A 72,089-nucleotide genomic window follows, 5' to 3' on the forward strand; every position below is an offset into this window, starting at 1 on the left:
GGTTGTGGAACCATTGGTGTCCGCCTGTCTGTGTCTGGGCTGTTCCCCACACCTTGCAATGCTTCATGGGGTACTAGGCAAAAAAATGTTCGTCTGAATCATCCGCATAGTGTATTTCTAGGCAAATATTCAGTGAACAAGGTCGCCAACAAACAGCATCTTTAATGAAAAAAACTCTTTTGCAAATTTCTAATGTTTTTGTACGATAGTACCCAATGGTGGACTGATTCCCCATTTAGGATTGATTCCAGCCTTGCCATGGGAGCCAGTGAACCAGTAATGCAATAACAAGGTTTGGATGCATTCATCTACCATCACCTCTCACTTCCTTTCATTCCCTTGACGGATGCATCACATATTGTCACTTGTTTGTTCATCTCATGCAGACTTGCCGACTGTTTTGTACCTTTTTTGTACTTTTTCTTTACTACTCCCTCCCTTATCTGGAGACCAGCTGTTTGCATATCTTGTCCATGAAGGTGCAGGTGTCAATCTGAACCCAAGTTGTCACTGATGCTAAATGGGGAGCGGAGGCATCATTAGCAGGTTCTCTCAGTCAGAAAAATGCACATTTTAGCTGATGTTTAATTAAGAATAGCTTCACGCTCTGACTGAGTTCATGGCAGCATTTTAAAAATAAAAAGCGATTTACTTGCATATTGTATTTAGTTAAGTTAAGTCTTGGGGAGATGCAGACACAGATTCTCCATTGTGAATGTGATAGATCTGGGTTATTAAATGTGGTTACTTGGACCACCTAAATAAAAACTCCTTCATCCTGTCATAGGGTGCACTTCCAGGTAGCATTCGGGTGGCAGACTTTACCGATGAGCCTTGCAATTGTCTTTAATGTGTTCTGATGCTTCATACTGACCATACTGTTTTTCCTTATATGTTTTGTTTCTCTTTCTTTCCTTTAGGTAAGTCACTATTCCCAATGTACTTGCTGCTCTGGTATCGCCTTGATGTGGATGATAAGTCTGATTCTTCAGTTGTCTGCTGTCCTCTGATTGTGCAACATCCACAGTGTACTTCTGAGAAGAAAGAATAGGTGGGCAAATGATTTCCAGCTTTACTGCTAGACCTGTACGATGTATGAGCTTGGCTTTTCAATGAGTTGGCATCATAATGTGGTGAAGTTGTTGTTGTTGCTTTTTTTAGTGCTTGTTCAGAATGACAAATACTCCTACATATAGCATTTAATAATGTTGTGGTCTGTTTCCATTTGGAATCTAGATGGTACCTTCAGTTGGGTTTTTGGATAGCACCATCTTTCACCGTCTGGACTTATACGGCTCGTAATTATATAACAGAAAAGTGGAAATCTTTTACCAGAGATTAACACAGAAGCAAATGATTTTTTTCCTCACCCGCTATTGCTCTTCTCCCTGTTATTGCATATTTTATATATTTCTTCTAGTAGTATTTGCCATCTTCTTCTTTCTATCTATTCCTTTTTGCTCTTGCTATGCAATGCCATTCTCCCCTCTGTTTTGTACTTTTTATGCTCTCCACACCAAACTGTATATCATGGTAAGCAAACTACATTAAATTTGTGCTTAGCCTGGAGATTAGGATATTCTACAAATGTCACTGTCCTATATTCTATGAGTGAATTCTGTGAGCTTTCTCTTTTGAGGCCATTGTCCATTGTTACTAGTTTGCTGCAATATAGTTTGTGAAAAAAGCCATGTCTCAGTGGCAAACCTGTAAAATCATTACCAACTTATCAATAAAATCATATTGTACCCGTCAGTACTTTTAGACAGCATCTGAACCTCCTTAACTTCCAATCCACTTACACCCACAGATGGTTGATATTGCATGAGAAAAAAAAATTCCTTGCTCGTCGCCTCATCTAACTTAACTGAAAAATCACAGTCACCCACTTTATTACAGTAGGACGAGGATGTCTTATTCTATTTAAAAATTATCAAAATACTGTATAGTTTTCCATTTGAGAAACTACTGTATATAAAGCTTATTTAAAATTTTCCAGAAATGTATTAATGTCATCAATAAGTCAGCATGCTGAACCTCTTCTAACCATCTAGATATTTCAGCTTCTTTGAGTGGCTGCCACACATATTATCCAATTTAATTTCATAGTTCTCCATATAAATTGGCGATGGTGTTGAATTTGAGTATGGTTTTGCAGTGTGGTGTTACTTCTTATATGCTTAACTGTTCTGTACTACACTTAGTATAATGCATTCTTATTAAACTAATTAAGAATAGGAAACAAATTGCAATGAATATGCTCATATTCTCTTTACAGCAAAGCCAGTTACATAAATTTTAAAAGTTTGGTGGACCAATCTATATGTATTTTTCATTTGCCCATCATTCTCAACAGCAAGTCTTTCAACTTCAGGTGATCTATTTGCAAGTTCATAATCAAATCAACTCTTTCACGCCTTTCTACTCTCCAGCGGCTTCCTTGCTTCCCTATAACTTCTATTTTTATATCCACTGCTGAATTGTGTATTTTCTATTACTTGACTTTGGTTTATGAAGCCAAATGTTGGGAAACACACGGAAAACTGGGAGCACATAAAAGCAGGCCTTGGCTAGTGTTGGAAATCCTATGCACCCATCTGTAAAGTTGTTTTCCTTTGGAGCAACATGGATGGGGAAGTGATCCAGTCAAATCTTTTTCTTTTTTAGTTTACAGTAACACTAGCTTTTGAAATTTAACAAGGAGATGGGATGGAAGCCTAATCTTGGCAGGTTGTTTCTCTCTTGATTTTAGCTGTAACCTTGCTTTTAACGAAGAGCAACATCTATCCATCTTTTTGCTAGATTTAGTTTTTTCAAAGGCTAAGTTATAGGGAGCTAGGGTTTATCAGAAAATGATCACTGCTATAGCCTACTGTGTAATATCACATAATATTTTAATCCACTTTGGGGTGTGGAAGGCAGCAATGGGTGAAGGACAGGTCCCAGCCTTGGACAGGGCACCAGTCCATTTTAGAGCTCACTTACGGTCACTCATGGCCAGTTTGGAACTGATGATTAACCTAAACAACATGTTTTTTGGGAATGTAGGTGGAAAACCAGAGTATCCAGAGGAAAACCCAAGCAGATGGGGGAGAACATCTAGACTCAATATAGACAACAACCAAGATCCATTAGGCAGTAATGCTACCCATTGTACCCGCCACGCCAAAATTCTTTAGCATAGCATGACAAAGGACACATGATGCAAAATATAATGTTGTGAATTAAAAATCAATACCATTTCAATATATACCATGCATATACATACCTGGACCTAAACAAAGGTTTGCTCTAATTTTATGGATATGTCTATGTGTGTGAGTGCTAAATTCTGTGATTGAGGTTAATGGTGTTAACTGCTGTCCTTATGTTGTCTATTTGTATGGATGTTTTACTTTCATAAGCTTCATTAAATCAAGTTCCACACAACTGACATTGTAAAGTAGTGTCCACAGTTTACTCTGGCAGGCATTACACATTCATTAAAGTGCAAAAGCCAGCAGGCAATGTCAGTTTTAAAATCTGAGCCCAAGCCTGCACCCATTTAGTCCATGTCTAGGCCGGCTTTTCAACCAAACATATTCATGCCATTATGTGTCAGGCCAGGACTCTGAGTTATGTGCTCTGCAACACTTAAGTTCATTACATTAGTTCATAGTCCAAAAACACAATTAACAAGGATATCATTCATGTAACTGACTTGAAAGCATCAAGGGGTTAAAGAAGTCCCAGATATCAGCCATGCCACCTCTTGAGTGATAGAAGATGCATGTGGACAAGGATTTAGATGCTTGTTGGCTTCCAGGCCAACTGAGTCATGTACTGCTTGAAAGGTAAATTCTGATTTAAGAGAAATGAAAAGTTACAGTGTCAAAAAAACATCATTCTAAGCAACTGGCATACCAGTTCTTGCACAGTCCTCACTACTTGATTTTGTAATTAATCAAATTGATATCAATTGTGATAGTCTGGCAGCTTGACAAAGTGAAATGAAACTCTAAAGTGATGAGAGGGGTTTTCATAATTGGTAAATGTGGTGGTTTGGAAGGGAAATATGAATTGACTTTTGCCACACATCCATCTTTGCCTGTTAGCCTTCATGGTAACAGGCTTTGCAAATCCAGTTACACGTGCAATCCACAGATTGTGCCGCAGAGCATCACCTCGCTCCTTTCTCAGTCCTGGTGAGCTGACGAGAGTTTTCCTTTTCTCATTAACACAAGGAATCAGTGAATCCCACCCCACCTTCATCCGGTGCCCGTTTCCTTTTTCACAGAACTCATTAAAAGCCAAATAGACACCCACTATCATCTAATAAAGTCAAAGATAGGCTGTTACTTGTTTAGTGGCAAAGAAATACAGTTTTGTAGGTGCGAGAAGATAAATGACTGCTGTCACAGGAAAACCAGTTCATTATAAGAAAGGCGTTTTAATAAAATTTAATATTATTCCTTCTCTAACAGAGTGGTAGCAGCCGATTCACCATTACATCAGAGCTTTTAGTGCTGTCTGAATCATAAAAAGCTGCACCTGTGAACGACAACTATACGGACGGCTCTTACTTTATTTTTCTAGGGGGTATTAGGTTGCAAAATAATAGGTTCATGTGGCATTAAAATTTATTACTATCGCTTTGCATGTTGCCATTAGAGTATCTTATTTCTAAATAAGCTGTGATGAAATTGAATTTCCCAGAAACTAGCCTCAGAGGCCACCTTCCATTTCCAAAGTGCACATCTCTGATAAATCTGTGACCTTCCCTTAAGAATAGGGGTGAATACCTAGGTGACTGTCTGCTTCAAGACCATCAAGTGATGTGCACATTTCAGAAATCAGTCGTCTCTCATACAACAGGCTGCATTAACATCCTGAAATCTGTCACTGGTCCACTTAGTTGCACTCTTAACGATAATGGTAGTTTAATGGCACTATCGGGATCTTTTCTGGGTTGTGTGGTTCCTCGTAGACCCATTGCTTGGCAAAGCACCATTTTATTGTGGGAAGAGTTCTTTGTATATGAAGTTGGTTCTTTGTTCCTAATATGTGGAAATATCCCAAAATCTTTAATGTATGTTAGGCTTCTGGACTTAGCCTGTGTTACTGGACATATGCAGCAAGAGTCCTTCTAAAATCATGAGCCATTGGTATTTCACTAATCTGTTACCATCTATTCATAGTTATTTCCTGTATGGAGCCTGTTATGGATTTAAATAAATTAAGTTTCTTTGTGGAACCTTCACATGGGTGGGTCTTTTGGGAACCAAAATTGCTTCTGCTCTTGCATCACTCTGAAAAAACCACTACGGCACCTTAATTTTTAAGAGTGTACGGCCCTCCAAGCAGTATTGGTGTGCAGGCTCGTATGACTTCGTTCAGATATTCAAACATATGGCATCCTATTAGAAGTGCAAACATTTTAAAAACTCCCCATGAAAGTTATCCTTTTCTTTTTAGAAGGCTCCTGCCTGGTCTTCAATGCTGGTGGGATAAGCTTTGGCTTCTACTGCCTACAACCCTGTTTTGGGTTAAATTGGTGAAGAAAATGGCTATTTATGTTTCAAATATACATTTAGCGGATATTACAGTGCGTGATGCTTCCTTCAGTTGGTGTCAACAAAGTTATACTGATGTGTGACATTAGGCCAATGTGGCAAATGATGCATTTCTTCTTAATCTCAGAGCGTGCTGTTTCTCCTTCATTGTTGAGGTTTGCTAGGTTATTTTTAGCTTTTTGCAAAATTCATTTTTAGCTTCCAGTCCAAATTCACAAAAACACGCTTCTGCACTTTCTTGGAATAATCCTGGCTGTTTTATGGTTGGTATTACACTTGATGTAAATTAATTCGTTATTTTTTTTCTTTACTTGAATGTGAACATAAGACAAGTATGTAGAATTTCTGTAAAAAAAGACTTACTACCTTGGAAATGTTAAGGAGGATTTTGCATTTTAACTTCAGTTAATCATTCATGAAATTTCCAAACTGACTTATTATAGGTGAAGTTTTTAAGGAGGAAGAATGTTTCACAACAGCTCTGGTTGCAATACAGGAATCAAGCTTAGAAGGGACACAAAACACCGTCACAAGCCGTCAGTCATACTTGACCCATTTAGAGTCAGTGCAGAACATATAACAAAAACATGGCAGTCCTGGATTCCAGGTGCACCTCTGTTAGTATACCTGACAAACCTCATGTCTCTGCTCACCAGACAGAAACAGGAAAGATTTTGACATTGTGCTGTTATAAAATGGCATCAGGAAAGACTGCCTGATTTGGTTGACAAGATCTCTTTATTACAGTATATTGTTATGTTGGTCAAACTGTCAGTAAAAGTAGCAGACGCTACCAGCTGTCTAGTGCAGAAATTGTCAGCAGCATTGCACTTACTGTTCTGGTACAGCAAGAGTGAATGTTTAGAGGATTGCACCATAACCTGCATGCAGAAGTGGTGGTCGCTTTGGATGCTGAAGGACTCCTTATTAAAATTTAAGATGACTCAAACTACTTGAGCATGACAAGACAGCTATGCAATATCATGAGAAATATGTCTCACTTAAGCCACCTCTGACCACTCCAAAGTGAAGTTACTTTAGTACACAGATAAATAACCACTTAACAAAGGCTTTGTTTGTTGTTAATAACACTTACAAAGCATCAGTAAAGGCCTGGTTACATACGAGTAAGTAAGTAACAAATGCATTTTTTCAGTATTCAAGCTAAAATTGTTTTCAAAACACAATGGAGAAAAAATCCGGAACCAAGCAAACTGATGCAACAGTCACATAAATGACCATTTTTATAAAGCTGGGTTGGAATTGGTTGTCAATTCTTATTAATCATTTTTTTTAATGGTGGTCAAGATTAAAGGTAACTGATGCGATTTTTGTTTTTCAGAAATGCTTAGTTAATTTGTCCTATGAGAAGTGTCTGGGTTTGAAGTGTTGGTTCCTGCTTTTTTCTGAACTAACAAAAGCTGATTCAGAAAAAAGATGGATGGCACCATATAATTTGGTGTAAGACAGTTGTCATTTGTTTTTGTAAAAGTTCTTTTGTAAAATGTGTATGACATCATGAGGTTCATGAGAAAACCAGCACTTCCACAGCCAGACATCTGCATGGCCTGCAGTTTCCTCCTCATTCACATAAAATCAGTTAGCTCCATTATTTCACAGATGTGTACTACACATTGCATGTAGAAAGATAGTTAGCTTTTTTTTTTTTTAATTGATGTCTCAGGGTATGTGAGAGAGCTTGGCACCCTGCTGTCAGTGAAACAGTACTTACCCAGTAAAGTCATTTGTTTAGTTATTAAATGGAGACTGAAGACACTTCAAACTGCTTTGATATCTGTTTGCACAACAATATTCAACTGCACACCTCTGCTGGAGTTTCTTTTGAAGACGTCTGAGGCGAAGATGTAATGCAGGTTTTTCAAATTTGTACTCTGCTTTTTAAATGTAATGTGTAATTCCCTGCTGAATGCCATATTACACGGCGTGTACGCAGCGGGTTGGGCGGAGGAGGAGTGGTAGAACTCGGATCAGAGATTTATGCTTAAATGTTTATCTGTTTGCTTATCAAACCCTCAGGGAAGGGCCCTCACAGCATCACAAGGCAAGGGATTTACAAATAAAGACTTTTAAAAACGTTGTCCCGCTTTGAATGGCTTTGTACCTGCAAATGTATATTTATTTATTTGTTAGATTATGTTCACGGGCACATATGGATTTGTCAGGGCTCTTATCAAATATTTTGTATAAAAGTGACACTTGACATCATTGTCATTAGAGTGCATTTGTTAGCAGGGCTGTCAGGAAAGTATGTGGTCTGTTCTGCAGATTCTCCAATTGTTTCCTGCCAGTTTGGTTTCCTCCGATATTGTTAAGTCTTGAGGCTGGGCAACTCTACATGGTTCCAGTCTGATAGTGTGTGTGTGTGTGACTTGTCCATCCAGGACTTAATGCTGCTGGGATAGCCTGTGCCTGAATAGGACCATCAGTTGTAATAAGTAATGCTGAAAAATGAATAACTGATTGATTAAAATAAGTTCAGCAATAGATATCTACGTATCAGTGACATAACTGCTCCTCTTGTGTCAGAAGAGCTTTTTTCTCCCACAGTCTTGAAACTTCAATGGATAAATCAATGGATAATTAATACAAAAAAAGGGCTTTTCTCACATTACATTTTACATGATGTACCGAGTGTTTTATTTTTATTAATTCCAAGATGCCGAAAGGTTGCTGTATTTCTGTCCTTTGGTGGGTATTTTGCATTATTACATATATGGATGGATATATGATGTTACACAATAGCTGCCACAGTTCCAGGATGGCACTCTGTTTCACTGCTGGACTAAAAAGCCTCTTAGCAAAGGAAACCAGATAGAAGGACGATTGCAATAATGACTGACCTAAAGCTCTAGTTTCTACTGTGGTGGCCTTTTGCATGCTGTAAAAATATTGGAAATGCTGATAGCTGGCATCAGTATGAGGTTTTTGTACTTTGTTTCTTAATGTGTTTGTATGTGGATTTGCTTGTCAGTTCATAACAAATCAGAGCTTACAGTATGAGTACATCTCAATATGTGCATTTGTGAGTCTGGTAAAGGAGTAGGTCATCCTTTGCCAAACAGGAATTATGATACTGAAATTGGAGACAATGTGTTTATTTATTCATGTGAAAATTTCAATACATGCTCAGAAGGGCATTCTGTGTAAAAACATATTTATTTATGTAGTTGATGTAAACTGACTGCAGAGATTGTATTATGTATGAGGAATAGAGTGAACTTGCATTGATTTTATTAAATTCTTTTAGTTAATTTTCTGCAGCTACAGTTTGTAATATAAGAAGTCAGTTAATCTCTTCACATTTTTACTTTCATTCACTTTTATATAGGACAGTGGGTTTGTTTATGAATAGCTGTCAGGGACAGCCATATCTGTTCCTAGAGAATAAAAGGATTTTCAATACAGCAATCTCTTAATTGTTACCTTTTTAAAAAATTTTAATCCAATTCATGTCTAAGTTACACTTCCTATTTAACAATCTATACTTTTCTCCTGCAATGTTAAAATACGTTGACAGTGCATGTTAGCTGATAGACAAATATGTTTTAGTTTAAGTGTTGGATGTATGTGTTATCTTAGAGCTCTGTTTATTTAAATATATCTCTCTATTATATAAAAAAATCTTGGGACGAGACGAGACTTTTTCAGAGAGACGAAACGAGACATTTTCAGAGCGGTAATTTCACGTCCCGCGTGATGAGACTTTGTGCCAAGAGATGAACTGAAAACCTAACATGTCTAAGAAGGGGTGGAAATAAAAGACAAACAGTAGAAGAAGAAAAGACAAAGAGTAGAAGACAAAGTAGAATGTCGTAAAAAGAGGTTCCGAAACGTTGGTGCGATACACATGCAGAGCTGGTTAGAGATTATGAAAGTACTAAAATTCGAAAGTCTTAAAAAACTGCTAGTAAAGATCGCATTAGCGCTAACAAATGGAAATTATTACTCAGTGAAATAATGGAACAGCGAAAAGAGATTGAATATATGGACATAGGTGATATGACAGAAGTATGTAGATATTGTTTGGCTTTAAACTTTAAGTCAGAGACATGTAGATCATCTAATTTGTGTTGCCATCAGGGAAAAGTAGTGTTTCTTCCCAATGAAGATGCCTATCCACGAGAATTAAAAGATTATGTTTGGTGAAAGTGAAATCCACATACATGATTGGCAGAAACGTGAAGTTGCTGGCACGTAGCGTAGGCCAGGGGGTTGGCAAGTGAAGCGAGCAGGGGGCGAGGCCTCCTAGTTTCTTATAAATAAAGAAGACATATATGTATATATGTTTATAGGGTCATTATTGTCACGTGTGCAGAGCACAGGGAGATTTTTACTTGCATATGCTGATTAGGATGCTACCGATCGCCACTCTCTAGAATCATGATGATTAGCGAAGATGCCGCCTTGCCTTGAGATGTCTGTCTTACGTGTGCAAAAAATCTGAGAGAGTAAATTTACATTGTAGCCTGAAAAGGAACAGTTGATTCAGGAACATTCATTCTTGAAACTTTGTGATTGTGATTTCTGTACCCTACCGTATATCATTTACATATAGTGCCAGTAAAGAGTAACCCCCCCCTTGGACATTTTTCACATTTTATTGATGTATAACATTGATTCACAGGGAATTAAATTTTTGCTTCTTCACATTAGTCAACAGAAAAAAATCTAATGCCATAGTGAAAACAGATCTTGGCTAGGGATCTGCACTGGCAATCAGAAGGTTGCCGGTTCGAATCCCGTAAATGCCAAAAGAGACTCTGCTCTGTTGGGCCCTTGAGCAAGGTCCTTAACCTGCAATTGCTGAGTGCTTTAAGTAGAGAGAAAAGTGCTATATAAATGCAAAGAATTATTATTAATTATTCACCATATTTAATATGACACACCTAAATCACTCCTGGAACAGTCAATTCGTTTTAGAAGTCTCATACTTAGTTCAATGGGGACCACTGTTCTTTAGTCAAGGAGTTTCAATTGATTGTAGTCTAAATGCACCTTATCTGGTTGGTACAGTTGTGATCAGTCAAGTATAGTGGTCTAATCTACATAATGAAGATAAAAGAACACTCCAAGTTACTCTATAAAAAGGTGATTGAAAAGCACAACTCAGAGGATGGCTTCAAGAAAATAATCGAGTCACTGAATAGTCCAGTTAAATCATTCATGAAGAAATGGAAAGAGCAGAACGTTCACAAAAAAAGACTCATCATACAACAAGAAAAGTAGTGAAGGAGACCACCAAGAGACCTATGATAACTCTAAAGGAGTTACAAACTACAGGCTGGCTGAGGATGGAGAGATCAGAGTGGCTTTTTCTTTGCCACTCTCCCATAAAACTAAAGTCAGCAGGAAGAAAGTTCTCTGGTCTAATGAGATTAAAATTGAAAGTTTTGGCCATCAGACTAAACACCATGTTTAAACTCTGTGCATCTTAAAAGCACACCATCCAACACCATGATGTTGATCATGATCATGGAAGGTTTGTGAGGGCAGAGGGTAAAATAAATGAGGTACAATACATAGAAAAAATGGAGGAAATCCTGATGAAGGCTTTGGAAAGAATTGTTTTCAGGGAAGACAACAACCCCAAGCCTAAAGCCAAAGTAACACAGGAATGGCTTAATAACAGCAATATTAATGTCTTGGAGTGGCTGAGTCAAAGCCCAGATCTCAGTCCAATTTAGAATTTGTGGGTGGGCTTGAGAAAGATTTTCCACTTTGCGATCCTCCCTGGCAGAGCTTGAGCAGTTTTGCAGATGTCTCAGTGAGCAAAGCTGATAGAGACCTGTGTGCTCAGACTCAAGGCTGTCATGGATGCAAAAGGTACGTCAACTAAATACTGACTTGAAGGGGTGAACTCATGAGATCAGTTATTTTTTGTTTTATATCTGTAGTTAATTTAAACCATTTTTTCACTTTTATATTAATGAGATTTTCCTGTTGATCAATGTCAAAAAAAAACAAATTAAACACCACTGTTGTTCACAACAAAATGTGAAATCTTTCAAGGGTGTGAATCATTTTTACGGGCACTGTAAGAAAATATTGGAGCAGACTATTACAACAGTGCCATGATTTACTGTATAAAGTGCACACTCTACAGAATCAATTAATGGAATTTGATGTTCTATAACACCTTTTACAGAGAAAACAATAACAACATATTTACTCCTAACAATGTTACAATTCAAAGAAACAAGAAATTTGGCATTAGTAATTTGAATTAAAAAAAAAACACAATGAATTACGCATAGAGAATTTTAGTGAAATCATTAAAACTGCCCTGTAAGTATGTAGGAGTAGAATGGAAGTCAAGGGTTACAGAAGCAGCATGAGGGTACCTAAAAATTTGGTTAAGAATGCGCTATAAGAAGGAATTGTATTGTGCATTGTGCCAAGTGATTACACCTGCCCTCCCAGTAAATGCAGAGCTCCGTGTTTTTCTGATCATTATTACCACACTGAGTTTCTTATGAATCTTTCTGTATAACTTTAAGGCAGTTGCCCTTTTACAGCATTCTATACCTTTGAACAAAAATCAAGAATCTCTTTTTGCTTAGCCTAGGACCACCCAATGTGTGCTTAACTTCATTGCTGTTAGCGTACTGAATCTGTAGAAATCCCTCCTGACGATCTGCACCCCCAACAAACCAGAATGGGTTACCTCAACACAAAAGTTCAAAGTTTGTTAGTTGCCTGCTTTTGTGTACCAAAACTGAGGTGATGTAGATAATTAATAGAGCATTTTTAGTAGAGTTAAATCCTGGCTTCACAGCAGTAGGTTCTTTACTTTTATCTCTAAGACTATAGGACAATATTTCTAGATGTTAATTTATCTAGAAAAAGTTCTTTTCGGGAGCTGAGAACAGCACAGAGAAGCACAGAATTGTCGGAGGAAGCAACAAGTAAAATGAAAAGTGCCAGAAAGGTGAGAATCAACCGAGGTCCTAGGCCTAAATGGGAATATCTCAAAGTTCTGTATTAAATTGGGAGGATTAAAGAGTCCAAAGTAACACCCGATCAAAAGCACTACAGTGTATATTCATTTGGACAAAGCCTGCAAACTAAATAAGAAATGGCTTGCTTGAATCACCAGGATCGCCCATTTGAGTGCTTACGGTAAGGCACTTTCTTTAATGTACACCCAATTGGAAGCCTGAATTAGTGTGGTCACTTCCCAGTTTTCGGGCAAGTCACAGTGGTGTCTTGCAAAATGAGAGTCAACAGAGAAAATAACTAAATCTGAGTCTATCTACACGGAAATGTTACTGTTTTAGAAAGCAGCGTGACTCCTAATTAAAAGAGTCATCCTGGGAAGTGAGAGGAGGGGGGTATGCTATCTCAGAGAATGGCTTCTTCTAATTATCAAGTTTTCCAGGGAGTCGGAGGAGAAGCATGTGCACCAAGCGTCTGGCGTGCATTTAAGCAAAAAGGCAGGCGGCCTATCAGAGAGAACATCACGCTTGCGCTAATTTAATCTTCTAACTGCTAAATGCTGGCTTTGTACTCTAGCCAATTAGGCTTTGTGTGCAGAGAAAGAGCCTTAGTGGTTAATGTGTTGGCAGAATATTTTCTTTACATTAATATTAATACTTACATTAGGGGAATTGAAGAGATTTATATTTTCGGAAAACTTCAAAGTACATGATTAACACACCCACACAGGCTCAATGTGCATACTAAGAGAAAAACGATAATGGTCATAGTGACAGGAGACAGTTGCTGGAAAAAATCTGATTTAGTCTATTAAAGAAAGCTGGTGCTGATAAAATCAAATTAAATAATGTGATACTGAGGTAATTAAGTCTAGCTGTTTTATAGCAGCTTTGAACACCTTCTTTCCCCCTCTCATCTTTCCAGTCTGTCACTTGCACGATAATAGAAGCTAAACAAGGAGGCTGATGGTGCTGTCTATTGAGCAGTGAGAGTGTGGCTTCATCAACACAATAATGCCCTTTGAAAAGGTGGCATTGCCAAGTTCTTTTATTATTACCCCCATGACTGGAGACGTTATTGGTGCCACTTGAACTAAAAAGATAATGAGACCATACCGTCAAAATTTTTAAATAGTAGAGCTTTCAGATTCAATTCATTTAAAAGGGTGAAAGAGATAGGAGACATAAGACACAACAAAAGACAACTCACTAATCATGGCAAAGTCTTGGTGTCTCACTTTCCAATCTCAGTTTCTTCTCACGTGGTCCCCTATTTGGCTTATTTTGGCAATTCTTCATTCCTTAAGGTTTTATTGGGTTACACATTTAGGCCATGTTGCTGTCGACACTCAGGTCAAGAATTATTCCAGTAAATCCACTGGTAGGCAAACATAGCTGCTGCTTTAAATGGCAGTTAATCTTGTTTGATTACGTGTCTATGTCCCACCCTGGACATCATTACTGCAAACCACAGGAGTGGGCATGTAACACTGCAGGCCTCGGCACACCATGGTGGCGCACCCAAACAGATAAGTAAGCAAGCAGAGCAATCTCATTGTTTCCTAGCCATAATGGCTGTCTTAGTCTTTACAGGTGAATTGCTGACACTAAATTGGCCGTAGTGTGTACTTGGTGTGTGTGTGAGTGTGTATTTGCCCTGCGATAGACAGGTGCACTATCCAGGGTTTACTACCTGACTTGCGCCCTATGCTAGCTGGGATAGGCTTCAGCAGACCTCCGCTACCCTCTTCGGGACAAAGCAGGTTATAAAATGACTGTTTGTAGTGTCAGCTGTCCTGGACCTTATTTATAAATTCTGGAATTACAGTCTTTTTCCATTATTCCTGACTTCCCTATACTATATATTTAATACATTGTTTAAAGCATCTTACTGGAAATCTGCCTTCTCATCTCTCCTCTCCATCCAATTTCCAGTTTTTGAGGAGACTTATCATAGGAAATTGAAAGCACATAGAAAGAATAATTTCTGCAGAGAATACAAGGGCATGGCAAGACATGCTCACTCATACACATCCATGCTGATAATGTTTAATAATTCAGTAAATTCAGTAAGCCTGACTCAAAGAGCACTGCTCATTAACATACTACTCTTAAAGCCGCATTGACAGATGAGGCTTAAAGATGAGTGGTGCACATCCACAACCGTACCTGCTGGCGTATTCATCTAAGCTGCCGTGAGAACTGCAGGAGATGTTGTTTCCCCGAGCTCTCTTCATCTTTCCCAGTGGTACCCCGCCTTTTTTTTTGCCATCTGAGTTATCCATCCTCTGAAAAGATGATTGCATTTTCACCTTTACAGCAGGCAGAGTCGCTAAGAGAAATAAACAAAACAAAAAGTCTCCATCTTAAGTGGAGAGAAATATGCCAGGATTATACCATCCTCCTTCTTTAAGTCCCCAGTAAGGTACACTACCATCTCTCTACTCACTTAGGTCATTCACATTATTTTTTCTCTTTCTTCTCAGAGAGATTGGAAGTTTTATGTGATGGCTAAATGGGCAGGATGTTAAAACTGAAACATGAATCACAAGCTGTGATTTCTTCTGCCAAAGAACATAGAGCCAAAGTCATAATTCAGAGCTAAGATCGAGAGCAAGGAAGGACACAGATGAAAGGCAGGCATGGAGGTACAACACAACTCTTAGTGGACTAAGCCAGCCCAGCTGCCTGGATTGCCTCGGTTCTCACTCATGAGATCATTGATGTTTTTCTATTTAATGATCTTATTAGAAGCACCATGGGAGCTCCCACTATGGAGCTCATTTGGAATATTTGTTTTTCTGTCTTTAAATTCTTAATACATTGTCGGACTCCAATAGTGCACATGAAAGTATTTCCATAAACACTTTGAAATTATGAGTGAAAGTCAGCCATGGAAATTTTTGTCCATCTCAATAAGCTCCATTTACATTTATTTATTTGGCTAACACCTTTTTCAAAGGCAACTTACAACATTTATGATACAACTGGTTATGTTTCTTTTTGGTTTTTCTAATTGGAGCACAGGCAGGTCAAGTGACTTGCTCATTGACACACAGAGGCAGTAGCAGGATTTGAACACACATCCTCATGGTTTGAAGTCCAAAGCCTTAACCACTGCACCACACAACCTGATCTAGCACCACGCTTTGCCAGGGGTTTATTGATAACTAGCCATAGCAGCACATCCTGCCGTCCATGGAAAAAGGGCAGAAATATTAGATGGATGCACATCACTTATTCTTGTAAGAGCAAAAGAAGGATGAGAAAATTGGTAAATAACTTGTACATTGACAAGCTTTTATGTGCACATGTAGCTTAAATGCTTGTTGTTTATATACAAGTACTTGTATGCCCCTTGTTGAATAAAATAACATATTTAAGCAGAAAAGTTTTGCAATATTTTGGGTAAACACTCTGTCTTCATTGCAAATTTGTTTTTCCTGCTCTCCGTAACAAGACCTTCTACTTTAAATTTTGGTCTCAAGGTTGCTCTAGACCAAGTAACATACTCTATGATTAACGAATTAGAAAAGTTTGCTAATCAATGGAGATGGAAGAAATGGCACATCTTATATATAAACATCTACTTGTGGAAGTGTGTGTGTCTGTCTGTCCAGCTCAGAAGTGAGAGGTGGAGTCGGGGTAAGGGCTCCACCTCAGAGGAAACGGAAACTCGCTTAGCCGCTAATAACCCAAGTGGGGCGAGCACGTCAGTAAAACGAAACCTCCGAAGAAAGAAAAAGTCGCTTAGCCACTAATACAGAAGTGAGGTAAGCACATCAGCAAAATGGTATCCCTTTTACTTCTCCTCCCACCGCTAATACAGAAGCGAGGCGAGCACATCAGCAAAACAAAACCTCTGAAGAAAGACAAAGTCGATTAGCTGCTAATGCACAAGCGATGCGAGCACATCGGCAAAACTAAACCTCCTAGGAGAGAGATGCCCAGAGTAGTTCCTTTCAATTACCTGACATCTCTACATTTCAGTTTTTTTGTGACGATTTCAGTAGTTTCTAGGACCCTGGGCTTTTTACAGCACGGGCTTACAAAGCTAGTGCAGTATAAATACATACTGTACATCTCCATCAGCCTTAAAATCTGCATTCTGTGCACAGGTTGTCCAAATTTAAGTTTCTGGTGTGCGTTTTTTACTCTCTACATATCTTCACTTCATTCATTTCCACATGTTGCATAGCTTTTTGCTATACTCTGCTTGGGACTCTACGCATGAGGTTCAAATTTGTGAAATTGAAGGGTTTATCCATTGAGCTGTACATAAATATAGGGATTCAAATTTGCTTCTTGTTTTGTATTTAGAATTCAGTCTGTGCACTGTATATAGATGGAAATTCACTCCATATGTGGCAGCTTTTACTCATAAATCATAATAAATTATATTTACTTTTTCCACCCTCTGTATAGAAATAAATCAATCAACCTTGACTTTAAATGTCACCTGTCACATAGCACAACATCACAAGGTGCTTTATAATTCAAATAAGAACACATTTGAAATTAACAAAATGAAATGCAAGATCATTCATTACATGACAAATTGCACAAACCTAAAAATCTGCATAAGTTTCGATGAGAGAAGATTGACAGGATGAGATGACAGTACCGTTGAATTTGGAGCAGTGTTTCTTGACCAGTAGGTCACAGCGACGATCACACTCAAATTGCCAAGGAGGTCCTCCTCCTGCTCTGGTGACTGCTGTGAAATATTGAGGCACGGTCGTCCTCTTGAACCCTCAGACCAGACATCAGACACCAGATAAAAGTCCAATATGACTTTATTTTATCAATAGACAGTGCACAAAACACCCTACACTCCACAATACTCATATAAATAAACAATAATCAATCAATAATCCAATCCTCCTCTCTCAGACGCGTTGCCACCCTTCCACCCAGCTCAGCTCGACGTCTGGGATTTCCCATAGTCCTTTTATAGTCCTTGACCCGGAAGTGTTTCGCCCTCTCAGTCCACGTGATTAGGAACACTTCCGGGTCATATAAAAACTCTTCTTCACCCCGGAGGCACGTCGTTTCTTCCTGTCATGTGATCATGATGCACCTCCGGGTTATAGGGCACATAAGAGTCTCCAAGTCCCCCTACAGCGACTCCTGTTGGCCCCCAAGGTATCCAGCAGGGCTGCGTATAAAAACTACATAGTCCATGAGGCCCTGCTGGAACTCGGGGCACGTCCACGCTGTTGGGAGAGCTCCAACTGGCGGCTTGGGGGTGAGGGCCGGAATATTTAGCCGGCCACCCACCACACTGCACATGAATCACCAAGGGGGACCTCCAACTGTTCTGACGACTGCAGTAGAAACACCAAAGAGCTACCACGATGGATCGTGAAAACACTAACATGGGAAAAAGTGGGCTGGAGCAATTGAAAGGTTGAGAAATATTATTTTTCAGAATATACAGGTACTTATTAGTGATGGAAATTCAATGAATTGTCAAGTGCTATTTGACCATGGCTACTGATAAAGCTTATTTATTTATCAATTTCTTTAATTCTATAGCATATTTTCATATGTAGAGTGTAGTTCAAAGTGCTTTACAAAATGTCAAAGAAATATTTGTAAGAAAAGAAAAACTTAATTAGATAAGAATAATAAAAATGAACTAAAAATACATCAATACAGGCATACTTAAAACAGATTCATAATTAGTAGAAAGGTAAACTCTTTATATATAATATTGTATTCTAGGTCTCTAAAGGCAGACAGACCAACAGAGAGATAAATGAGTGGATGTTGGCCAGGAGTTAATAATGAGAAAGATCTCAGTTGTCTGTCAGGCTGTACACACACTGATATATACTGATACACAAACACAGATAAATACTGTATACACAGTTAGGTCCATAAATATTTGGACAGAGACAACTTTTTTCTAATTTTGGTTCTGTACATTACCACAATGAATTTTAAATGAAACAACCCAGATGCAGTTGAAGTGCAGACTTTCAGCTTTAATTCAGTGGGGTGAACAAAACGATTGCATAAAAATGTGAGGCAACTAAAGCATTTTTTAACACAATCCCTTCATTTCAGGGGCTCAAAAGTAATTGGACAAATTAAATAACTGGAAATAAAATGTTTGTTTCTAATACTTGGTTGAAGACCCTTTGTAGGCAATGACAGCCTGAAGTCTTGAACTCATGGACATCACCAGATGCTGGGTTTCCTCCTTTTTAATGCTCTGCCAGGCCTTTACTGCAGCGGCTTTCAGTTGCTGTTTGTTTGTGGGCCTTTCTGTCTGAAGTTTAGCCTTCAACAAGTGAAATGCATGCTCAATTGGGTTAAGATCAGGTGACTGACTTGGCCATTCCACTTTTTTGCTTTAATAAACTCCTGGGTTGCTTTGGCTGTATGTTTTGGGTCATTGTCCATCTGTATCCATCTGAAACGCCGCCCAATCAATTTGACTGTATTTAGCTGGATTTGAGCAGACAGTATGTCTCTAAACACCTCAGAATTCATTCGGCTGCTTCTGTCCTGTGTCACATCATCAATAAACACTAGTGTCCCAGTGCCACTGGCAGCCATGCACGCCCAAGCCATCACACTGCCTCCACCGTGTTTTACAGATGATGTGGTATGCTTTGGATAATGAGCTGTTCCACGCCTTTTCTCTTGCCATCATTCTGGTAGAGAATGATCTTGGTTTCATCTGTCCAAAAAATGTTTTTCCAGAACTGTGCTGGCTTTTTTAGATGTTCTTTAGCAAAGTCCAATCTAGCCTTTCTATTCTTGAGGCTTATGAGTGGCTTGCACCATGCAGTGCACCCTCTGTATTTACTTTCATGCAGTCTTCTCTTTATGGTAGACTTGGATATCGATACGCCTACCCCCTGGAGAGTGTTGTTCACATGGTTGGCTGTTGTGAAGGGTTTCTCATCACCATGGAAATGATTCTGCGATCATCCACCACTGTTGTCTTCCATGGACATCCAGGTGTTTTTGCGTTGCTGAGTTCACCAGTGTTTGCTTTCTTTCTCAGGATGTACCAAACTGTAGATTTTGCCACTCGTAATATTGCAGCAATTTCTCGGATGGGTTTTTTCTGTTTTCGCAGCTTAAGGATGGCTTCTTTCACCTGCATGGAGAGCTCCTTTGACCGCATGTTGTCTGTTCACAGAAAAATCTTCCACATGCAAGCGCCACACCTCAAAACAACTCCAGGCCTTTTATCTGCTTAATTGATAATGACATTACGATGGACTTGCCCACACCTGCCCATGTAATAGCCTTTGAGTCAATTGTCCAATTACTTTTGAGCCCCTGAAATGAAGGGATTGTGTTAAAAAAATGCTTTAGTTGCCTCACATTTTTATGCAATCGTTTTGTTCACCCCACTGAATTAAAGCTGAAAGTCTGCACTTCAACTGCATCTGAGTTGTTTCATTTAAAATTCATTGTGGTAATGTACAGAACCAAAATTAGAAAAAAGTTGTCTCTGTCCAAATGCTGTATTTATGGACCTAACTGTACAATAAAGTCTTTGGGCTGTATGCATTATAATAGCATGATAGGCATCAGGTTGGCATTAAAGTCTTGTCATACATGTGTTCATATGAATCACCCTCCTGACTCATTTTGGGTAAGCAATCCCACCCCAGGATGAGAGGGAGTGCTGTCGCTAACAGTATCATCTCTTTCTGTTCCCACACCCAGGAGAAGATGTCCAGTGAGGGCAAGTGACTCTGCCCCTTCCGGTCGGAAGACTAAAAAAACAGCCGCTCACAGAAGGTGGTGTCTTGTTCTGGACCAACATCTCAAGAAAGATGGAGCTCCAAACCAGACCTGATCACAAAAGCAACCAGCTAATTCTAGAAATGCCATTGTGTGCCGGTTTTGTTTGAAACTTTCACCCATAACATTTCTTGAGTTTGGTTGTCATATCTCACACAACCATAGTGTCCAGCACATACACTCAACTAGTAGAAATAGCTTCAGGGTGGTATGTCCAAGATCTGGGCCAAATCACCAGCCTTTATTAATGAGTCTTACTTTGGAGGAGTGAAAACTTAAAAGCCTTTAACCACATTGTTTAGAGTTGGCCAGAAACAGCCAGCTTAGAGAAAGGCAAAGGTGTAGAGACAAGCAAGAAAGAGCAGGAAGACTGACCAGCAGAGGGGATTGGTAAAGCAAGGACTCAAAAGCAGAAAGTCTCGATCTTAAGGAATTTAATACAAAGGACGCACTGTGGAAATACAGTAAAACGTTTTTCTATCCCTTGAGGAAAACTGGAATCTGCAAAGAAACCATACAAGCACACCACTGCAATGAGAGTTTGGGAGGCAACACTTATTACTGTATAAGGTGACTTATGAGATCAGGACATAGTTCGATTACTTGCATGCACTTTTTTACAACAGGAGAACAGACTGGTTAAGGGCCTTGCTCAGGGTCACACGGTTAGGTAGAATTGAGCTAGCAGCCTTACGGTTTCAACGTCAGCGCCTTCAGCCCTACTTCACACTCTCTGCCTGCAGTGGGACTAATTTATGTCTTTGAAAAACAGACTTTAAAACACATCTATGAGTTGTTAAAAGCTTGTGCCACTTAAGCATTGGCAGCAAAGAATAACTTGAATCCTTCTCCAGCCAAAAAGATTTCCGGCATGGAATATAGAAGTGGTTGTTATCACAGAGGTGGTAATGCACTTCTCTCCTAAACCCTGTGCCATCTCTTAAATAACAGATACTGGGGCACACTTCACTGTAATAAAAAGTATTCAGTTAACGTAATGTTGCTTTACTGTATAATATTGAATAAAATATGCAGAAAAGGTGTTTAGATGTGCCTACTGGATATTGTACTTTGGTATTTTTACTAAGTGTAATTGCATTTACGTTCTTGTGGTATTTTGTGGCGTTTTCCAGGTAGGTGACATTAACTAAATTATCTACTTAAAGCAGTCAAAAACATCTATTTAGAGGTTGAGTGCTTAAAGATGAAGAACTAGAGTAGCACTCTCAAACACAGGACCTTGAGCCGTGTCAAAAAAATATTTGGATAATGTTCTTAGAAAAATAGAAAAATGTAAAAATTTCTGATGTGTTAGAGTGAGTGTATTGGTGAGCCAGGCTCTATATTTAATCATTTATCAGCAAGAATTGGCTTCTAACTATAACATTTATTGCAGTGAAAACCTGAAGCCTTTATTGACTTCTAAGAACTGAGTTTGAGACCCCCTGATCAAAATTCTTTTTGAACTAATGCAGTTCAGGGCCATCTTAACGCATGGGCATGCTGGGCAGTTGCCCAGGGGCCCAAGAGCATAGGGGCATGCTAATCTATGTATGTTATGACTTGCTGAGTGGTTGTGTAGGTAGGAGCCCCAGTGCACTGCTTTGCCCAGGGGCCTATAATGCTGTGAAGATGGCCCTGATGCAATTCAGTACTTATTGTAAACTGGGGGCTTATTAAAGGATAAAACAATAAGCAGATAAGGTTTCACAATCTGAATTGGGTTGGTGTAAGCAGCTGATTATAGGTGTTTGTGTGTGTGTAAATGGTGCCCAGTGAGTTTCTATGTACTACCTAAAACCAAACCTCAGGAATTATCTAATACAGTATGTACTTATAGAGATGAAGCAAGAGATCAGGTGAAAGTCAGGACTGTGTAGTACTTTTTACTTGACTTTTCCTGACCAGGGCTGAGTGTTACTATGCCGATTTGGACAGGCTAGTCCATCCTGTCCTCAGTAGCATTTTTCATCTGTTCCTAGAGAACTGCACGATGTTTCCAGGCAAGTCTCTCTATCATATTAGGAGTCATTCCCCTGGGCCTTCTCTATTTAGGCCATGCCTGGTACACCCCCGGTGGATGATAGTTTAGCTTTGTTAATTTTACATTTGGAGTTGTAATAATTGGATTGTTCCCATTACCATATGATATAACAACCAATTGTGCCTAATTTGTTGTACCAAGCATGTCTGTCAGACTTCTGTGTAGGTCTTAAGAAACACACAAGGTGCTTAAAGCCAGATGGATAATTCACAAATTATTCTCTAAAAGGCCTCCACTGAGTGTGACTGACAGACCTGCTAGTGGATAAATGTATTAATAATTGCTTAAATTAGCCATACTTATTAATGAATTTACTATTGACATTAAATAGCAAAAAAAAGTGTTTTGGTTTAGAACATGGCAGACTATTGAACTATGCCCATTTGTGATGCCTAGGTTGCATGCAGGTGCCATTCTTCTACCCAGCAGGTGCTATTCTTCTACCCAAGAAACCGATAGTCATGATCTGAGATGGTCTAGGGTGAATGAGGACACAGAACACAAAAGAGATTGGTGAAAACAGTTCTTAGTGCTTTAACGCCTCAGTTCAAAGTGCAAACAATGCATTGAAGCTTTCAATTAATACATATAGTGAATAAATAATCCACAATAAAATCAGATAAAAACCATCAATAAATTCAGTTCGTCCATACATTCAAATCCAAGAATAACACTGCACAGACACTGGGTTTCTTTTCTTTGATGTCATGTCAGCCCCATGCGTCTTTCTCCCTCTGTCTCCCCAGGTCATCCTTCAGGTCTTGCAGCAAAGCTGAGATGCTCTCATCCTGACCACCATCCTTTGATGTCTGTTGGGACACTTGGAGCCTGACTTCCATTGTCCTGCCACCTATCTGGACCCCTGTAGTTCTCTATTGCACCCTGCTTCTTTGTGGAGCTCAGATTCTGATTAAGGTCACTGATATCATAAAATGAGTGGAACGGTGGGCAATGAAGAATTAGCCAAATCATTAGTCTTGGACAAATTTGTAGTAGATGAAATTTAATGTAAATAAATGTAAATTATTACACACCAGTAATGACGCACTGCGCAAAAACATGCAGTGAATACACTTGACTTGAGCATTCATAGTTTTCATCCTCTTTCTCTGTATGTTTAGCATTCATTTCCTGAGCAGCTCTTCTTTTCTTCACTCTAGCAGCCCGCTTCTTCTCTTCTTTCATCGGCATCTTTTCACGTTAAAACTGATTAAGTCAGTGTTTGTGTTGCAATTTTTCTTAATTTTTCACTTAATTTGGCACTTAAGTCTTCAATCTACCTCAAGAATGATTTAAGATAAGAAGAGGTAGGAGAAGTGACGGCGAAGGTGGTAGGGATGAGAATGGAGCCCATATGCATGCGCTGCACAGCCACACTGGTGCGCGCTGCTGAGAGATGATTCTACAATAAAATAAAATAAAAATAAAAAGAGTAATAAAAATCATCACCCCAAAAGCAGACAGTAGAGGTCATGTAGTATATGTGTACCAAATTTCAGGTCAGTAGGTCAAACAGTTTGCGAGCTACAGGTGATTTAAAATCCTGGACAGACAAACGGACAGCTACGTTAGCGTATTATACATAAAGATAGGAAGTAATATTTTTAAATATCTATACACAATGGTCAGTCTTAATCCAGAAAATCCTCATGAGAAAGACAGCTTACAGAAGTAATTAAAAAGGCTAATGGGATGTCAGGTAATGTATCACAAGGTGTGGAGTACATACGAAGGGAGGTGCACTTAAATTATGTAACACACAGTAGTGGGACCTCACATGGAGTATTGTGTGCAGTTTTGGTGTTCATATTACAAGAATAATGAAATACTCTGCGTGACTACACTCTTAAAAATAAAGGTTTCTGAGTGATGCATTAAGAGAATCATTTTTGGTTCCCAAAATAAACATCCACAAGGACGTTCCAGGAATAACCTTTATTTATTTAGATCCATAACAGGTTCCATAAAGAGCCATGAACAGATGATAATACATTTATAAAATACCAAAGGGATTATGATTTTAAAGGAACTCTCACTGAATACAGTTCCGGTTTTCTTGATCATTTAGTATTCTGCTAGGTAGCCTACCATATGTTAAAGATTTCTGTTTTTCCCACATATTAGGAACCTTTTCAAAGCCCAAAGAGCCAACTGCATATTTAAGCAACCATTCCCAGAATGAAATGTTTTTTTGTCAAGCAATGGGTCAACGAACAACCACATAGCCCATAAAGTGCCATTCCCAGAATGAAATGTTTTTTTGTCAAGCAATGGGTCAACGAACAACCACATAGCCCATAAAGTGCCAATTTAGTTATTTTTGAGAGTGTAGGCTGATTTCAGGATTGAGAGGTTTGAGCTATGAGGAGGTATTGAAGGAGATGGATCTCTTATACAGCATATAAATATTATATAAAGCAACACAAATAACAGATAATGTGTTGGGGGGTTTAAAGGACACCCCATTTAATGTCTTTTTGCAAAAAGTAAATTATTGTTGAAAAAATGGTTGTTTTGGCATCTGTTTCCAATCTATACAGCTTCTCTGAGCAAGTAAATGTCTTCTGAAATGTCTTCATAAATAGATCCCAGAATGAACAAGAATTTCTGGGAATGGAGCAGTATGTGTGGTGGTCATGCTGGAAGAAGTATGGCTGGCAGCACTAAACCAGAAGTGATATCAGCCATCTTCTGGGGGGTTCTCCTCTACTTGAAAGGTAACAGAAACTGGGTTAGTACTACACTGTCAATAGCGACTTGAAATGCGGAGACCATGTATGAAATGTGTTGTCATTTCTAGACGATGTGACTGAGATGCTTTCAAATACCCTTAAATATTAAATATAAAAACATATTGGAGGGCATTGTAGCTCATATAAAAATCTTTGGGAAGTACCTAGAGAAATACATGTGAACAAGCAGTCTCCTCTCAGGCAATAACCGATCCAGGAATCACACCCGGGACACTGGAGCTTTGAGAGTGGAGTGTAAGCACTTAGCTGAAGTTTACAATTCTGTATGTGTATGAACTATGCTACATACTCATCCAGAGCAGTAATCTAAATAGAAAATATGTTTGTTTTTAAAAGCCTAACAGTATTACATGTTTTGCTGTAATCTATGTAGAAATTTACAAAGTACAGTTTTTTTATAAAATATATTACTTCACTCGAATAACTGAATATTGTGCATGACAGCCAACATGTCATCTTCTGCTGAAGAATTCACTTAGTATAGTCACGTTTAAACAGAGATGGCTTTTGAATTTTATACTAGTTACATTACCAGGAACATATTGTTTAAAATGTGACAAATTCCCCTCCTAGGAGAAACTAAAGCAGAAGCACTTAAAATCAATTCCTAGTTTACAGTTTAAAAAAACATTATTATTCAGTAAAGACATTATACTGCACATTTGTTAATAAAGACATTCAAAGTTTGTTTCTTGATTTTTGTTTTCAAAATTTGTTTTTTTTTTGTAATTAATTAATTATTTATATGAAAATGAAGTGAAGAAGTACCCTTGACAGCAACATCTAAGAGTATTTGCCGATATCACATTGTTTGAGCCAAAAAAAGAAAAGAACGAGAAAAGAACATAATTAAATACCCTTGTGATTTCTCAGGATAACACCAGTTTTCATGTTGTATCATTAAAGTCCTGGTGGACTGCTTGAAAAAATTAATTAGTGTTCCTTGATGCCTTCCAAAAAGGCCTGGGGGCTTGATGACGTGCCTGACAAACTTCATCCCGTTCTGGGAAACTCTTGGGATATAACAGTCTCAAACCTGCAGAGAATGCAATTATTTCATATGAGAAAGAATCCTTCTAGAGACTTTATATTTTTATTTTTCATTTTTAATTGCTGCTGTCCTGGAAACTGCAGCTGCTGACTTTTACTTTAAAATTTATCAACAGCTTCCTTTCACATGGAAGCAGAAGCACATGCACCACAATAGGTGCTGCCACCTGACCATCTTTGTTGTAGCCCCAAATGACCCAGTGCATATGTCTGAGTGGTGATGACGTCATTGATGTTTGGCTTATATGTCTTCTTTGTTTTTTGAAGATTCATTTATCTGTTATTTGAATAGCAGTAGAGACTGTGTGGTGAATTTTGTACCCACATGATGCTCATTTCTTAAAACAGCCCTGAGTGTCATCTGTTGGCCCTGAAGAATAGTCAGATGAATCCATAAAATTAGAAATCGAGTCCATTCACTTGTTCCTTTCTTGCTGATGGCTCTAAAATAATTTTATCTAACAATATACTGGGTTAATAAATTACAAAATATATACATGGCATCACATTCAGGTGTATTCCTGGACTTTCAGATTCTTTACTTCATCAATGGCAGAGATATCACATTTATTAAATGCTAACCAAAGTATTTGGCATTGTCTGGCTATGGTTGTATAATGGCATTGTATTGCTGGCTGAAATGCAGCTGTCCTGCCATCCCTCATCTACACTACCTCTCTCATAATTATTAATTTCATGTGTCCAACAATTGTTTATTTTGTGTATGATTGGATTCCATAATTATTGTTACTCCTTGCTGGGCTACTTCTTTGTATTGTTTGGTTCAGTATGGTTTCACACATAAATTATTAATAAATAGATTTGATGAAGTGGATGGCTAATTGAACAATTGAATCCATTGTGATCAGTAGGGGGCTCCTCAAACACACCAAGTCCAACACAAGTCCAAATAAGGTTCAAATAATAATTTATTTTAGCAAATACCTTCACAAATGACTTTTTTGTATAACTTTACAGAAGCACCCAAACACACTTCTGTTCTTTCCTTCTCTTTCTTCCTCTACTTCCATTCCTCCAGGTGAACATCATCCTCTACCTCCCAACTCTGGTAACCCTGAGGTGAGGCATTGGACCCAGTGCTGGTGTTGGGTTATTTTGCACCCTAGGCCAAGCTTATTAGTGTGCCAACAGAATGTTTGGTAGCTAACCCATGCCTTATTCACCTTAATGGTGGCATCAGCCCTGATTGGACCCCTTTTATACCAGAGTTGGGAGGTCCTTAAATTAAAGAAGCTCTGTCCCTACAGCTTCACCCTGGGGGTACCCATTGAACCTAAAAGGGCTATTTCACATGACTGAAATACCAAGCCTGCCCTGCGGGTATCCATGCAGACACCACAGCCCAGGGAGACTGCCACCTATTGTATTGGGGCAGCAGTTAGTCCATGCAGGTGGTCTCCCCCTGCCCCTTACCTGACTGGGTAAGGAAACTTGAATCATCCCGGCTGGAACACCAGCTCATGCTTGATGTCCATGGCACCATGGACCACGGAAAGCATCTACAATGTGTGCAGGGTGGGTGATTGGTGTTCACAGACATCGCTGCATTTGATAATGTTATAAAGATGACATTACTGACTCATCATAAAATGGATTTGAGTAAATTTTTACTATCAAGAAACAATAAAAGTTACTACCTCCTCCCTAGTCATTCTCTTTCTACCTCTGAACAGTGATTTGTACAATTAAAAATTTAATTGTGTTACATCTCAGCTTCTCTCTGTTGCTTTTAGTAATGATATGTAGGTGTATAATAAAAAATGTATGATTATGCTTTGATAAAAAAATGTGGTATCACCAGTTAATTTCAGGTATTGTTACAGGTACAGAATGCAATGAAATTCCTGTTTGTAAGTTTGACCAACAGGGAGCAACTGGCTTAAATATGCTTGTCCAGTTGCCAAATCTCGCCCTGATTGTTATGTAAATTTTAACTTGACAAAATAATAAGTAGTAGCGAGTGAAACACCCATGTTTTCTTTTGCCTACAGTTTCACAAAATTCTCTAAACTTCTCTTCACAAGCGATATTGCAACTGCAAAACTCACTAGAAAGGGTATTTTCGGGTTTTAAAAGTTTTTTGCAGAATGGAAAGAAAGAAAGAAAGAAAGAAAGAAAGAAAGAAAGAAAGAAAGAAAGAAAGAAAGAAAGAAAGAAAGAAAGAAAGAAAGAAAGAAAGAAAGAAAGAAATGTTATTCCTTAATGGTTTGGCACCTCTCTTTTGGACACTTGTGTTTCTCAAAAAAGTCTCCAGATGAAAAATAACGGGGAAAAACAGGTATACTATTAGACAAAAGCTGAAATCCAGCAAGGAAATTAAATTGTTATAAAAATTAGCTGAGAAGAAAATGATGTATTTGCAGTTTTTAGATGGAATCCTGCTTTGGCTGATACTAAAATTTGTGTGTGCTGATAATGGCGTACTCTCATCAGCCCACTGCACTCCTGCTGCTTGATGGGAATTGTGGTCTCCCCGTCAGTGCTGGTTTTTGGGCTGTACCTCTCCCTGATATTCCATATAGCCTATATATGTACCAATGGCAACATAGATGTTTCATGAAAGTTATGGTGAAAATTGGTTTAGCCATTTTTGTGTGAAGACGAATATAAACTGAAAAAACAGATTATTATTTTATTTATATGCATTACATATTTGTGTAAGAATGAGTTATATTCAACAATAGAAGTCAATGTTTTTTTACAATATCAAGTACTGTAGTCAAAATCCACGCCCAAATGGGCCTGTGATGGCTGAAATAGCTTTTATATGCATCAGGTGCCAAGTCAGGTGGTCTCAAAATTGCTTTGTTTGGTGTCCTGTTGTTACTTGTCTAGTATGGCTAATTGTGGCTCACATTTATTAAACATATTTTTTTAAAGAAATTTAATAGAAAGTGAGAAGTTTACAGCAGTGTTTCCCAAACTCTGTCCTGGGGACCCCCTGTGCCTGCAGGTTTTTGTTCCAACCAGCTTCTGTTTTTAATTGAACTCCTGGGCTAATTAAGTGAACTGATATTTCCCAAGTTCTGTGTTTAGGGAACAATATAGAAATTAGAAAACTAAGTTTGCTAAAAAAAAAAATTAAAAATTAAAATGTACCAAGCAGTTAAATAGGAATAATGTATTTTTTTTTCTTTTTAACAGTATTTTCATCTTGATTTTCATTCAACTTTTCTATGTGTTCTAATTGTTTAATTAATCCATTATTTACTTATTAGTGGGTCGGTTGCTAAAGTACTTGCAGCATTTGATTATTTAGTGTTGTTTGCCTGCGTGTCTGCTCTGCTGGTTGTCATTATTAAGATACAACAAAGGGGGAAAAACTGCACAGAGAAAGGGCAAAATATATTGAAATCAACAAAAGAGAGTTAAGCATTTAAATCTATAGCAAAAGCAGAAATATTTCTAAATGTCTTATAAATGTAAAAATCATGCTGCTGTGCTTTTCTGAATGTCGAATAAAAGAAAAAAAAAAAATACCAGCTAATTAAATGAGATCAGTTCTATCAGGTGTTGTCACTGATTATATATCCGGTTGGAACAAAAACCTGCAGCCACAAGGGTTCACCAGGACCGAGTCTGGGAAACACTGGTTTACAGTATGGAGAAATTCATGTGTACCATCATAAGTAGGAAACTGAACAGCAGGTTTCTGGACATGTGTGTCATAGTATGTTGTAAAGAGAATATGTGTGAAAGAGAAAAATATACAAATTGAAATATCCTTTCTCAAGGTAAATTTGATACAAGGAATTAACTGGTAATTGAGGTCACACAGAGTACTGCTATGTTTTAAGACAAGCAATTTCAGCAATTTGCCTTGTTAAATTGGAGTTTTTGAAATTTAAATATATCCTTTCAATATATCCAAATGAAAACTAAACTTTCTCAACAAATGTTCTAGAAGAATAAATTTACCTAATTTTAACTAAATACATCCACTAGTAGCAGAGTTCTTTCATCTGGATGGAAAGACAGACACATCACCAACAATTGGTTTTTTTGCATTTTATGACAATACACCTAATAACAAATACAATTAAAGTATCTTGCCAGGCATATTCTTTACAGGTAAGATTTTAGATTGCTCTTCAAGAGCAATAAATATCTTAAAGACAGACCTCAGTATGTGCGTCTTGGGAACTGCACGTCTGACATTGTGGTCAGCAACACAGGAGCGCCACAGGGGACTGTACTTTCTCCGGTCCTGTTCAGCCTATATACATCGGACTTCCAATACAACTCGGAGTCCTGCCATGTACAAAAGTTCGCTGATGACACTGCTATCGTGGGCTGCATCAGGAATGGGCTGGAGGAGGAGTATAGGGACCTAATCAACGACTTTGTTAAATGGTGCGACTCAGACCACCTACACCTGAACACCAGCAAAACCAAAGAGCTGGTGGTGGATTTTAGGAGGCTCAGACCCCTCATAGACCCAGTGATCATCAAAGGTGACTGTGTGCAGATGGTGCAGACCTATAAATATCTGGGAGTGCAGCTGGATGATAAATTAGACTGGACTGCCAATACTGATGTGCTGTGCAAGAAAGGACAGAGCCGGTTATACTACCTTAGAAGGCTGGCGTCCTTCAACATCTGCAATAAGATGCTGCAGATGTTCTATCAGACAGTTGTGGCGAGCGCCCTCTTCTACACAGTGGTGTGCTGGGGAGGCAGCATTAAGAGGAAAGACGCCTCACGCCTGGACAAACTGGTGAGGAAGGCAAGCTCTATTGTTGGCATGGAGCTGGACAGTTTGACATCTGTGGCAGAGCGAAGGGCGCTCAGCAGGCTCCTATCAATTATGGAGAATCCACTGCATCCACTTAATAGTATCATCTCCAGACAGAAGAGCAGCTTCAGCGACAGACTGCTGTCACTGTCCTGCTCCACTGACAGATTGAGGAGATCGTTCCTCCTCCAAACTATGCGACTGTTTAATTCCATCCGGGGGGGTAAACGTTAACATTTAACATTATACATAGTTATTGTCTGTTTTTCACCTGCATTATTATCATTCTTTAATATTATTTATTGTATCAGTATGCTGCTGCTGAAGAATGTGAATTTCCCATTGGGATTAATAAAGTATCTATCTATCTATCTATCTATCTATCTATCTATCTATCTATCTATCTATCTATCTATCTATCTATCTATCTATCTATCTATCTATCTATCTATCTATCTATCTATCTATCTATCTATCTATCTATCTATCTATCTATCAATACAGTAAAAGGAGTAGGTTGAATTGGAATATGATAAGTCTACGTTCTTTTCTCTCATTCTCATTTCTAGTTATCTAAATATTAAAAGACAGTATTGGTATGGGTAGCGGTGTGGATGGTGGGCCAGTGTTTACATAATACAATACCCCCACCTGGCTCCAGTGTCTAAAAAGATAGCAGCAATTGGTGTGAGCACTGAATTGCCTTTCTAAGTCATAAATGAAGAACTTCTGTAACCTTTTCTGGAATTACTGATGTGAAGGTGTGTTGATTCTTCTTTTTCTTCTTCTTCAACCTGAAGGTTGACAACCACAGCTTTCCCCTTCCCTTTATCTACCACATTCCCCCAATTCTTTTGATGCTGACCATTGTTTTATATCATCACCACATGTTCCTCTTTGTCTTCCTGGGTCTCTGATGCTTTAAGACATTAATAATAACACCAGTCTGTCTTATATTCCAGTTTACAAGTGTCAAGGTTAAATTTAATTGCACTTCTGTTGCCAGATCTTACCTTTTACAGTTTCTGCTGTGCATGACAGTCATTAGGTACTTACTCTTTGAGTCTTTCCTAGCTAAATTTAAGAGAAAATGGAAAGTATAATGTTGAAATCACCATAAACATAGCTTGCTAGAGATAAAAGTTAAACAAATGATGCTAGGTTTTCTCAGTTTTAGTTTTGCCTTTAAAACTTGATCCAATTTGATCCTTTCAATATCATCTTTTTGTAGATTAGGTTAGATTAGAGTAGGTGAATTTTATTAATCCCAAGGGGAAATTCACATACAGTACATAAAGCAGCAGAAGCATCAAAACAAGGACACAGATTCACAGGACAAATAATACAGCCAATCAAAAAATCAATATGTAAAAATAAATAAATAAATATTGTTCAGATATTTCAAAATAACCTTAACAAGTTCCCCAGGAAGAAGCATTTAAATTCCTGATAGCACTGGGCAGAAAAGATCCCCAGAGGCACTTCTTAGGAGGTAGAATGAGCCTGTGGCTAAATGTGTTTCATCAGAGTTCTTCCTGGAGGAGATGGAGGGGATTGTTTATGATGGCATCCAATTTTGCCACCATTCTCTTTTCTACAACAGCTTTTAGTTTGTCCAGTGTTCGTCCTGTGATGGTGCAGGATTTCCTGATAAGTTTGTTCAGGCATTGTGCTTCTTTTGAGCTCAGCTTGCTTCCCTAGGAGACCACAGCGTAGAACACCACACTGGCTACTATGGACTGGTAGAGCATTTCCAGTAGCTTGCTGCATAAATCAAAAGACCTGATCATGGCTTGATCTTGTGTGCCCAGCCTTGCTTGTCATTTCTTTATCCATCTATAATAGATGGATAGGTACCTGCATGAAGTAGTTTACAAACATTTATCAACTACCCCTAGCATCACAATTTATGAATTTAACCTCTGAAAGAAATAGCTTTCACCTCTATTTTCATTCCATTCACAGTCTCATTATACTGCCTGGATGGAAAAACATCGAGAAAAGGCAAAGGGGTGGACCATGACAAAGAAATCAAGCTGAAATCAAAAGCTAGAAGGTCAAAGAAAACGATTGCAAAACCCAAAGCATTCAGCCAAATCTATATCAAAACTTGATCCCACAAAAAAACACAAAAAAACTAAAAATCATTGACACTAGTTATTGCAGTTTTTTTATTCAGAATTCAAAAACACACAAGATCGCGCAATACCATCTTAAGTAGTGTCAGAGTGCTGACATCCCTTGATAAAACTCAGTAGTCAGAAAGTGCCGATAGAAGCCATTGGCACTGTAAACGATGCACTAACTATGCCAAACCAAATCCAAATGGCACCACAGAAAGATTACAAAAGTAGCTAAAAAATTGTCACAATGCTCAAATGACTATTAAATGAATAAAAAACACAGAATACTGACAGGGACATTTTATGAATTTGTGGTTTTGCGTCACATGCATGAATGCCACACTTAATTGTTTAAGTTCCGGCTGTAGATCATTAGTTTGTGTACCCAAGGGGAGCTGCTTTTTTCTGTGGAATTGAACTCCTTTTTCTTTTCTTTTTTTGTTTCATTTTTTCTCCCTTGCCCCCTCTGTTTACTAATATTGTGTTTTCATGATGACCTACTATATGCAGTTTGATAATTTTACATTATATTGGCATTAGCTCTCTGAAAATGTGTTCTTTTCAATTGCAGCGTTTTAATTAACCTGAATTTAAATAAAAAGGTATTATCCCTCCCCAGCATGCAATATGACGGTTAAAAGATTACACGAGAACAAAAAGGATAATCTAGCTCTTTACTGACGGGTTCATGCAGTATTACAGACGGGAAGCTTATGACAGACATATCAAGCCGTGGGAATCTTGACCTATGCAGTCCGTCATCTTTCGTCGCCACACTGAAAGGATTTTAACCGGACAGAAGACATAATCTTCTGCCCGGCCTCGGACGGAAGACATACTCTTCCGCCCGGAAGCTTCCAAGTGTTGGCCATAGGTGTCCATCCTTATATTCGAGTTGCTCCATGTGCAGGTTCTTCGCTCCGGATCCAAACAAGGACAGGACAGGACTCAAACCCCACCTTCAAACATACAGGAATAGCACAATGCCTACATACAGTTCTCGTTCTCCCAACAAGGAAAGAGGTTTTTGCTGACAGAGGACAGAAATATACTAGTCTGTCTTTAGGCTGACTATTCAATTCTCCAGTTGTCTGTGGCTCTCTAATCCTGTGCTTGGATCAGCAATTCTAAATGCTGCTGCTGTGCTCCTGTGTACCATATTTGGTCTGCATGTATGAATGAGTCTATAACAGTGGGCACAGAGAACAGTGACATTAAACTTAATAAAAACACATAGTATAACAATTGTATGCTTAGTGCTCTGAACCCATCATCTGTTTACAGTGTTACTGTATGATGTTATTGTACTCTGACACCTCTCATTGTGTTCTTTTCATAGTCACATTTTAAGATTGTCATCTTGAAAAGCTCCCACAATATGTCTGCAAATGAATTATGCCACCACTTGCGCTCCCCCCCCCCCGCTTCAGAATTTGTCAGTTTAATTGTAGAACCTGAAGAGTGTGCACTACAGCACAAAGTGAGAGGTGAGAGCAGAGGTGTGATCACACTCCAAACAAAGCCACACCAAAAACAAACATTTTCTAGCAAAAAAAAAAAAAACCCTACATATGAACATCTTAATTAGAAAGCCTTTAAAAAGAGCCCTCTTTTTCATCTACTGGCACCTTTCCTAGATTGGATGGCTTCTGAACATCTTGGTAACTTTCCTTAATTCAAGGTGACTGTTATGAGCTTTTGAGACAAAAGTAAACCCAGAAAGACAGACAAAGAAAAAGTCCAAGTTGTTCTATTCATTCTTTTCTGATGATTCCCTTCGGAAGCATTAGTTACCGTTCACAAAAGGTTGATCTTCACAAATAATGGAAAAGGCATTCCCTTTCAGGACAAGGCTAAATGCTGCTGAGAACCTTCCATCAATTACAGACCCTCCCCTCGAATGAAAGAATCACCTCCACAGAAAACTGCAGCTCCTTGCCATTAATGTCAGCTCACTATCTACTGATCTGATGGCTGTGTTAATGAACCTTCAGGTCTTTGATGGAATTTTACATCTCTGTACCGGAGAGGTCTATAGGGTTATCAGGTTTAGGTAGAAAGATCCATATCTGCTTTTCAAACAAGATAATCTGAGCAACTTGTTATGCATTGCAAGCTGTAAGATAATCTCTGTCTGTCTCGCATCATGTCAAATCACCAATGCCCGACAAAAGGTAATTATTTGCTTTGAATATCAATATACACACACCAGTGTGATCTCAAGAGAATGTTCTGCTATCATTATTAGACACTGCGTTTTCTTCCTACTAATTAGAGCTAATTCTCCACAAAATAGTTCTTATTCATTCTTCCCATTTTGAAATGGGAATTTCACATTGCAGAGTCGATATTGAGTGGGGGGTCAGTGAATCAGCATCAAGCCTATAAATTGCAGTCTCCCAGAAAAAGACCTCTGGCACTGAAATCACTTTATTTAATGAAAACGGAATAAAAATGTAGCTAGCCAGCAAAGCCCTTGAAATATGAATTTCATGCAATACATACAGTGACTCAAGAAAGTAATATTAGGCATGGCAAGAAAAATAATGGGAAAACATAGCAAAAAGCATTATTATTCGAGTTATCTTTTAAGAGATCCAGCCCTGCTTCTAGTCTGTTTTATCTAACAATAGACCTTTTGTCATGTACTTGATTTGATTCTTTTGTTGCATGCTTTGAGCTAGTGCTTACTATGGTCTATAATAAGCAATGGGATATGCATTTAGCTGAAGAGCTTCGTATGTGTGTGTTTGTGTGTGTCTGTGTGTGTGTGTGTGTGCGTGTGTGTTCTAATGCATAATAAACACGCACTACACCCAGAATTGCAGACCCAAGAAAATAAGACCAAGTCTGAACATGGGGCAATTATGAATAAGTGATTTGGGTCGGCCTTAACTGTATGTAAGGGCCTTAGAATGACGCCCTGTTCTAGGCCGTTAACTTCCTTGGGCCCAGAGTTGCCAGGATATTCTTTGGACCTTATGACTCTAAATAATTATATAGTATATACATTCAATTCAGTTCAATTTATTTTTGTATAGCACTCTTCAGAGTGCTGTGACAAATTCACAGGTAGATACAAACATGTATGCTGTGACTCCTCCCGATGATATCTAGGGTGCCCTGTGAAATGAAACACCTCCTTCTGTGCAAACTGGTAACATCAACACAACCCTCAGCAACCTTCAGGGTCTTGTCATGGAAGGTCTCCCACATCACATTAGGGTCTACAGTCACACCCAAGTTTGTAAGTTCCTCACACAAACTGTGTGCAGACTCATTAGAGATAGCCTGATCCTGGAGTCTGCCCAGGTCCAGCCTCATTATCCTAGTAGGTGGTAGCCTACTGGACCTAACCTGGATCTTCGGAGTAGCAACAACAAGTCTGTGGTCAGAATTCACAAACTGGGTGCTTCAGTGCACCCTGCAGTCTGTAGGAGCTACCTGCATCTGCCCATGAGGATGTGATCGGTCTCCTTCACTACACCACCAGTATTGGAGTACCAAGTCCAACGATGCGGCTCAGGGCGCTGAAACCAGGATCCAGCTATCCGCAGCCCATGACCTTTTGGAACATTGAGCCACTTTCACCACTCTTGCCAGACCGACACAATCCTTTTAGCCAGCCCTGACAGTGCCAGTGGTCACATTGAAATCACCCAAGACCAGAGTAGTGTCACCTCATGGGCACCAATCAACCAAAGAGGCATCACTCACCGCGGTCAGAGCATACATTGAAACAACAGGCAAGGCACCTAGAGAGTGCCTGAATCTGAGTCTCATAATATGCTCATTGAAAGGAGTGACATTGGACACCATCGGAAGGAGCCGAACTGCCACAGCAATAGCTGCTTCCTGAGTATGACAGCCATCAGAGTGATCAGGCCAATAAATGGTGTACCCACCTACAGAGATCTGGCCAGTCCCAGGTCTGCGCACCTTAGAGAGTGCCTTCACTGAAATGCGGTACAAACCGGATGGCAACTCTGGTCTGAACCGGGAACTGAGATGGCTAAGAGGGCTCTAAGGGGAGATAAGGAGCTGTGAATTTCCCCTTGGGATTAATAAAGTATCTATCTATCTATCTATCTATCTATCTATCTATCTATCTATCTATCTATCTATCTATCTATCTATCTATCTATCTATCTATCTATCTATCTATCTATCTATCTATCTATCTATCTATCTATCTATCTATCTATCTATCTATCTATCTATCTATCTATCTATCTATCTATCTATCTATCTATCTATCTATCTATCTTAGAGGAATCTGTGAGTAGGTGACACACCATCTATGGTCTAGTGACCCACATCCTGCTTACAGAGGAATCAAAGCATTATGCATAACCAAATCTGTTCCTCAGAGAATCTCAGTCAGGGCAGGTGATGCAACGGTCCTAATGGATGACACTATAATTGTGTCCCACTGAACTGGCTATTTTGAGCAACTGTTTAAAGCTGATCCTTTGGCTGGGACGTTGGACATCTCTGGGTCCACAGTTCTTGAGGCTAATCCTCCAATTAGTTGTGATCCATCCAAACTCATTGAGATTACACAGGTGGTGAACCAGCAGAAGGTAGGGAAGGCTGTAGCGACCTGTAGCATTCGGGGTGAACGTCTTCAAGCTGGTGGTAAGGCTGTCCTCCTTGCATTGCAAGCAATCTTTACTTACATTTCGGAGACGGGCGTCATCCCAACTGACTGATAAATGGGACTTGTCATCCCTATCTAGAAAGAGAAGAGTGATCACCTGGATTGCAACAACTGTAGGTGTATAACACTGCTCTAGGTGATGGGTAAGGTCCTTGTTAGGATCATCCTCAATAGGATCCATGATCACTTGCTCACTGGAGCAGTCTGATCTTACGCCTAAGAAGTCTATCATTAATCACATCCTGGCACTGAAGGTTCTCATGGACTGCAAATGTGAATATCACCAGAGTTTCTTTGCAGCCTTTGTTGATTTTCATAAAGTGTTAGACTCAGTTGACCAAGTTGCCCTGTGGGACATCCTGAGACTCTGTGGAATCCCCCCAAAGTTGCTGGATTTCATGGCAGGCCTGTACACTGGTACTGTAACTGCTGTGCAAAGTAGAGGCAGAACATCTGTGTTTTTCCCATTTGATTCTGGGTTTAAACAGGGGTGTGTTCTTGTTCCTACTCTGTTCAATGCTTTCATGGACTGGGTGTTGGGCAGGGTTGTGGGGTCCAGCGACTGTGGGGCATCTGTTGCTGAAGAAAGATTCACTGATCTTGACTTTGCAGACAATGCTTTGATCTTCAAGAAGTCAGTGGAGGCTCTGATAAGGACTCTCAAGTTACTGAGTGATGAGTCTGAGTGTCTGGGCTTGTGAGAGTCCTGGATAAAAACCAAGATCCAGGCCTTTAATGACCCCTTGGGCACAGCCATCAGCAGTGTGTTTGTCTGTGGAGAGAGTGTTAACTTTGTCGAGAGGTCCATGGTAGCGACATTCATGTTTCTGGTGACTTTCCATTTGAAGTCAGTAGACGAATTGGGAAAGCATGAGGGGTCATTAAGTCATTGGAAAGGGGTGTGCGGCACTCCCAATATCTTTACCAAAGGATGAAAGTCTTTAGAGTCCTGGTGCTTCCTGTTTTGCTATATGTTTGCATGGACGGTCTCCAGTAACCTGAGATGAAGACTGGATTCCTTCAGTACTGTGTCTCTTCGGAGAATCCTTGGGTACTGCTGGTTTGACTTTGAGTCGAACAAGCGGTTGCTCACAGAATCCCAGATGAGGCACATTACCTGAATTGTGAGGGAGCGTCAGTTATGGCACTACGGCCATTTAGCGCAATTCCCTGAGGGTGATCCAGGGTGATCCTGGTGGCAGGATCAGGCCAAAGGAACGCCCATATAACACCTGGTTGTGGCAGATAGATGGTCATTCATTTTGGACTGGACAATTTGTCTTCCTGGGGGGTTGTCAACTGGGATCCCGAACTGTTTCATCATGTACCAGCGCATGCTCCCCAACCTGACCTGACCTGATACAAACACTAACTTTACAAATGACTAATTGCATTATGATTACACAGAATTACACAGATTTGTTTAAACAGGCAGGAAACAAAGTAGTTTGCAACTGATTAACATAAATGAAGCCCAGCAACAGCATCTATTACTTAACTGTTGATCTATGGCTAGTTGCAAATGGAGGAGAGGAAAACAAAACCTCAGAAAGTAAACCTTTAGGGGGTCTATGGACAGTTATAGCACAAAGTCATGAACAATGTCGGACACATAGTCCAGTGAACACAAGTACAGTACATAACAGGAGCTCTCATAGTCACAGATTTACAGTAATTTTGGTGATGTGAATGGAAAAACCAGAGGAATAAGTTCACATTCAAAGTTACTGGCACATGTACAGAGTACCATAAAATTCTTCTTGCATGCTACATAACACCACTATTAAAACAGGGGCATCAGTCTGGGCGGTTGAATCACATAAAAATTGAGAATAACTCACACACAGCACAAAGATACAAGAAAAAAAATCTCACATTTGTACATGAAAGAGTAAAACAAGTTAGAAAATGTATGCATGGCATAACTTTCAGGTGCATTTGGGGACTTAGTTAACTGATAATGTAAAGTTGGAGCATTTTACATTTTTTCATGTCTTTATAAAGTGCCCTATTGGAAGGAGATGGATCATCAGGCCAGTTGGTGCACCCTCAACAATCTTAATATGAATTCCTTGATAACAGTGGAAATGTTCGTGGATTTTAGCAGACACTCCTCTCCTCCTTACCCCTAGTTATAGATGATGTCAAAGTCAACAGGGTTGAATCATTTAAATTTCTTGGCACAACTATCACAGTCTGAACTGGAATGAAAACATAACTGGTCTTGTCAAAAAAGCTGAGCGGTTGATGTTTTTCCCTCCATCAACTTAAAATATTTACCTTGTCCCAATCAGTGCTAGTACCGTTTTACAGACTTATTATTGAAAGCATCCTCACTTTCTCCATAACAGTCTGGTATGTCAAAGCATCTGCAGCATGGCATTCAGAAAAGATTGTAGTCCTGAAATAGGACTCCATTGTGGTCCTGTATATATCACAGGTCAGGAAATGTGCTGGAAATATAAGCAAAGACTACACTAACCCTGGCGACCTTCTCTTTTAGTTATTACTACATCATCAAGGAAACATTAGTGATCATTAAAGGAAAGAACTACTAGACATAGAAACAGTTTCTGACTGTACTCACTCTGGTTAAACACAGTCTCGGATTCATTTATCTCTTCCTAATTTCTATTCTTCTTTCAATATAAATTAAGTTTATTTTACATAGGACTTAATATATTACTGGGGGGCAGTGCAATTGTACCTTACTGTATTCTTTTATATATTGTATCTGTGTTTACTGGAACTAATGCTGTGATGGTGTCATGTATTGTATATTGTGTTGTTTCATTTTGTCTACCTTGTTATGTGTATGAATGTAACACCAAGAGAAACTCCTAGCAACTATGCTGCCTGGAAATAACATTCAAAGTTCATGTTCAAAGAGCCAGTTATCACATTTTCATAATAAGTCCTATTCATAAAAAACAGTGATGGTAAACCATAACTACATGTATTAGTAGCCTAACATGCTTTTTAGCAGCACCTTACATTGTCATGTAGTTGAAAACAGAGCACAAATAGGCATATGCTGGCTCAATAGCTTTCATAGTCAGCAGAGTCCAGTTCAAATGATGTGAAAATGGTATGTGCGGTTTGTTAGTTGTGGAAGGTCTGTGTCTAGGTTTTTTATTTTTTTGTTTTATAAGAAAAGAGAACCCAAAAAAAGAAAACAAACCCAAAAATCTACTCCAGCGAGTATTTAGTGCAATGAGTGTAATCCCTTCTTTCTCGGCCCTAGCAATAATACTACACCACTCAGTGAAATAAACTAAAGGATGTGCCGTATGAACAATAAAGTGAAATGACCAACAGAAAAATAATTATAAAAAGAAAATGAACAAAACTAGCATAGATCACGATCAACATTACTCTATGAAAGAAGAAAAACGCCTTAAAGAAGTTCTCCATCTAGCTATTAATATTAATTAAAACACAATAATTTATTAAAACTATCTAAATAACTAAGAACTTTGATTTATTGCGTAATAGGAATACCAAAGGTGACACTTAGGGCCAGTTTATACTTCTCACTCTGAACGCGTACGCACATGCATCATGGCTGCCATGTGTACCCAGCATTGTTTTGATGCATCTTCTGAGCACATTGTCAGAAATTAACGCAACGCATGCACAAGTTGCGGTACCAGCAAAAATATGCGTGCCCTGTGTTTTCAACTTTTGGTATGTGACGTCAGCATCGTTGTTTACTATCAACATGTGGCAGCAAGCCGCAATGCCACTCCAACACGATAAATCTGCAGGCTTCAATGTTTGGTGAATGGTTCGATGTGGTGAATCAAATCATCAAGCATTTCATATGCCACTTCGTACATTTAAAGGTCTCACATACTGTCTTCCGTGTCGCTGTTTTTGCACCTTCGTAACAGCATCAGAATGCAAAGAATTATTATATTTAACATCTTTCTTCCTTCAACTCACAAGACAAAACTGGATGTTTTTTTGTCACCGTGATGATTTATCGCATTGCCACCTGGTGGAATCCTGTAGATTTACTTAACATTTGTGCACAAGTATAGTCCGTACACTGCTTGCATAGCAGCAGCATCCTCAGCCGCACGTGTTGCATAGCATTAAGGATATCCTTGGCCTAAATCTTAAAGATGTTATTTTATATATCAAAATACACAGAAGGAAAAGCATCTCTTGAAGCCATAACCCCAATGCTTGTCAACCGTTGTAGTGCTAAGAAATTGTTTTAGCACGATGCAAGCTAGAGTTCCGCTGTGTCCTTGCTACTTGTGTCACTGAGCCTGTTGTGCACCATAGAAACTGTTAAACACACTGCGGCCCTTGTTAATATGCCCCTTGGCTCTGATCTTTTGCCTGTACATAAACTGCAATTCCCTTTCTAATCCCATGCTATCTTTAAATCACTTAGGGGAGCTGCACCTTCATGTGTGATAAATTAGTTCAAAGACTTTTTTGCTACAGGTTGATAACGTCTGTTCATTATAATACTGTAGTATTGTGCAGATAATGCAACCATGTTTTTACTGTAATGTAATTACTGTTAGTCAGTCTGTGCTTACTGAGTGACACATACATAATTTCTTTCCTCTGCAATTCATTTACAGATAGGTGACTGTTTGTTGTTTGTGAACACAACTGACCACACCAGGAAGAGCTCTGCTCGCTGTATTCAGAAGCACCATCTGCTTGGCCTCCTTTAGCTCAGGCTCATTAGAAACTATTTCTGAGAGCTGTTGTAATCCAGACATTGAATTACCACAGTGCAAACTCTGCAAACGGAGATGACTTGTGCTGGGTGTGTCTCCTGTTTTTCTCTGATCAGGGATCATCATTTCTCAAGCAATTTCTGTGGCATTCCTGTACTGTATATGAGGCTTTAGCACTACTTAAATAACAGTTTTTCAATTGCCTAACAAAAAAATGGCATAGGTTTGAACTGAAAATCCTGACATGTTTGAGCTGTGAGATCAGCAACTGCAAGTGTAACCTGGGGGCAGCTGCCCTCTGTGAGAGAATAGCAGTTGTGAGAGGAAGCATCATCCATTCTTAAACACGAACAGTAAAAGGGGGAAGCTAAAAACGTATCACCCTAAGCAATAAAAATTTGAACTGCGCATGAGAAATACAGGGCGGCACGGTGGCACAGTGGGTTGCGCTGCTGCCTCGCAGTTGGGAGACCTGGGGACCTGGGTTCACTTCCCGGGTCCTCCCTGCGTGGAGTTTGCATGTTCTCCCCGTGTCTGCGTGGGTTTCCTCCAGGCACTCCGGTTTCCTCCCACAGTCCAAAGACATGCAGGTTAGGTGGATTGGCGATTCTAAATTGGCCCTAGTGTGTGCTTGGTGTGTGGGTGTGTTTGTGTGTGTGTCCTGCGGTGGGTTGGCATCCTGCCCGGGATAGGTTCCTGCCTTGTGCCCTGTGTTGGCTGGGATTGGCTCCAGCAGACCCCCGTGACCCTGTGTTCGGATTCAGCGGGTTGGAAAATGGATGGATGGATGGATGAGAAATACAATTGGCCTACCTTAACACAATGCATCCTAAACTTGCAATATGCACTTGTGTCGAGTATAATTATACAAACAGGTATTCTTAATATAACACCTTTTAGTGAACACCACTCTAATTTGCTTAAGAGTTAGATAGATACATAGATAGATAGATAGATAGATAGATAGATAGATAGATAGATAGATAGATAGATAGATAGATAGATCACACAGGAACAGTAGCACTGCTTTGACGCTGGGTGCCACCAGTCTGCAAAACCGAGCGGAGAACTTGCGTACGACATGGTATGAGCTACCTTGGAAATGTGCATGGCCTGGAGGGCTGCAGTGGCTGCAAGTTTTCATTATAACAGTTGACCAGTTTTCACTGCTAATTAACTCCTTTTCCCTTCATTTTACTAGCCCTATTTTTAAGGATTCAGTCCTTTTCTTCATTAAATGGCAGCCAAACAGAAATGAGACATGAAATGAACCAACAGATGACCAGCTAAATTGGGGCTTCAAACGCCAACCAATTTCACTCCAACCAGTTGCTTAATGAGAAGCCAATTCTGGCTGTTAATTAAACCTGTTGTTTAATTCCATGGCTTGCTGCTGCTCTCATTCTACCACAGCAGACATTTCCAAAACTGTTGATTTTCTGTTTCTGATTACTGACCTGAGAGATCAACCTTACCAAGACTATCACCTTTCTTTATGTTCAGATAATGTGCTTAGCTGGTCATCTGTTTGTTCATTTTGTGTCAAATTATTGTTTGGCTGCTAATTAAGGAAAAAGAAAGAACTAAAGGGTCTTAGCTGAGTTAATTAAAACTAAGGCAAAAGTTAATTAGCAGCAAAACAGGTCACTATTTAAGAAGGTGGTTAGAATGAAAACCTGCAACCATTGTGGCCCTCCAGGACTGGAGTTTGACACTCCTGCTTTACGCCAAGTTTAGGTTTTATACATCGCGTTTTGAACGTGGAAATGTTCTTACGTAACATTTCTGTGTGTACGTACCGTTTATACATGAGACCCCAGAAGTGTGCATTTTCTTGACTAAGATAAGGTGACTGTCAGGTAACAGGGGTGGAGGTTTGTCATCGTCAGTGGCTTTCCGTGTAAAGAGACTTTCCTGTGGAGAAAACCTACTAATGAGCACAATGGTGTGTTTTAGTGTGTCTTTATATGAATAATATGCAGCATACTGTATATTGTGAAGAAATAATTAGAGAAAGCACACTTATAAAGATTTGGGGTGGTAGCCCTGTATAGTGCAAGGTCCAGAGCAAGCTTTCCAGACTGAAATATTCAAATAAATGAATGAAACAGAGGACAACATTTCGGGAAGTGAGTGGATTTTTATAGTGAACTGGCAGGAAATTAGATACAGAGGGAATGCTGGGAAACAATTGGAAGGGAGGACATGATGTAGAAACTTGAATGCGGAAGTGAAGTCATCACATGGGGCTGGAAAGAATACCATTGTTATTGTGTGTAGGGAAACGCGATCGTCTGTCAGTCTTTAAAAAGGTATGTTTATTCTTCAGTTTCTCTGTTGAATAAGAGAAAGAGATATTATTGTCTTGTACCAAACCCGCTTTCTTTGTGTTATCACGCTTTGTTGAGCCCGTCAGCTGCTCCCTAAGCGCGCATGTGTGACAGTATATATATACAGTATGTATATATATATTGTTTTTCTTTTTTAAAACCAAACTGCATTCCTACATTTAAGGTGCACAACAGGCATAAGTAGAATTGATTTTACTGATGTGGAATGGATTATGTCAGCTACTCCAAAGAACATGGGTAAGCATAAATTGTGAATGAAGATCTAGCAAGCAATATTCCTTGTGCTTCATCCGAAAAAAAAAAACTTTAAAACTCCAAAAAACTACCCAGTGACTTCCACATTACACAATTGTGAAATCACCTACATAACTATTTGTAGTGCCAGGATTTAAGAAACAGTATGCAAATGAAAACTTGCCAGTTTTGCTCATCACTATTTATGCATATGTACTGTATGATGAAGTTATGAATTATTGTTTATAATTGTTTACTGTTTGAATATTGTTATTTGGAGAGTTATTCATATTTAACATTATGCTGATGATGTTAGAACATAGTTTCAGTGTCTGTTGCTGGTCACTTGGGTGTGGGACATGACATGGGACTTCATCATACAACCATTATAAACCATGTAGGTGCCCACAGTCTGAAGCCAAAGGTCTGCATCTAGATAGATAGATAGATGATAGATAGATAGATAGATAGATAGATAGATAGATAGATAGATAGATAGATAGATAGATAGATAAAAATTAATACATAAATACACACATAATATGGTCTGAACACACACCAAAATGACTAAAAAGAAAGAAACTTTCTGACTTGGCAGTCAAAGTCCCAGTCTTACATTATGCAGACATATTGCTGTTGGTATAAAGGAGCCTCCATAGTGTTTCCTGACACACGTCTGCTGAATGATTCATTGGCTGAAAGTCCTCAGTGTTGGTGTGTCAGAGAGAGGATGTGCCCCATTGTTCATAATGGCACTCAGTTGTATTTTAATTCTCTCCTCTGGGAGGTCCAGTGTGTGTCCCATAACTGAGTTTGCCTTTTTAATTAGCCTGTTTATTCAGTGAGCCTCTCTTGAAGCGATGTTACTAGTCCAAATTTATACTTTATTACACCACGATTACTTACATATGTATCTTTTGTAAATACTTCAGGTTAACCAAGCAAGATATGGGAAATCAACCCAGCTACGGTGCAATTGATAACTCTAAGGCTGAGCTTTTCTGGCACAAGTGTCTCCTACAGATTTCACTTTGAAGAGAAAGTCTTGTTGCTGAACAGCCACAGGATAACATTTTGATGTTCATCATAGTATTAGCAGCCTGAAGTGTACAGAACTGGGGGATTTGAGCAGTACTTGAACAAACCTTCTTACCATCACAAATGAAGTGAACAGCTGTAATGAAGCGCCACTCAGAGAGAGCTCAAGGCCTTTTATTCTCTCTGGAGGAACTACCATAGCTCATGAGAGGGAACGGGGCCCATGAGGCTGTGTGTTTGATTAGCTAAGCAGAACCCATCACCAGGGGAAGAGTTTTAAAATGTGGAATTTTCTGTTCTTGTGCGCCATTCATAACATTTGACTCTTGAAAATGTAGGAACTAATCTTCGATGAACACCCAAGGTCCTCATTTATCAACCATGCTTATACAAGACTCACACGAACATTTTTCTTTGTAGTACAGTGGGAGATTAGCACACATGATATTTTGTTTATAAATCTGTGTAAATTAGAATGGCATATTTTCTTCCTGAAGAGTATATTTTTGAAAGACATTCAGGATTCCAGGACTGGCAGACAGACTTCTTCTGAGTGGCAGTGATGTTGGGGCTTGAGCCTTCAATATCTTTCTAAACTGCCTTACAATATCTTTTTGACAAAGTTTATAATAGGAAAATGTCTTAGAAGACAAAGTATATGTGAGTTGGAGGTTTCTATCATCATAGTTCTTATTTTTGTATCTTCTGAGCATGGGCATGTTCTGTTTCATTTATTAAGTTTTATAGAATTTTTTTTTTCCTAAACTGTTTTTTCCTTTGCCTCATTGTGTCCCATTGAAGTTGAAACACATGATGTTACCATCCCAAGCTATTGCAGATGGTTGCACTGTATCTCGCATCTAAGATTTTCCATTCCGAACAAAACTGTTTATGATGTTAGCAAAACAAAAATCTTCATGGAAAGCCAGGACTTTGTATGCTTCTCAACTACGTCTTGATTCTTTCTGACCTTTTGGCTCAGGCCCCTTCCTGTCTCCTTGACCATAAATTGTTGTAGATTTACTGATCTTTTAATCCTGTCTTTTTCTTTTGTCATTTCTAATCTTTTAAAACAATACTGGTGTGTAGCCTCACACAAAATCTTTGGAGTTCCACCTCCATCCAAACATACATCCATACATCCATCCATCCGTTTTCCAACCTGCTGAATCCGAACACAGGGTCGCGGGCCAAACATACATCATCTGGTTAATTGGTGTCTGTAGATCAGCCTGGCATGAGATATTCAAGAGTGTCCTGTAGTGGTCTGATGCTTTCACTTGGGCAGGCTGTGCCTTGTGTCAGTTACTACTAGGATAGACTTCCCTTAAGTATTAACAGAGAAACAAATAGTTTTGATAACAAGGTGTTGCTCTTATAATACCCAGACCTGTATTTCTAAAATATCAAATAACTAACCATGCCCCGCGGCTCTGCCCGCGTATTAGTGAAAAAGAACAGTGTGGAGGGCCCTGCCCGGCTCCCTACTCCTGACGTCACAATTCCCCTTCCCCTCGGCCCACAGCCTCTGTCTTGGATTAATGTGAATATATATCGCTTCTGCAAGTGAACTATGATTCATAGCACATTGAGAGAAGTCGCAAAATCAATCAGAATGTTGAAGGAAATTATGGAAAAAACCCAATCTAAATTTGTTAAGTAGTTCTCTCATTCGCTAGCTAAGCGGAGGTAAGGAGCGCCCCAAGGCTGGCACCTGAGTGAGGAGGGCCCCGACACCCTCCCCTTGGCCCGCTGCAATTCTCTTGGTTTCGCACAAATAAATCGGTACCGCAAGCGAACTATGATACTTAGCGAGACGAGAGAAGTCGCAAAATCAACCGGAATGTTCAAGCAAATTATAGAAAAAAACCTGATATAAATCTGTTAAGTAGTTCTCTCATTTACTAGCTAAGTGGAGGTAAGGTACTCCGCGAGGCTGGTGCATGAGTAAGGTGGGCCCCCCCGGCCCACTGCATCTCTCTTGGATTTGCGCAAATATATCAGTACCGCAAGCAAACTATGATGCATAGCACAATGAGAGAGGTCACAAAATCAACTGGAATGTTCAAGCAAATTATAGAAAAAAACCCAATCTAAATCCATTAAATAGTTGTCATGTACGCTAGCTAAGTGAAGGTAAGGTACTCCCAAAGGCTGGCAAATGAGTGAGGAGGGCCCGGCCTCCCTTCCCTCGGCCCGCTGCGTGTCTCTTGGATTCGTGCAAATAAATCGGTACCGCAAGCGAACTATGATACTTAGCACGATGAGAGAAGTCACAAAATCAACCGCAATGTTCAAGTAAATTATAGAAAAAAAACAGATCTAAATCCGTTAAGTAGTTCTCTTGTGAAAAGCAGACAAACATACAAACAGACAGACGTTGGATTTTATATATATATAGAGATGAAGAAGACAGATCACTGTCAATGCTACAGATTCCCTTATAGTGCCCCCTATTTTCTGTATTAATGAATCAATCCTTAGATACAGATTCTTGCTTCTGGAATTTTACTGCAGGTTTTTTGTTTTGTTGGTTTTGTTTGTTTAATTTGATCATTGTCTGATTCTGAGAATTACTTGTGTTCAGTCAATATTCTCTGTCTTTTACAGATAAATTGCACATTCACTAAACAGTTATTGGTATTTTACAAGCTTAAAAATGTATTCCTTACTCATTTTACCACCTTGTTGCTATCAAAAGATGACATTCATACAAAGTGTCTTTCATCTCTCCTGATACTGCAGGTTTTGAGAGCATTTCTATCACAGCAAGAAGTGATTTAATAAGACTACGCTACATCCTGCTTCCCATAAGAACCAATTCAATATTAAATCCAACAGTACACCCATCATACAAACTTGATGTAGTGGCAGTAGTTGTAGTTCGGGTTTAACATAAATTATTTCAGGAGCTTTCCTTGCCCATCCACTGTGAGAGTTTCTCTGCTCCTTATCTTTGGCCAATAAGCCTGTTTCTATAATTTATACTCCTATTATAATAGCTTCCTCTCAGCCCATTGCTGTTTGCTCTGTCTAGACCCGTCACCTTCCTTCTGCTCCTGCATTGTGCTGGAATAATATCTTCAAGAATATCTCTCTGACCTCCAAAAATCAAAAGCAGCTTCAGTTTGCACACTGTTTATGTACCATACAGAAACATTTTGCTTTGGCACCAAAGAGCCTCTACGTCTGGCCCCGTTCAGGGAGTGGAGGTAGAGATGGTGCATTTCTACTAATACTTGGAGGTCCACATTAATTACAGACTGGATTGATCTCAAAAACCAAGGTACTGTATAAAAAAGGGCAGAGCAGACTCTTTTTCTTAGGAGCATGAATTCATTTAATGTGGGTAGTGACACCCCTTCACATCTCCTACAACTCTGCAATGAGCAGTGTGATGTTCTGTTAAGGACCTGTGAATGTGTTATGACAGATGGCTAGGTTCCTTGCCCGATCGGGATGCCCTTCTGAGGAGAGGACCTGGAGAGAGGACATGTCAACAGCAGTACCTCCCCCGGGACTCGAGAGGGCAGCCCCCCTGGTTTGCATCAGGAGCTTTGAAGTTCAACCCTGCAGGGGCCCATGGCCACTGATAGGGGGCACCTGGACAGCTCCGGAGCCTTGGTCTACAGCACTTCTGCCACACCCAGAAGTGCTACAGGAAGACGATCAGGTGCAGTATAAAAGAGGCTGCCTCACTCCTCTCGGTGAGCCAGAATCAGGAGGTGGAAGACAGAGCTTGTGAGGAGAGGAGTGGAGGAGGCCGAAGAGAAAGAAAAGAGAGAAGAACAAAGGGGACTGAGCATTAGTATTGGTGATTTGTGCACTGTATGCTGTGCAGGAGAACGTTAACAAACGTGTGTATGCTTTGGACATTGTGTGTCTCAGTGTCTGTCTGTACCAGGGCTGATCTTTCACAGTGTCCAAGGATTAGGAGGTTAGGAGATAACACAAAATACATTTAAAATTATTAAGGGAATTAGTAAAGCTGATGGTAACTATCATTTGAAAATTAATTTCTCAACTAGAACCTATTAAAGATAAATTCCACACTAACATGAGCAATTTTTACTTTACACTAAGAAACATAGATTCAAAGCACTATAAGTTCGGAATAAGCTCTAATTCTGACAAAATTTTACAAAAGTTGGGGGTCTTTGGAGTCTCTTTACTGCAATGTGGCAGCACTACTACTACACCAGTGTGCCACCATTCTTTTAAATTTAATAGTTGACTAACATAAAAAATTTAATTTGGAAAATGGTTAAATGGGTGACACAAAATCATGGTGGAATCTTTACAGATGAATCAGGCCAAAATTCAGACTTTTGGAGGTATTTGGCAACTGAAGTTTAATGTTAATACAGGCAGAGATACACAAACAAAGCAAACATATTAGAGATGAATACACAGTGGAGAAGGAGTCTGAAACATACAAGAATATCAGTATGAGGCTGTAGTGGACTTCACCACTCAGTACGAAAAAATGATTATAAAGACATTAAATAGGAGGATACTCACCAGTAGGTGCTGAATCCAAGTTAGCGGAGGACATTTCTAAGTGGTGAGGTGCCCCATATGAGACAGTAGTCAGATTTAATATCGGTATTGCAAAAAAATAAAAGTAAAGAGCATTACAGAAGGCATGAGGTTCAAGGGAAGGTTAGGAAGGTCTTCAGTTTAAACAAATGAAGGTTAAGAGGTAACACAAAAAAGGGATTTGTAAGGCTGAAGGTAGCTATCACTTGAAAATTAATTTCTCAGCTAGAACTGATTAAAGGTAAATATCACACCAGCGTGAGCATATGCTGATAACATGTTGCCACACCCAACACACGATGAACCACCAGGATTGCAAGTTTTTTTCACACAGAGAAACATAGATTCACAGAATAAGTTGAGCAGCACTTACAGGATTCTCAGATATGATTTTGACAAAATTTTACAAAAGTTGGGTGATTTGAGTAACATTAGTTATGTTGACTTAAATGGCCTGTTCCCATCAATACTTCCCTTATGACTTTTTAATCTTTATATAACAAGACCAAGTTAATTTATTTCTTATAAAAGAACACAGTGGGTTATGCAGATATTCCATTAATAAGGCCTTACATTTAAATATTCATTTACTAAATAACACCTTCTAGTCCTTGTGCCTTTGGAGGATTTCTAAGTGCAGTGATAAATGAATACTGTGGACGTTTTTTAAGTAGTCTATGACTGCTGAATCTGCAGTCTTCTATGTGCTGAAGGGCTTGTTGGGAGGCAGCAATGAGTTAGAGTGACAAAGTTTAAATATGCATGCATCCTCTTTTATCTGTTCCTATAGTTATTTGCTCCTTTTTTCAATACTTCTGTTTTAGGCTTGGAGTGTTTCAGTATCTGTTACTTAAACGTGTTACTTTTTGCTCAGGCTTCTATTTCTGTTTTCTTTCCACTGGATTATTTGTTTCCCTTTGCATAAAAAGTGAGAATTACTCAAGAAAAATCTATAACAATAGTGGCTCAATATGTGATAAATTCAGCTCATGTAGCGGGTGAATGGCTGGGTTGCAGTTATTTTAGAATTAAAAGGTGAAGCCACAAGCTCGCAAATCTATATTTACAATAACAATGATAATGTACCATGACATTCTGAAACCCACGTAATCGATTTCAGGGTCGCAGAACTGGAGCCTATCCTGGTGGCACAGGACTCAAGGCAGGAAACAGGACCTATTCATGCACACACTCACATGTATGCCAAATTGTACTCTGTAAATATGGCACTAAATCCAGAGACCCCAGAGGAAAACCCACACAGACAAGTGGTGTATCCAGCAGGGGGCTATCGCTCCGTGTCCAGCAGGGTTTGCTCGTTCCATGGGAATGAGGTCTTTTTGTGATTGTGGCATGTTACCTAACCCGAATCTATATAGATATAACTTAAAAGATCATACCCATCCCTAGTGATACGGAGGTAAGAAATCACAAAGGAGAAATAAGTTTGTTTAATGTCGGCTTACACTGCAGATAGTACGAAGACGAATGAAGCCAGTGGCAAGACCTGGACGGGAGTGGGGACCCAAGGAGTAGAGCCTGTCGGTGTCGTCATTGCGGATGCGGAAAGCATTTTAAGGAACAGGTGGTGACACCTTTCATCTATTGGTTGGCTTCAAAGGTGTGCCAGGCAATGTTCCAAAGCTTTATACTCTTTCTTTACGTGTGGGGACCCCTTCAGATGAGCATGGAATTCCAAACAAGGCAACGATGCTTAAACAAGGATACTATTCCATGCTGACTTAACAGACAGAAATAGCACTCGTCTACAGCATCTCACAGCCTGACTGCACACTGTCCATCTGTCCTAATCTATCTGCTTGCCTGGCAGTGAGCCCCTATGCTTAATCTCGCTATGTGTCACCTGTGCATGTGAGCAGAAAAAAAGAAGATTTTATAAAATAGATTTGCACAGAGCACAGTGACATATCAAAGTTATGCTTACAAGGGAAAAAAGAGAAAATGACTAAGTGTAGGATTGGAACCCAAGATGCTTGATTGATAAAGCAGTAGTACTACTCAATGCACCACCATGACACCCACACAACAACAAAATCAGGTTGTAACATGACTAACCACCAAAACCAACAAAATCAGTTCGCATTAAAAGTCAAACAAAATTAATCAAGCTACAGTACAGATGGTAAAGCCAAAGGAAATGTTCATACTAAAGTTGGGGAAGAGAAGTGGTGGTGTTACATGTCCCAAGCATAAAAGAGGTGGCATGTCAATATGTTAGCTTTAGGAAATAAGGTGACACACATAGTCTGTGGAGACATGCTTTCCCAAAAGATTAAACTGGTGAAAGAACAAAGGTATTATTGATTAAAGAAGGAGAAATAAATATTTTGAAAAGAGCTTCTGTCGAGGATGGGTGAACGTGTGCTTCACCATTTTCTTAAAAGTTTTGGAATTGGCACTCTTCTCATTGAAAAAGAGTTCCAAATGATGCACCAATTTAATTATATAAAGATCAGAAGCAGACAAATCAATTTATATTTATAATATGATAGCTGTCCCCCGCAGCTCCGCCCACATAGAAGTGAAATAGGACAGTGAGGAGGGCCCTGACGGCTCCCCACTCCTGACGTCACACTTCCCCCTCCCCTCGGCCCGCAGCCTCTGTCTCGGATTAGCGCGAATGTTATTGTTCATGCAAGCGAACTATTATGAGAGAAGTATGCAAAATCAACCAGAATGTTCAAGCAAATTCTAGAAAAAAGCCAGATCTAAATCTGTTAAGTAGTTCTCTCGTTCGCTAGCTAAGCAGATGCAAGATATGCTCTGAGGCTGGCGTGTGAGAGAAGAGGGCCTGTCCCCCTCCCCTCAGCCTGCTGCGTCTGTCTCGGATTCATGCAAATAAATCGGTGCCGCAAGCGAACTATAATACTAAGCATGATGAGAGATGTCACAAAATCATCTGTAATGTTCAAGCAAATTATACAAAAAAACCCGATCTAAATCCATTAAGTAGTTCTCTCATGAAAAGCAGATAGACAGACAGACATTGAATTTTATATATAGAGAGATGGCCAATGCAAAAGATCCTGGCTTCTAAACTGGCCTGATGGTATCAACTGACTCCTTTGATGCACCTTAACCCAAGGACCCCCCCCCCCCCAACCACCAAGCCTCCTGCCATCTAGTTTGTTGGGCTCCTATAACTTTAATGGATCAATTTAACGATGGATTTTAAGGGTGCCTTCTCACTGCTATAGGAGACTGAATTTAATTATTTCCTGGTCATTGTCTGTAAGCAATTCCATGTTCACTTTGGGTATTCTGGTATATGTTATCAGAAAGTGTGCATGATTGTGCCTAGTGATGGACTGGCACCCTATTCATAGTTAATTTATGATTCACATGTAAAGATGCCAGGGCAGGCTTCAGCGCTACTTGACCCTGTGGTGCAAAATCAGATTTAAATATAGGTCAATAGTTGGACCTACAAGCCTGATTCCAAAACAACATCAAATTTATAAAAAAAATACAATTATATATTTTTAAAATATCTGCAATGCCAAAACTAAGGAAGCTTGAAAATTACATGCAACCAAGTCTTCTGCTTAAACAGAACTTAATATGACACCATAAAATGAATTAGACTCATTTATCATTTGTCTGTAACGTGGACTTGATCTGTATGTATGACCATTTTTACGTAAATGCTGTGATTCATTATGTTTATTCATGTGATAAATTGGTCTCAACCATGAATAGATTTCCATGCTGTATAAGTCCAGACCAACCATATACTTAATTTACACAGCACAGTAATGGGTTGTGCAGACTTTGTCTCCCACGTTGTCACCACAGTTCATTCCTTGCTCTTACATAAAAAAACTCAAATTAAAACATTGCATTCACTTTAGCAATAGAACACATTTACAATAAATCATAAACATTTAGTCCAGTACTCAAATTATGATTTACAAATGTATGGCAAACCTTTCATTAGTTCATTTAGCTAATGTGCTCGTCTTACAATGGCTTTAATTATTATTATTTTTTGCAGATGTAATCAATTAGCACATATGTTTTGCACAGACGCATAATGACTCATCAAGCATAAATAATTAATGACAATGGAAAATCTTGTGCTGTTATGAGAGAATGTGGCTTTCAGTTGAGAACAAGAAGTTAAGCGTTACACTGATCCATTTGTAAACTGCGCTGAAAAGACTGATTAGCTGCCAAGAGAGAGATTTGGTTTCTGTAACCCAGCATTAATAGAACCACGTGCCAGACTTCGAAGGTTCATCTGGGATTTTTTGCTATAGTGGAATTCAGTTAGAGATTTGAGAGTTCTAGGATATCAGTTTTTTACCAAAGAAACTGATCGACTAATGCCAGGTTGCACACTATTGTTTTATGTGGCACACAAATGATGGTAAACATGAAGCAATGTTTTGATGATGTTATGGTGCCACTTGAGTGTCTTATGAAGACCCCTTTTCTGCCCAGAATGTGTAGTTGGGCCTATTGGTCCAAATATATAGCCTGTTGCATGAGTTGTGTGCCTCAGCCAAGAATCAGAACAAATCATGCAAGCTTTACCAGCAACCAGAGCTCTACACATTTAAAATTAAAGGGGTGCCCATGCCTTCAAGGGTTTGTTTTTTAATCACAGTTTCAAAAAAATACTGTAATGTTAATTATATGCCTAGAACTATGGAAGAATGCATGAATTTGCTTTACTATGGACACATATACTCTCCAAGGCTGCATCGTGCCATGCACCAAGTGTGACTTTATGCGACCCCACTATGGATTGAATTCAATAAAAGAACAGCAGGATATCTTTTTTCCATTGCTAAACCACCTTTTATTTATCAGTTATGAAGATTAAAATTGAGTGCATTTGAAAGAATTCAGTTTCTAATTGTTCAAAAATGACTTGATGCTTTTTCATTTTTGTGAATATACAGAGAGATTCTAATGGGCATGGCCCCCGAGTTATGATGTGTCACTCACGTAGTAATGAAGCAATAGAAATAAAATAAATACAGCGTATGCCTTGATAGATGTGTAAACGATCCAGTCACATTCGGTGTTGGAAATGGTTGTCTTCATTTTGCAAACACAGATCAACACAGCGCTCCATACCGATACAAGTATCCATAAGCATTGTAGGGGTGATGGCAGCAATTTCCTGTTCAATGTTTCGCTGTAATTGTTCCAGTGTACGAAGCCTGTTCTTATAGACTTTTCCTTTCAGCGCTCCCCAAAGGAAGAAATCTGGAGGTGACAGGTCTGTGGTTATAGTCCTTTTGAAATGACCTGATTGCCAAAAATTGATTCAATTTGTGCCATCCTGCGAGCTGACATGTGACAGGTTACCCCATCTTGCTGGAAATAACCTTCACTGATTTCACGGTCATCCAGTTCATTCACAAAGAAGTGAAAAAGAGTGCCATGCCTCACTCGTTTGTATGTTTATCCAGGAATACTGAGATCTTTATTTCGTTTGGATTGCTTTATTATTAAGACTGTAATACATCATAACTTGGGGCTTAACCTATTAGAATCACCCTGTATTTGCAAATTGGGAAACCATACTTGCCTAGTATGAATGAGTTTATATATGGACACCTTGTATCCTATGCAGCAGAGACTCTGCATCCCTGAATCCCTGAACTTCATAATCCCGTTCAACATCAAATTTATTTTTACATGTACAGAATACAGTAAAATTCTTCCTTGAATGTCTGATCAACATACAGCATCTCACCACATTCCTGGGTTAGGTATTCCTAGTCAGACCTGAACCATACAGTGCCTTGAATGTTTTCAGAAAACAATAGCAAAGTATAATTAGTAAAAAAGAACCAAATAGGTCAACCACAAAGGGTATCGTGGAGAAGAGCAGGCAAATGATAGAAGGTGTAGGTAGCATGCCTGAAAGAATACAGATGTCAGAGTGTTACAGGAGTAAAATGCGTAAGAGAAGAAGGGAGAGTGCTGATGAATCAGGGTGCAACAGGGTTGTAAAAACTGACAAGTGGAAAGCATTTCAGTTAATGTGGGGGTCGGAGGGACTGACGAGGCTATTTTTTGACAAGGATGTCTGATAAATGTTAACTAGATCCTTGGATAACCTTGTTCTTTATCATGTAACAGTTTTCTTGTGTGTTTAGTGTCATTGTCTGGTTGTACCTTATAATCATTAGAGTAAAGAGTCTGAATAAGTACTAGAAACCTATGGAATACCTGGAAAGGAGCACCTGATACAGAGGCACAATAACAACTAAAAAGGAAGGGGTTGATCATAACTAAAAGGGTGAAGGTGCAGCAGCAAAGAAGAGGAAAAGAGAGGCAAGGAACAGCACTAGAGAGAAAGCTGCAGATATTATGGGGAAAATGACACTGCCTGCTGGAGGAATCAGCTAAACTCTGAGAGCTAAGTTATAGCCAATTTTATCTCATAAGGACCTGGAAATAGTGATCCATGCTTTTATCATCTCTTGGCTTGACTACTGTAATTCCCTGTATATGGTATAGGGCTGTCCACACATTCTAGACTTCAAATGATTCAGAATGCAGCTGCTAGACTTTTAACTGGTACAAAGAAAAGACAGCATATCGCTCCTGTTCTAGCTCATTTGCACTGGTTGCCTGTGAAATACAGAATTGATTTTAATATTTTGCTCTTTGTTTTTAAAGCACTTAATAGATTAGCCCCTCAGTACATGTGCTGTTTCCGTATTCAGCCTCCCGATCACTTAGGTTATCCTCACAACAGCTCCTCTCAGTTCTTCGTTCACGTCTCAAAACCAAAGGCGACCGGACGTTTTCAGTAGCTGCCTCAAAACTTTTGAATGGTCTTCCCCTTAACATTAAGTCCTGCCATAATATTGATGAGTGTAAATCTAAATTAAAGACCCACCTTTTTCTCTTGTTTTCATTTCAGTTTGAGGTTCTCCTAGGGTTTTTGTTATTTCACTAATATGTTACTTTTAATTTCATTTTAATAACTCTTACCCTCTTCTTTTTAATCTATTGTTTATTGTATTACATTTAGTTTCATTTTAATTTTATTTTAATTTTCTTACTTCTTTTATGTATGTTTTCAGGTTATTTTATTTCTATATTTTATATTTATATATTTATAAATTTTTGCCATTTATGTAGTATTTGGTATTTAATTCTTTTTAACTGGAAAGTACTTTGGGTCAAGTTCTCCTGTTTTTAAATATGCTAAATAAATAAATGACTTGACGTGACTTGAACCCAAGTTCATTTTCATGGAAGGCAAGTGGACTTGGCAATATAGAGGGTCCTTTTTCCCTTTTTATAGAGAACATAGGTGGCTGCAGTGGGCTGGCGCTCTGCCCAGGGTTTTTTTCCTGCATTGCGCCCTGTGTTGGCTGGGATTGGCTCCAGCAGACCCCGTGACCCTGTAGTTAGGATATAGTGGGTTGGATAATGGATGGATGGATAGGAGGTGGCCTGACATTCCTGTATGAGGAGGCGGTAGTACAGATGTTTCTCAATATTGAGATATGGCTTACCATAACCCTTGCATTAACAGATATTAAAAAAAAAGCAATAATTCCTCTAATGGACATTTAAAGGACTCTTTTTCTCACACTTAGTTAATCTTTTAAGGTAACTGTTATTTGTGTATTCATGTTTTTTTAGTGGAGCATTTTGTGTTGTAATCTTGTTGTGTGGGGAGTGCACTGCAGCATGGGATTTTTATAAATAGATTTACTTGTTGGGTGTTGCTAAGGTCAGAGTCAGCGCCACGTTCCCTGGTTGCTTCCAGGACTTGATTATTTACTTAAAATCACACTTTGTCATGGACCTGTTATCACACAGCTCCCCCCCACAAGCTGCTAGTTACACATGAAGGCTCCACACTCCTCCCAGTCCAGTGCAACTGGTGGCCAAGATCCGTGGTGTGGCCCTAGCACTGCAATAAAATTATAAAAGAACTGAAAAAACAAACTCCTCAATGAAACAAAACCCAAGCTCCCCTTTTTTAAAAAAGAACATTAAGAGAATATGAACTTCAAAGTGACAATAAAATCAGTAATAAATAGTCCATTTAAAATTCATTTACATTTACATTTACATTTACAACATTTAGCAGACGCTCTTATCCAGAGCGACTTACAACAGTGCGTAGTAGTCTACGACTGTTCTTCAGTCTTTAAGGCTAGGATTAAATCTACTGTCATTAAACAAGTTACCGCTGACCAAGTTGTACACAAAACCATGCTAGAAGAAAATAATAGTAAGTTGTTAGTACTAGGAGTTAGTACAAAAATTTTTTTTTTTTTTTTTTTTTTGAGAAAAGGGTAGAAAAAAAAAGTATGGGGACTAGTGCTGTTTAAAGAAGTGTGTCTTCAGACGACGTTTGAAGACAGTGAGGGTCTCCACTGTTCGTACAGCAAGAGGAAGTTCGTTCCACCACTGAGGAGCCAACACTGTAAAGAGTCTTGATTCATGTCGTCCTCTTCTTTTAAGTAAGGGTGGTTCGAGACGAGCAGTGCTTGATGTTCTGAGAGAGCGAGAAGTGACACGCTGCTTAACCAGTGCTGATATGTAAGGTGGTGCAGTTCCAGTTTTGGCCTTAAAGGCAAGTGTTAGGGTTTTGAACCTGATGCGGGCAGCCACAGGGAGCCAGTGCAGGTTCCGCAGCAGAAGTGTAGTGTGTGAGAATTTGGGAATATTAAAAATGAGTCTTGCAGCTGCATTCTGGATCAATTGAAGTGGTCGTGTTGCCTTTAGTGAAAGTCCAGACATCAGAGAGTTGCAGTAGTCCAGCTTAGAGATGACCAAGGTCTGGACGAGAAGCTGAGTAGCCTCTGTAGTGAGAAAGGGGCGGATTCTCCTGATGTTGTAAAGAAGATATCTGCAGGACCTGGAGAGGTTGCTGATGTGTGGAGAAAAAGACAATTCTTCATCTAGAGTGACACTAAGACTTCTTGCCGTTTTTGAGGGGACGATAACCGAGTTGTCAAAAGAGATTGCAAGGTCAAGATTCGGAGATGAGTTGCCTTTGATGTACAAGAGTTCAGCCAAGTTCATAATTCTAAAAAGTCCTCTTTAGGCTTGGGAATGTGGGTTCATTAAAACAGTCAGGCACCAGTCCCACTTGCTGTTCTTTCTTCTGCTCTTCGTTCCTCACCACCATTGGCTCATCCCACCTCTTTGTGACAGTCCGTGTTGGCTCTGTGCTTACCGGTTGTTTCTGGGACTTCATTATTTATTTAAAATCAACCTCTTATCACAGGTGTATTATACAGTATTTACAATAACAGCTTTGTTTCCAGTCATACATCTTGTCCTTATTTTGTGGCTAGTAGGGAAGTAGTGTTGGTCACTTGCACTCTGGATCATTTTTTCTTTTTTTTTTTTTTTGCTGCCATTCTACAAATCGATAGTGCAAATTGTAATCATGACGTCCCAGGGCAAGAAAAGGATCTTGGGGAGCGGTACAATCATCACCCAAGAATAGCAACTAACACTGGCAGCTGGAAGGACTATCCTATAAATAGGGCTTTCTGGGTATAGTGAAACAAGATAACCTCACTGTATCTGTGTCTCCTGTTCTTGACATCTCTCAGGGCACCACAGCCAAATGAGCAACCCACTGGACAACAAGAGCTGTAGTGTGAGATATGATACGGCAGTTAAACAAAGATGGCAATGAAGGAAAGATGATGATATCATGTTGGAGAAAAGTGAGGCGTAAAGTAGTCTGACTGGATTGAAAATGATGGGAATATCAGATGACACATGAAGCTGTTCAGGGTCACATAGCAAAGATCGTTAAGTTAAGGTATTTACACGTAGAGTGTAAGGCATCCACAAAATGCAAAGGATTCATTTGACTAGCCATAAATGCTTTACTTCATTGTTGGTATCTCTTCATTAGTGTCTGTTCATAATTAAGAATTAAATGTCACTAATCTTTAAGCAAATGAAACAGGTCACCCCTCAGGACAAAGTAATACAGTGGCCTCATACCAGTCCCTTGGGACCTTTGCCACACATCACATTACTGAGCTGTTGCCTAGGCTGTCATCTAGAGGAGTTCTTTGATGTGCTCCCCGCTCATAATATATGGCACCTTTTATGCCCTTGCATTGATTTTTCTGGTGATCTCAGTGATCTCAGTGATCTCTTTACCCCTTGGTGAAGTAAGTAAAGTATTGCCAGTATAGATTAGGAAGAGAGATCATTTTTATTTCTCTTCAGTGCACATTTGTTGGTAAATTCAAGTTCCTGAAAATCAAAAACATTTTCTTTTAGATCATATGAATTGCTAAATTGGGTTCTTCAGTGAACTGATTATTTCTCTACTTCACAACATTCTACACACAAACGAATGCTTTACATAAGGTATGGCTCAATTTTGCACATTAAATGCTTGGTTGATGCATCATAACCCCCAATAATCATAGTCTGAATTAAGCTGGGTAGAGCATATTATGTTATATTGAATTGAATCTTCCCTACATCACTATGTGTTTCTGAATGCCGGGCTGATGCTAGTAATCCCCAATACAACATGTGAAAGTGGACCAAAAGTATGAAGCACAAAGTAGGCCCCTTAGGTTAAATTCTTGTGTTATAGTGGCAGCGCCAGTCCAAAGGTTGCAAGAGGAAATTGCTTTTGCGTCTTTGTCAGCGAGAGAATGGCGAAAACAGAAGCATTGTACACATCAGGCAGTGTTGCTAGGATAAACATTTTTATGTATTCGATTTCACCATCAGATTGATGGTTTGACATTTGTTCAGTAAACATGAAAATCTCTTACTGCTAAGGTAAAATAAATATGCTGTGTTGAATGAGGTAAAGCACATGATTTTCATTTTCTTAGCAGGCTGACAAAGAGATGCACATCCTTCCTTGCAGGAGGAGTTTTACTTAAATCTTGACATAAGTAAAAGCTTTTTTTTTTTTTGTAGACTGATTAGAAAATAAATGTTATTAGCACATGGTGTCCTCTGCTGCTGAGACCTTTCACGTAAGTGTCAATGTGCTGGCAAATGTTCTTTGAAGCATGCAAAACGATGAAACTTAGCTAGCAGATGTTAATGGAATTGTGAAGACAGCACTAAACCAGTCAGTACAGCAAAGGAGGGAAATTGAGCAGTAGAGTAAGTAAAAGGCAACATGACTTTGGTGTTTCAGCACTTTACTTACTAAATAATTATTAAGTCCAATTTGACTATATATATTTAACCATCCATCCATTTTCTAAACCCACTTGTTATGCAGTCTTGCTTGGCAGCAAGGCAGAAACCTGTTCGGAAGTGGAGTCAGTTCATTACTGGGCACACTCACACAAACACCCACACTCACTCACGTTGAGCCGATCTCGAGTCACTGATTCACCTCACCTTCATGTCCTTGGAATTTGGTGGGAAAACCAAGAGTGTCGGTGGAGAAGACCACTTGGATATCAGGCGAATGTGTAAAATCCACAAGGGCAGTGGACTGTGGAGCTAACAACTGCACCACCATACCATCCAAAATAAATGACACATTCATTTTCTTTAAACCTGCTTATTCCAAAAACATTTAAGATATTTCTCAGTTAAGTATTGTTTATTAAATGTGAGGAAAGGTCTGACATAACATATTTTGATTATAGCTTTTACATCAACATAAGCAGATATGTCTGTATGGTTTTGTACTCTTTTATTATCCAATATTTGGATGTGTGTAATTTTTATTTTAATTCATGCATCGGTTTGCACTTGTTATTCATATCTCTAGAAGTGTGTACTTTATGTGTAGCATTTCCACTTGTCCACTACACAATATTTAGCCCTTTATTATACTTACAACTTTTCTGAAAAGTCTCCTTCATCATACTTAAGTTGCCCATTGTAAAATATGTATGTGAAGCCGCTCAACAAGTGGGGCAGACCCATGGCTGTCAGTGAGATGGATCAAAGTATACAGAACAAGGTAAACTGGACAAGAGGTTAGCAAGATTCCTCTGATGTAAATGCAAGTGCTTGATCTTTCTGTCACAAGAATATCATTTTAGCACAGAACCTGTGCTACCAAGCATTCAAAGAACAAGTGGCTCTGATCTTATCATAAATCAACCTTCACTGTCCCTGGAGAGCCTGCTTCCAGATTTCAGCATCTCAAATGTTGCTCAAAGCAAAGGGTAAACTCTGCAAACAGATCCATTGCAAAGGGAACTAACTTAAAACAAGTATGACACAGACAGTTACCTATGGTTACCTTATATAGAAGACCAAAAATTGTTTGGTGGAATTTTTTTTAGTAGAAACAAAGATGTTTTTCTTTCTTTTTAATTTCTTTTTAGTCATTCTGGTATGAGTTCAAACCCAGAGTGTGTGTGTATACATATCTATCTATCTATCTATCTATCTATCTATCTATCTATCTATCTATCTATCTATCTATCTATCTATCTATCTATCTATCTATCTATCTATCTATCTATCTATCTATCTATCTATCTATCTATCTATCTATCTATCTATCTATCTATCGGCCCATAAGTCAGGTTAAATGACTTGTGGCTGGGATTGAAAAGGCACCTTACAGTTCAAAGTCCAATGCAATTGCCACATTGTCACACTGCCTGCATGGGTATTTTGCTGTTGAAAACATAAAGTCTAGGAATATTCAACTTTCTTGTTGTGTGAACGTAGTACAGTTTATGAAACATAGGGATAATATCCACAGCAACCTGTTGAAGGCATTGAGATGAAAGCCATATGGGGCAGTCTGAAAAAATCTGGAATGATTGCCCTGTACATAATCTCAACTAATGTCAAATACCATCCTTTTCTGAAAGAAAATGGGCCATCACAATCATTTTTTCCCCATTCCTTCTAATGTTATAAATGCCTCTGACTCTGAACTAATGAAAGTCATTTTTATAAAATCAAGAATCAGGCAGATGCTGCCCCCACCTTCATGTCTTAGATATATGTGTTATGACTTGCAGTCCCTTCTGGTTGATATTTGTAATAGGCCTCTGTCCAGGCATTAGGGAGTATTTTTCATATTAGGTTTTATAGCTGCTGGTAAGTAAGTCAGGATTAAGCTTGGGTTAGACACATGCCCAAAGAAATCTCTCAGTCCAAAAAGGTTTGTTTTAAAAATGTTTAGTGAAAATTCAAGCAAACAATCCACACGAGAATAGAGAAGAGTTGTTACACACATAGAATAAAAGACAAAAAAGAAAAATGTTTCTTCTTCTTAAACTTTCTATACTTAAGGAGGAAATTATTTCACTAAGCTTTACTTTACATTCAGCATGTTCTAAACATACGGCTCTACACACATAATTGAGCACGTTAAGGCAAGATTTGAAGCCATGTGCCTTCGATGCTTTAGCTACGACAAGGCAAGTCACTAACTGAGACTAATCTATGGTCAGAGGGACAAGAAATAGTTAGTATATACCAATTCAATTCAGCTCCCATAGACTATTCACAAATATATTGGAAAACATTTAATATAACTTAGATAACTAGCAATAGGTGTGCTGTCTTTGCACGTGTATATGTGCACAAATAAATATCCATTGTCAGAAACTCCATTCTGAGTCATAACAAGATTTGGGGAAGCCACCCGTATATTTGGTATCCTGACTGCAAAGTTGCAAAAATATAAATAGCACAGATGTGCACAAAACCGAGTCCAAAACAGAACTGAGGGAAGAGGGAAAAGGTGGAGGCTTTTAAAGGGGAAGACAGGAAGTGAGATCAAAGGGGTCGGGCTCATGAAGGTCCTCAGCCATAGGTTCGAGCGAGATCTTCTTCCATAGGCTCGGACCCGGAAGTGACGTCAAGAGGGCCAGGTGGAATCTCCCATGAATGGTCTGCAGGAATGGGAGAAAAAGAGTCAATGCACTCTGCCACATCCTGGTTTGATTCGGAATTGCCCTTACTCAAGCCCTTTAGCTGCTTCCGATGTGCATATGTAACACCATCCATTCATTTTCTAAACCTACATATCAGAGCAGGGTCACAGAGAAGCTGGAGCCAATCCCGGCAAGCATCAAGTGTAACGCAGGAACAGTTATTGGACACGGTGCCAGCCTGTTACAGGGTGAACACAAACACACACCAACACACATAAACACATCAAGGGCCAATGTAGCATCGCAACTTCTGTATGTCTTTGGACTGTGTGAGGAAAGCCATGCAGACTAGGGGAAAACATGCAAACTAAATGCAAGAAACAAGTGTGACTTGAACACTCGAATACTGCACCAATAATTATGAGAAGGTATATTAAATAAATTATGTTAAAAAAAACAGACATTTAAATAAAATGTAACCAGTTACATTGAACATTCTGCATTTGGCCTCCTAGAGTTGGACTGCAACTGTGAACAACTTTTAAGAATTATTATGACAAACACTAAAATGGAAGGACACCACACACATAAGGCTACAGGTAAAGCCTTGCGGACACTTTTATTACTATTGTAAGTTTTAAACTGACTTGCTACCTGAACTTGGCTAATATGCCACAATGTAATATTTAGGATGGTTAGAATGGGCTTGAGAAATTGCATCTTCATGGATGTGAATAGCTTCACATGAGGCATAACTGAAAAGTTTCATCTTTTTGTAGTAGATTTACAGCAATATCCAGTCCTTGCTAATCTGTTTATTCATGCACAAAAGATGTAAGAAGACATAACAAAAAAGAATATATCAAAGAAGATGACACAGACATATTTATTTATAGGTAAACTTTTATCATTTTATAATCCTGATCAGCCTTTCACTTTCAAAAACAAAGCATTTCTCGCCTCACTGCAGTAAATTTACAGATAATCCTGTAAGCACTGACCTTTTCCTACAATTACACCAAAGTATTAATGTTTTAGAACATGAATACAATACAGTCTCTGTTAGTAAATGAATGTATGAAAGCAAGTGAAATGCTGCCTCTGTAGGGCAGCAGAGTGCTTAATGCTGTTGCCTAAGACCTCTGATTTGCCTGATTACTTTCTATATGGACTATGCAATGTCTCCCATATCTGTCAAAGACTTGCTTGGGAGCCTAAGCTGTCATTTTGTTGTGACCATTTCTATTGTCCAATCAAAATTTAAAAATGAACAAGGTGGAGTGAAATCCTGTCGTACATCAGTGCGCACCGTCATGCCTTCACATTCATTGTCACCAATTTCACTCAGGTGGATGAAGCTCAGTGTTATTGTTCTCTGTGTAGATTTTGCTGATTAATTCTTGCTTTAACATGCACCATCTATGGCAGATTGGTTGCTGCACACCGGCTGAGTAAGTTCACTTTAGCCATGTTCTTACTCATTGCATGATTCAGTGATGAAGAATAACGCAGGTCACCTTATAGGAGTTGTTTTAGGATGAAAAACCAAAAATAAAGCAAAAAAAAAAAAACCTGAAAAGCAGGAACTGCAGCCTAATGGCTAAGATAAAAGACTGCCATATCAATCCCTGCTTATGACTCACTGCGTGACGCTTAGCGAGACATGTAATGTACCAGTGTTTCATAAAATACAAATGTTGTTGTGTTACATTTTCTTCTTGTAAAGCATGTTGAGAGCACTTACCACAGAAAAGTGCAAAAGCTAATTAATAGACAGGGGAAAATAACATTAAAAATGCCACGTGGGACTGACAGGATTGTGAGGTTATTCTGAGGTGACTTTGGTACTGCTGCATATCTAACAATGCATAGTTTATACTAGCACAAAGCCACTTGTTTTATGCTTTATAACTTCATTAAGCTGAAGTTTTATTGTACCCCATTAGGCATCACTCAGAAATTAAAGGAAACTGCTCTGTTATCCATATAAAGAAAGTGTGACTGCCATAGATTTCTCTTTCTGACACACAGGAGTTTATTTATTAATTCACTATAAATCAATCCACAGCAAGAGACTTCTTCAAAATTCTTTGGTCCTATTGAGTTCAGCTGGTCTGTGTAGCATCTCTTGGTGCCACTCTATATCTTTTCACTTCATCTAGTAGGATGTTTCCCCAGAGTCTGTCTTATCACAGGTATGCCTGCCATGTGGTAAAGTTTCTTCTACTACCTGTTCATCCAGGAGGCAAACAGACTGAAAAGGGCTGGGTGGTCATTGCTTCCAGATAATTCTGACTTCCTTCCTAGCTGTGTCTTTCTTTGTTGACTTTTAGACTTCTTTTTAAAAGAGAATTGAGATATATAGAGCACTTGACTGTTTTCCAAGGGTCTTTCCCGTGCTTTTAGTTTAGAATTAATGAGGATTAGAAGTGAACTGTGAAAAGAGTTACAGCAGTAAATGTAACTTACACTTTATAATATTTCATAATCTGGACATTGTGGTCGAATAAGGCAGCAAAATCTATTATTATTATTATTATTATTAGTAGGGGGTTTGCCCCCTGCTCGCTTCGCTCTCCAAACCCCCCGGCCAGCACTACGCGCCAGCCACTTCGCGTCTCTGCCGCTCACGTTGTGAAGAAGGGGGCTGAACGCACCCCAAGGAGGTGCAGTCGATCCTCCGAAACCCCCTCTTAAACGGTGATACAATGGGAAACAAATACAGTTTTTTTTTACCTCCTCTTTGCTCGATCAGCTGCTGGCTTGCTGCTGCTGCCGTGCCACGTGATCTGCATGTCGTGAGGCGCTTTGAATGTTTAAAAACCTGTACAGCAGCTGTCCTACTCTTTGTCTTTTATTTCCAGCCCCAAGCGTGGTTAAATCTCTTGGCACAAAGACTCGTCTTGTTGGACGTGAGTTCTTGAAATTTTTTAGTTTATAATTTGAATATGGAATAAGAAACTGAAAATCTAACAACATCACATTAAAGTTCGATAAATTCTGAAACTAATTATACCAAACATATATATGTAGGTTTTAAAATAAGCCCGATTTAAAGCATGACAAAAAAGTGACATAAAGTTGTTGCACAAAATCGTTGCACTTTTAGGCTTAGGATTTTATATAGAGAGAATAGATTATTATTAATGCAGGTTCCCACAGGTAAATGTTTGGGCACCAGCCTGGTTCCCCCCATTTAATTCATTCACAAAAATAAGGAGAAAAAGGCAGCTTTACACATGACCAAAAACAACAAAATAAATAGCAAAAATAAGGAAAGCTGTCTGTGATAATGTCATTGTGCCAAGTGATAGGGAGCTCCGTTCTATGGGACAGTCTTTTCACAACTGATCGCCTCCTTATGGCAATGGCAGTCTTTATAGATGGGAGACCGGAAAGGGCTTGGTCATTTGCTCTCACTGGGCATCTTCTCAGTTCTGTGGATGAAGAAAAGAAGAGAAGGTTAGTGCAAGTGCCCCTTCTAGACCCGGAGTGGTGGTATAGCTTTAGATGAGACCGGAGAGTGATCCACAGATGTGCCTGTGTGACAGTTGTATATCAATATAAACTGCTTGTCCTCATATGTAATTAAAGATCTGAATCTCTTATGGATGCAATTTTGGTACATTGCATTTCCTCAACCTTGAATTAATGTAATAACTGTGATATTTTCCTAATTATGGAGATATATAATTTACTTCTTTGCAGTTTGAGTGATTACCATACATGTATTGCATTTTCATCATTTCCATTGTAAACAGAAATCATCATTTCATAGAAGAAAATGGTTTTATTCTGTAATATGTCACCAGGGGCCTCATGTATAAACGGTGTGTACGCACAAAAATTTTGCGTATGAACGTTTCCACGTTCAAATCGCGATGTATAAAACCTAAACTTGGCGTAAAGCCACACACATTTCCACGGTAGCTCATACCCTGTCATACGCAAGTTCTCCTCTCGGTTTTGCAGACTGCGTCAAAGCAGTGCTACTGTTCCTGTGTGGTTATCCTTTCTTTTTCAAATCCACATCCCTGACGCGGATTTATAAATACACTGAAATTAACCGCATATTGTTTATTAGTTTAATGCATCTGATTGTAATTAACCTGTAACAATATAATGGTCCACAGAATGGTCAAACTATTCCAAATGCCATAACTGCTTTAGCGTTGTTACTCTCACTGCACCTTCTTCTTCTTCTTTCAGCTGCTTCCGTTAGGGGCTGCCACATAGGATCATCTTTTTCCATATTACTCTCACTGCACCACTCGGAGTATTTATATCACTGTATCTGAGTGTGAATCACAGCTGTACAGCAGCTGATCGGAAAGAGAATTATCGGTATACAGCATCAAGCACACGCTGCCTCAGCCATTCGCTATTTGAACTGCTCTCATCCGACAAACGCTTCAAAGCCTTTCCTGTACAGACCTCGCGGTGCACAAACAGTTTCATCCCAAGAACTATAAATGCACTCAATCAGTCCATCAAGTGCTCCTTGTAGAACTGTTTGTACTTATAAGTACAATTACCTCACTGTAAACTTGTGATACAGTTATAATATTGCACAACCTGAGCCACTTTATAAAGTGGGTATTTACATATGATGACAATATCATTTTTAAGATGAAATGCAGCAAAATATGTTTATTATATTATACAGATAAAACTTTAACTTTAACTACACGGTGCCGCAGTGCTTAGTGAGGAGCTGGAGCTTTGTTCACGGATTGTTCCTGCCTCGCGCTGTATTCTTGCTATGGCTGGCGCGACACTGGAAGGATAGATGGACAGAATAATTAAGCATTACAAAGATATTTCAATGTTCCTGTAAAGTTTTGAAGAATTGGCGTTCTAAGCTTACAGATGGCTTAACGTCTATTACAGAGCTGATTGTGTGGCAGTTGGGTATTTGGAGAAAGAAAAGGAAGGACAGGAATTGGGGGTTAGTATGTTTGAAAGAGACAGTACTGCTGCAATAAAGTATTTCATCGAAGGTCACGTATGGTGCAGCAAGCATCTTGCGTGAGACATGAACAATCGCTGCGCCACCGTGTTCCCATGTTTAATAACATGCTTTAACTCCTATCATCATGAAAATGATATCACAAATACTTCTCAATATTTTAATTATTCAGAGAGCTGTAATATTACGAATGTAATGGATTCTGTGTCCTGTCGGAGGAAGAGAAAGCCCGGAAGCACATAGTGATTCACACACATAGAAGGTCAAATACAATACAAAGCATTTAACGTGCTACTTTAGTTACGATGGGATTTGAGAAACTAGTAAATTAAATGATTTTAAGATGAAGTTTATGATGTTCTACTTTAATGACAAAATAAACTACGTGATTAAAGTGGAAATTTCGAGATTAAAGTTGACATTTCATGCTTTTTTCACACTGTGTGTCTTTTTTTTTCTCTGTACCCTAAAATGCTTTCATATGACACTCAGATGGTGGGCTATGACTCGCCTTTTCACGGCGACTTTGATATGTGATAACTTCTTTTTTATTTGAGGCACTATGCGACTTTGTGAACTTGAGCTTTCGAGTTTCTCTGACACTCTATGTCATTCGATCAACTTCCTTTTGTTGTTTAAACCACTGTTTAAATCAACAAATAGTATGTTTTTCTTTGCCTCCACTTGGTATTCGCTGAAATTCTTCTATTTTCTCTCATGCTTTTGCCATTCTCTTTTCACAGAAAGCTGACCTTAAGGGCTGTTTATATTGATTTGCATATTCAAAGAAGCATAATTCTGGGAGGAGTTGGGGCGGGACAGCAGGCGCGTGCACGTTCGTTATTTTTCACGCTGACCGGGATTATGTAGCGGAAGAACGTGGAAGTTGGCGTTCGCACAGATTTATGCATCTGGATTTTTTTGTGCGTAAGCACATTTCCGCTTTTGTGCTTACGTCATGTTATAGTGTGAATTCTACGCACAGCATTCTGCATGAGGCCCCAGGTGAATAAATATTGATTGCTCTAATATTTTAGAACTGATAGAATGTTCAAGTAAGAGGTCATCAAACTTATCTCACTCATAACAACTACTTTATTCCAGTGTCTTTTGTACTTGATTCTTAAAAACAAGAAAGGTTTCTGCTTTAACAAAAGGCTTTGGCTGTTCTCCAGAGTCCTGTGGGCTTCTTCATTACACTTCCCCATATGGCTCTTGTATATCTTTCCAGTTTTAACTAGGAAAGGAAGAGAGTGTTGAAGCTTTGCAATGTGATAAATGGGCTCTGAAGTGATGGATTATCACAGAATGTGAGCCTTTTTAAATTTATATGTCTGCTGAATGATATCTTCACAGAATTCCTTCTGCTTTTTCATACTAAATTTGACTTGATGCTTAGAGGCATCTTCCAGAGTCTGTTTTCCATTTGTTTGAATTTGTTATATGTGCTATACAAATACTTATAAAATAAAATTGCTGAATTTGAATTTTGAAGTGGTCTCTTCAGCATGCATTCTAAAATTAAAAGTGACCCTTGATAATCAAATCACACAGAGCAAGCACAATAGATCGGCATCATCTGGACACCGGCGAAGCCCTCGGGAGCTACTTCAATTGTTTGATTACTAAGCTCATAAAAATCCTAAACTTTTCGATGCTTTTACTTTATATTCACTACTTATTTTTGCTTCCGAAAACTCAGCCTTAATTAAATTGAGTACATTTGTTTATTATGATTTTTGAGAGATCCTTTCAGCTCTCTTGACAGTCGAGACTTTGATGGACAGCTCATTTCTACTTTCTGCTGTTTGTTGAGTCAATTAATGTGCTTCAGGCAGTAACATTTTCAAAATATTGAAAGTGAAATGAAATTTTTCTACATGAAGATGTCATGAAAACTCCCATCTGACACCTTAGGTTTCCGGGAAAGTAATTGCCAATACTGTGTATTATACTATTATGTATGGTTTTATTGTCTGATGTGGATTATGATGAGCTGCCTGATTTAAATATTTTATTTAACATGGACAACAATGTCTGTAGCAGCCACTGTCTATATAAAGATATCTTCTCGCAGCCCTGCTTGAGGTTTGGTGTCTTATTTCACAGATAAAGTGATTCTGCTATACTTCCAAACTATTCTCCTCCTCATGGGTAAGACAACAGAAATGTTAGGGAGTCTTGGAATCCAAAAATTAATCCAAGGATGAAAGGATTCAGTCTTCTTACTGTAGTGCACAGCACCATTTTTTAATACTGTAGAATGTCCAGCAAGAAGTGGGTGGACAGTTGCTTGTGGTCTCTAGAACTGAGACTGCCTGATCTTTTCTATTACTTGGCATTATACCTGACCGCGAGCTCACCGTGAGGTTATTTTGTTCACGGATGCCATTACCTTGAATTTTATTTTATCTCCTCCATTGTCTTCTTGCCATGTATCAACTGTACTATTAACGGACTTGCAGCATCTTATCTGTTTATGTTAAACAATTTGAAATTGTTCTGTTTTACTGTACATTTATCCTAGTATTGTGTTTCTGTGTGGATGCCACATAATTTATAGTTTGTAGTTTAGCTGTAAACTTGTTAGATCACTCCAAGTGTTTACTCTGTGAAGTACAAAAATAAATGGAGTTGAACTGAAAAAGTGATCAATACTCCTAATAAATCTTTTTCCTGGAATGCTGTTGACAATGGACAGTAGCAGTTAAACATATTTACAAATTAGGCCTATCTATCTATTCATTTAGTAAACCCATAAATCCATTTTGAGT

Source organism: Erpetoichthys calabaricus, chromosome 4, assembly GCF_900747795.2.
Source record: "Erpetoichthys calabaricus chromosome 4, fErpCal1.3, whole genome shotgun sequence".
Classification (NCBI taxonomy): domain Eukaryota; kingdom Metazoa; phylum Chordata; class Cladistia; order Polypteriformes; family Polypteridae; genus Erpetoichthys; species Erpetoichthys calabaricus.